This window comes from Salvelinus fontinalis, chromosome 41 (assembly GCF_029448725.1).
Source record: "Salvelinus fontinalis isolate EN_2023a chromosome 41, ASM2944872v1, whole genome shotgun sequence".
In the NCBI taxonomy this organism is placed as follows: Eukaryota; Metazoa; Chordata; class Actinopteri; order Salmoniformes; family Salmonidae; genus Salvelinus; species Salvelinus fontinalis.
The window spans coordinates 23,349,778-23,421,866 of record NC_074705.1 but is presented as its reverse complement, the minus strand read 5'-3'; the positions used below and the strand labels follow the sequence as shown (position 1 = coordinate 23,421,866).

At 43.8% G+C, this 72,089-nt stretch overlaps 2 protein-coding genes across 3 annotated transcripts; both read left to right on the top strand.

Moving 5' to 3' along the window:
* The first annotated feature begins 9,053 nt into the window (after positions 1-9,053).
* LOC129840208 (sodium/potassium-transporting ATPase subunit alpha-1) lies at positions 9,054-20,499 on the top strand. Of its 2 annotated transcripts, XM_055907875.1 has the most exons (21): positions 9,054-10,003; positions 10,258-10,383; positions 11,121-11,180; positions 12,165-12,368; positions 12,506-12,619; positions 12,707-12,841; positions 13,410-13,527; positions 13,635-13,903; positions 13,999-14,442; positions 14,711-14,903; positions 16,088-16,263; positions 16,357-16,493; positions 16,649-16,799; positions 16,905-17,073; positions 17,174-17,328; positions 17,500-17,623; positions 17,776-17,921; positions 18,553-18,683; positions 19,602-19,703; positions 19,984-20,075; positions 20,281-20,499. In XM_055907875.1, the coding sequence occupies exons 1-21, from the start codon at positions 9,992-9,994 to the stop codon at positions 20,307-20,309; spliced, it is 3,087 nt and encodes a 1,028-aa protein (XP_055763850.1). In that variant the 5' UTR covers positions 9,054-9,991; the 3' UTR covers positions 20,310-20,499. The 2 variants fall into 2 exon arrangements, with proteins under 2 accessions (XP_055763850.1, XP_055763849.1); XM_055907874.1 differs by lacking the exon at positions 9,054-10,003 and having other exon boundaries at positions 10,031-10,383.
* Positions 20,500-32,211: 11,712 nt separating this feature from the next.
* On the top strand, positions 32,212-46,245 carry LOC129840206 (sodium/potassium-transporting ATPase subunit alpha-1). Its single transcript, XM_055907873.1, has 22 exons — positions 32,212-32,372; positions 38,075-38,191; positions 38,398-38,457; positions 39,324-39,527; positions 39,677-39,790; positions 39,883-40,017; positions 40,114-40,231; positions 40,534-40,802; positions 40,925-41,233; positions 41,679-41,813; positions 41,974-42,166; positions 42,317-42,492; positions 42,584-42,720; positions 42,941-43,091; positions 43,248-43,416; positions 43,507-43,661; positions 43,756-43,879; positions 44,602-44,747; positions 44,864-44,994; positions 45,091-45,192; positions 45,396-45,487; positions 45,989-46,245. Exons 1-22 carry the CDS (start codon positions 32,361-32,363, stop codon positions 46,015-46,017), a joined length of 3,078 nt encoding a protein of 1,025 aa, XP_055763848.1. The 5' UTR covers positions 32,212-32,360; the 3' UTR covers positions 46,018-46,245.
* The last annotated feature ends 25,844 nt before the right edge of the window (positions 46,246-72,089 follow it).

Sequence of the window (72,089 nt, the reverse complement as noted above, 5' to 3'; positions counted from 1 at the left end):
ATGCCCAAATTTGGGCTTGACATGCTGCTGACCAAATTGTTGGAAAGTTCAGTTACCCTTGTGTTCAACTTTTCTTTTCCTCCCAATTGCAGACGTTAAAATCTTGGAACGTTTTCAGTCTGTAATGACACGACTTGAGGAGAGAGTGACTGCCACTCTGTACATAGGACCAAGTTCTATAAAATGTGAGAGTGCTGTAGCTAGATGTATTGACGTGAAAAAGAAGAACAGTTCAAAAAGCCCTTTCTCCTCGAGTTCTGCTTCTAATGGCTCTACAATGAGACATCAAATGATAGATTGAACGGGATATTAAGCACAAACACATTGTATACAGGAAGTAACACATCACAGAAAATGGATGACGTTGTACACAATTTTGCAACATTTTCAGGGACCCCTTTTGGCTCGTGAGCGCTACCTTCAGAACTACTGGCTGAAATGATACAAAATCTTTATAATGCATATGCAGTGTTCCATGTTTTGCCTCAGCACTGAGCTTAAATGGTCAATATGGTAGGTACAATCTCTAAACAAAAGCACTAGCACTGGTTTAATTCAAACCCAGAGAGAAGGAGAAGCCCATACCTCTTTCCAAAAGCAGCGCCACCATTTCCTTTTGACCCTCTTGTGTAACCTCCATGTGTGGAGTGTATCCCTCATCGTATCCTCTCTCCATCAGCAGGGCAGCCAGCTCTGCATGTCCCCTACAGGCCGCCAGCGTCAGCGGAGACACAGAAGAGTCAGCAGGTATGTTGACCTGTGCCCCGCTGTCCAACAGCAGCCAGTGTGTCTGTGTGTGTACTCACCATACAAGCCTCCATGAGTGCTGTGTGCATCTAATCAGCCCCAGCTTCTAACAAACAGGCAGTGCACCATGTCCAGGTGCCCTGTGTGTGTGGACAAGAGGAACAATGATAAACAATGCTCTGGGTGCTTCTTCCCTACAATGACATTTCCTGTTTAACATTTACTCGTTGTCAACAGAAGTGACAACATTAGATCACTAATGCAATGTGTCAGATGTCTCCTGTGTGGTTCTGTGTTATACAGGGAGGGAGCAGAGGCACACCTTTGCTGATTAGAAAGGGTACAGTACTGTACAGTCCTCTGGCTGCATTCATCAGTGGGGTTCTGCCTCCCTCCGATTCATGTTCCTGAAAGACGAACAGGAAGACAGACAGGAAGACAGGAGTGAGTAAAGTGGACACACGGAAACACACGAGCAGCAATGTATCCAGAGATAAATGGCGTAGGCAGCATTACATTAAAGGTGCTGATTACATTAAAGGTGCTATACATATAATTTCTCTGAATTTCTCCCCTACAGTGGAAGCTAGTTGAATTGCAACAGCACTAGGTTGCAACAAAATAAATCTCCCCCTCCCCTGTAACATGGCAGAAACTTTCCGTTTTGGTCCACCAGCTTCAAACAGCTATAAAAACGATATTGTTATTGAAAATATATTTCACAGATGGTCCAATGATTCCCTGCACGATTCAGTGCTTGTTTTCTTACATAAACAGAAATTGAGCGAACCGTGTCGAATTTTACCAACCATGAAATGACATTGATAAATTTCCAAATTGACTGTTTTCCCTACATTGGCCACTTGCCCCGGTTTCCACTAGATAAAACATCCACAAAGCCAAAACAGCTTATTTTGCCAGCCGGTGGGAGAAATCAATAGGCCAATATCATAGCCAATCACAACACTGAAGTGATACTGTGAAACACTATCATTCCAGTATTACTGCAGATATATTATGGACATTTTCTGAAATTACAATGCAAAAATTTAAAAAATTCCTTTTCTGCTCACAAGCTATGTCAGCTAACCTGAGGTCAGAGTAGGGTAGCTACAGTAGCTATGGATAAGGGAAATGCTCAATACAAATAATGACTATGATTAAACTAATGGAGCTTACTGTGTAATTAGCAAGCTATGTTCACTATATATATATATATATATATATATATATATATATATATATATATATATATATATACAAAAGTATGTGGACACCCCTTCAGATTAGTGGATTCGGCTATTTCAGCCACACCTGTTGCTGACAAGCACACAGCCATGCAATCTCCATAGACAAACACTGGCAGTAAAATGGCCTTAATGAAGAGCTCAGTGACCTTCAACGTGGCACCATCATAGAGGATGCCACCTTTCTAACAAGTCAATTAGTCAAATTTCTGCCCTGCTAGAGCTACCCCGTTCATCTTTAAGTGGTGTTATTGTGAAGTGGAAATGTCTAGAAGCAACAACAGCTCAACCACGAAGTGGTAGGCCACACAAGCTCACAGAATGGTACCGCCGAGTGCTGAAGCGCGTAGCCCTTAAAAATTGTCTGTCCTCGGTTGCAACACTCATTTTGGAGTTCCAAACTGCCTCTGGAAGCAACGTCAGCACAATAACTGTTCGTCAGGAGCTTGCCTTTCTTTGATTGCTGAAAGCCATACTTTTTCAATAAACATGAATCAAATACAACCACAGACTGTTTGCTCATTGTTATGTCATAATATCAAGGCGCGGTTGAACCTGCAAACTGTGTTGTTGGGGTCCAATAGGAAATATCACTGTGCTCTTGAGTAAACATTTTCGTTTTGGAGATGGGGAGGTTGAAGTCACTAGTGAGACACCATGGTAGAATGGATGTATTGCAAGAGGAAATGGTAGAATGATGATTTACTGGGAAAGATGGGTTGATCTGAAGGTTGGAATTAATGAGGGTTGTAAATACGTACACACATGCACAGCATCAAGTTTAGGTTTGAGGTCCTCCAATCAGGAGTGAGGGTGGGGATGTTTTGTGTTTAGTTATGTATGTTTGGTGTTTTGGTTTCACACTGTGAGCGATGTGTGTGTGAACAGTGTGTGTGCTGGTCCTGGTGGTTATGCGTGCGCTCACCCGGTCATCGGGCGGGGCTTGGTCCATCCCGCCCTTGGAAAATCCCTTTTGGGCCGGGGGCTTCGGCCTGACGGCGTTTCAGGGAGAGCACCCTCTGATGATAGAGGCTATTCATATTGTTTTTGTATTGTTGTTTAATTAAAAAAAACATATATATATATATATACATTTTTTTTTAAATGACAGTGATATATTTCTTCAAAATCAGCCAAACGTTACACTTTGAATATCTCTATTTTACTTACCATGCACAATGACAAATGTGTTCAAAATCGTGTGTGAACCTAACTGAAAGATGTACCAGAATTTTTTGCTACAATTGTTTCTGAATTTTAAAGTAATCCAAGAAGTAATCATCTAGTTTTTCAAAAGCAAGTGTGTGTGTGTGAGGTCTCAGTGTTACTCAGGACTCAGTGATGATTAAAGAGAAAGACTTCTGGTGTCTGACTCACCATGACATCCACAGAGTGTTCCCCTGCTGTTCCATACACTCAGCAGGCCACCAAGTGTGTAAAGTGTGTGTGACTGTGTGTGTGTGTGTGACTGTGTGTGTTTGTTTGTGTGCCCTCTCTGGATTTGGACAGAGGCTCTTTGTTTGTTGTGCCAAGTCTCAGCTCAGGCGAGGAGGCTGGCACTGGCAGAGCCCTGTTGCACTCTCCTTTATTTCATTCTTTTGTTTTTCTACTTTCTGTACTAAACTTTCGGTCTTTCTCTTTTGCTCTCTTTCCTGTTTACTTCCCTTCTTTATTTTTTTCCACTTTTCGCTTCTTCCGTTCTCTCTTTTAAACTTTCTTTAGTTATTTCCCTCCCTTTCCTGCCCCTTTGTGATGATGGATGTGATCCTGCGGTAGAGAAACATGAGAGACGCTGAGCTTGGTCACATGACAGCTTCACCAGGAGACAGGGACACACACCAAACACCAGTAGACATGATTCAATGAAACCTGTAGTATCTCTCTTTCTTTCTCTCTTTCTCACATTCTTTCTCGCATTCTCTCTTTTTTTTGCATTCTCCCTCTTTCTCTCATTTTCTCCACCGCTATTTCTCTGTCTCCATCTCTTTCTTCAGTCTCACTCTCTTTCTCTCACACCTGAGTCTCTCTCTCACCTCTCTTCCCTAACGAATGTCTCTCTACTCTACCCACATCCATGAATTCCCCCTCCTCTCCCTCACTCGCTTCTAATCAAGACAGTAAACTGTATCTGAACTGATCAGATGTGTATCCCTGTAGGATTAGGAATGGAAAGATTGTGAATGGCCGATGGGATGATTGCTCAGACCTCTAGGCCAGGATATGAATGCCCCTGGTTTAGGTCTTTCACACTGGTACAAATGCATGGTGGTTAAACCTTGTGTAATCCACAATAATTCCACATAATCAAAGAGGCTGTTTAGGGACACATACATGTGTGTGTGTGTGTGTGTGTGTGCGTGTGCATGCGTTTGCGTGTGTAAGCCTCAGAGCAATAAGGTTTTATTGCACTGTGATGAGCTCTTAACCCCTCTTCCTCTTTCCTTCCTTCTACAATTCTATTTCTCCTTTTCCTCTCTCCCCATTTCCCCAACTCTCTCTGTGTCCTGGTCTGGGTAGAGGACAACGCCATGTCAAAGTAAGATGGAGAAGAGCAGGACCATCCAGGGAGCACTGTTCTCATCCACAGTGATGTGTGTGTGTGTAGTTATGTTCAGTTGTGTGTATTTCCTTTCTCTCGCCCCTTCTCTCTCTAGTCAGTGAGTGTTGGAATTCCACAGGTGTTGAGGGATTATTACAGTTTCCTTGTTGAGATTCAATTGGCACAGTGGCCAATTTAGGGCAACAGCAATGAGTTCCCTCTCAAAACAAAACCTATTCACCATTGGAATATAAAAAATATGAGAACAGGCCCCTGTGCTAATGCCTCAGAATCATACACTTCCGCTTTGATTGTCAGTTTTCCAAGAACTTACCTCTTTTGCAGTTATCTGGGTAGCAACAAATGAAACGGTGAGAGCGGATGGGGCTTAAGCATTTCAAATACAGGTGCCAGTTCCATTTTGTGTTTGTTTGTCCACAATCGTTTTTTTAATGCAGGGAGTGGTCACCTCTAAAAAGTGTAAACACTGGTCATGTTTGCTCTAAATAAGGAACAGTTCTCTATTTGACACACAGACACACACCACACACATAGACACACACAGTTTATCTCCATATTTATCTCCTCCCTTGTCTCTGTAGCCAGTTGCACCTATGGGCTGGTATGAGATGAGGTGAGCGATGCCATAAATACCTTTGTTTGGGATCTTTGTTTCCACCCCGAGGACAAGGGACGGTGCTCTTCACTGTTCACCCATGCTGGCTGTGTTTGTCAAAGTTAGTCGAACTTTGGGTAAGCTAACTTTTGTTTGTTGGTCTGTGCATGTTTTACCACTTGTTAAAGTATACGACAGCCATTTAAAACAATGATTTGTGTTTCAGTGACGTGTTCGGCGCAGGTTTGAAACGGGATCGACGCTGTCTGCGAGACGCAGCATTGAAACTGTTCTGTTGGCTGTGTATGCCTGGAGAAAGTTAGCGATATGTGAATTCGTCTATAGTTGCCAATGTATCTTGGCTAGTAGAAAGGGTTGGAAGCAATTTTTCAACTAAACAGGGCCTCGTTTCCCAGAGCCTTTGTAGCGTTAATATCATCGTTAGAACCTTCTTACGATGTAGCTTTAGTAGCCCAGGTGTTTCCCAGAGCCTTTGTAGCGTTAATATCATCGTTAGAACCTTCTTACGATGTAGCTTTGTTGCTTTTTTGTTGCTACCCAGAACACCTGTAGCCCAGGTGTTTCCCATAGCCTTTGTTAGTAAAGCGGCTCTGAAAAACCATTGCACATCTCTGAGTGATCCAGACCACTCGTAGAGCAGCCAAGGTGCACCGTTAGATGCTTTTTATGCCGTTCCGCGTCACTATATTCATAGAGGATCTTCGCTAAACATAGACTCAACATGTTGATTCTATCTGTCTGACTGCGACTGCCGATAACTTTAGAACAAAGTTGACTACAAATACAAAGTATCCAAAGTATTTGCAATTGTTACAAACAAGTGAAGGATAAATTAATGCTTCAAATGAAAACCGAGATGACTGCATTAAAAGATATATAGGCTGCATGGGCCTATGTAGACTATTTCAGTTATACTGAAATCTATTTCATGTTCAATCAATGGAGTTCTATTTTGCGACTAGGCTACTGTCTGTAAAAAAAATGTTTTGCCTCAATGTGTTTCATGATGTGTGACAACATGTGCGCAATGATGTGCCCAATCTGTGATTTTGTGCATTATTATTAGGGAAGCATAATGAACTACCTCAATAGCTTTTTTTGCAGACATAAGTGGTAATCTCTTTCTAGGAGCTGATCCGTCGTCACTATTGTGGAATAATTCTAATGTTAAGGTAAGATTTGAATGGATAAAGCTGACCCGAGAGCAGCGCTGCCTTTCTTTTGATCCTATCAGTATCGACACATCGTCTAACGACGCACTTAGTGAACGTTCGCTACGTGCTTGTTTAGGGAAACACTTCAAAAGTTGGCTAATAAATAACGTAAATAACGATGCATCTGGTTACATCGACACTGGGAAACGAGGACCTGTTCTTGCACATACTTTCTTGGTTGGGAAGAAAGGTGTATCTTATCAATGTCCATGTTCAGTTGCAGGTGGTTCTCCAAAAACCAGAGAATATTCAGAAAGAATATTCAAAATCTAAGTTTTGTATCGAGAGAGAAATACCTCATGCATGTGTTTGGATCTTTGTTTTGGTCGCACTGTGTGATGCGCTGTCATCTTTTTTTACACGTGGCCATGGACGCGTCGCATAGAAATGACTAGTTCCTGCAAAGATGTTGGGAAATGCAAAATGTCTGGCAGCTAATATGGCGAGGGAACTCCTCACTTGGTGCCAAACGTGGCTTTTACAAACTTTAAAAAATATTCTCTGGTTTTGGGAGAACCACGTGCAACTGAACACAGACATTTATAAGATAGACTTTACTTCCGAATCAAGAATGAAGAAAGTATTAGCGAAACGTTACTCAATGTTAGTTTGTGTCCCTTACATTAGGTAGGTAGGAAGAAAAAAATAATAATTTGAGTCTGCCCTAAGCAAATGAGCTGGTATTCAGGCAAAAGATTTGGGGTTGCTTTGGCAGTCGAACTAGTTGAATTTTCTTTGTTATCTGTTTTGTTTGTATATTTGTCTTATTTTGTTACCACTTCCCCAGAGCCTTCCAGGGCTTGTTGTCTTTTGGGGGGTTATTTTGGTTAGAGAGGAGTGGCAAGTCTTAAGAATTAATGTATGTGCTTTAGCATGCTAATTATCACAGGTGTGTTATCTTTCAAAGAATGTTTCATATTGAGTATGCTATCTAACAAAGAATGTTCCGTATTGAGTATAGTATCTAACAAAGAATGTTTCATATTGAGTATGCTATCTAACAAAGAATGTTCCGTATTGAGTATAGTATCTAACAAAGAATGTTCCGTATTGAGTATAGTATCTAACAAAGAATGTTTCGTATTGAGTATGCTATCTAACAAAGAATGTTCCGTATTGAGTATAGTATCTAACAAAGAATGTTCCGTATTGAGTATAGTATCTAACAAAGAATGTTTCGTATTGAGTATAGTATCTAACAAAGAATGTTTCATATTGAGTATAGTATCTAACAAAGAATGTTTCATATTGAGTATAGTATCTAACAAAGAATGTTTCATATTGAGTATGCTATCTAACAAAGAATGTTCCGTATTGAGTATGCTATCTAACAAAGAATGTTCCGTATTGAGTATAGTATCTAACAAAGAATGTTCCGTATTGAGTATAGTATCTAACAAAGAATGTTCCGTATTGAGTATAGTATCTAACAAAGAATGTTCCGTATTGAGTATAGTATCTAACAAAGAATGTTCCGTATTGAGTATAGTATCTAACAAAGAATGTTTCATATTGAGTATAGTATCTAACAAAGAATGTTTCATATTGAGTATAGTATCTAACAAAGAATGTTTCATCAGGTATGCTGTCTTAAAAATACTTTTTAATCACAAGTGTATTATCTTACAATGATTGTGAATATACTCTATCTAAGTTTGCATGATATTCTCCTTGAAGTGTTTTACATGCAAGGTTTGAGTCTTGGAGACTTGGTAGTATTTCTTGCCCTGCTGCTAATCCATTGTTTGTGCCCTTGGCACTTTGGTTAACTATTGTTCATCTCAATCATTTGACAGACCTGTGCTTAACTTGTCCCGAGGACCTCCCCTCGTGTATAAAAAAGGTGGCGCAGTACAGTTTACATATCTCTAAAAACACACACACTCTCTTTCTGTCTACCCATCTCTCTTTTCTGTCTACCCATCTCTCTTTTCTGTCTACCCATCTCTCTTTTCTGTCTACCCATCTCCCTTTTCTGTCTACCCATCTCTCTTTTCTGTCTACCCATCTCCCTTTTCTGTCTACCCATCTCTCTTTTCTGTCTACCCATCTCCCTTTTCTGTCTACCCATCTCTCTTTTCTGTCTACCCATCTCTCTTTTCTGTCTACCCATCTCTCTTTTCTATCTACCCATCTCTCTTTTCTGTCTACCCATCTCTCTTTTCTGTCTACCAATCTCTCTTTTCTGTCTACCAATCTCTCTTTTCTGTCTACCCATCTCTCTTTTCTATCTACCCATCTCTCTTTTCTGTCTACCCATCTCTCTTTTCTGTCTACCCATCTCCCTTTTCTGTCTACCCATCTCCCTTTTCTGTCTACCCATCTCTCTTTTCTGTCTACCATCTCTCTTTTCTGTCTACCCATCTCTCTTTTCTATCTATCCATCTATCATGTCATTATTTCCCTCTCTAAATCTCCATCTACACTCCACAAGGTATAACAGCTACTATGGAAGAATTCACATATCGACGATTTAATGTATATCTCGGAGAGTGTATGGCTTTCCAACTTTAAAGGTTTGCACTTTTTTGTAAAATGAATCAAGTCTATTTGATTATGTTGGGTTTGAATAAAGTATAAAAGTTTTGATGTTGCTATTATTTAAATAAACTGGTGTTACACATCTACACCCCCCCCCCACCCCCCTCTATCTCTCTTACCGCCGGCCTCTCCCCCACAGACTGACAACCACAAACAGACAGACATTTACTAAACAGACACCCGCGGCACTCCACCCTGCCTCCCGAAGTACAACCTCTCCCTGAGTGTGTCAAGGTTACGCACTTTTCTCCACAGCCTCCATCTTGACCTGTGGATTTACATGTGACAGCAAAGGTCAAGGAATGAATGTGCTGTGACGTTGTCCAGCTGGAAGGCAGATAAGATGGCCTCTGGGTCAAAGTCAGTATTGTTTGTTATAATTGCAACAACCAACACGCCACCGGACAAAGGCTCATGGCCTTGGCTTCTATACTGGCAACTTATGTTTCAAGTGTGAGAATAAATGTACAAACACAGTTCTTTATGCTCGCTTCAACAGCTTTTCGTGATATTATTTAGCTTCAAAGGTGCAGGATTTCTTTCAAATCAACCAACAAGTAAGAAAGTAAGTACAGCAGAAAGAAAGAAAATGATCTTTATTCATTCCTTGTCCTCGTTCTTTTCCATTCCACTCCACGCTGTTATTACTGTCAACTTCTTTTCCATTCCACTACACACTGTTATTACCGTCAACTTCAGACGGATTCTTTCTTTCAGCGGCCTTGTCGTCAAAATGACCAAGCTGTATAGGTGAAGGTTGAATAAATAAATAAATGACATTTCACAGATCCCCCTCCTTCTCCCCAACCCCTCCCATCCTCAGCCCCCTCTCCACTCACCTGCCTCATTCCTCCTGTGTACCTCCCCTTGGGCAGGTAAACCAGTCAGGTATATAAATATATTCAAACCTGAGTTAGCTATCCAGTGAGCTCTGGGGTGACTCGAGACGTCGAGAAAGTGAGAGAGAGAAGTGTAAACGTGTAACAGGTGGAGTTTCTCAGGATAAGGAGCAAGTATATTCTCTACAAACCACTGGGATTGAGAGTCCTTGGACAGCAGTGCAAGGATGGGGCTTGGAGTAAGTCTAGATTTCACTTTTAAGTATCAGGATTTGGATTTACTTATATTGTGTTCTTTCAACTTTAAAAAATATGTCATTTTTTTTGCAGTTCATATTAAAAGTTTAGCCCTCGGTTCATGGCTGCTTCTTAGTTTTTTAAATAAAGTTCTATATTTGAGTTCTGAATGCACTCCTTATCTAAGCCCTCATTAGGAAAGAGGCACATCGATAGTTCACACATTCTCATCATTAACGTACCTTTTGATATACAGAAGGGGAAAGATGATTATAAACTGGCGGCGACCTCAGAGGACGGTGGAAATAAAAAGAGTAAAAAGGAGGTGAAGAAAGCAAAGGAGAAGAAGGACATGGACGATCTGAAAAAGGAAGTTGACCTGGTGAGGAAAACTGATTATTAATTTACTAATTATATTAATCTAATTTAGTTGACATGAACAATGCACATTTATCCATATGCAATTTACACATCAAAGCATTGGAGTTGCTGCAAAAATTTGAATCCGTAGTCCCAGAGATGATTTAAGTAGTGTGATATAGCATCAAAACTGTCAGTTTTTTCAGCAAGAAAAGACTAAGGTAAACAGTAAGCCTATTAGTCTCTGTGGATCAGAAAAGGTACAGCACACAACCTTTCAAATGTGCATCAAGCTCTGTAGTTTCTAGACTTGCATTTGGGTACTCATTAGCATTTTAATTGACTTACTATTACTCTGCAGGGAGCCTTGGGAGCAGTTTCAAAACCCCAATAGCTTGCGTTTAAACTTCAGAGGAACAGTAGCGTATCTTTGGAAACGGCTTTTTTAACATGGAGCAGAATCAAAACGTGTGCACTGTGCAGTACTTTTTCAGGGCAGAAATGTGAACCAGACAATTCCATCCATCATAATGAAACACATGACTTATCTGTGGTTTATATTGAAATCGATGCAGCATTACCTCATCATACCTAGGATAATTTCAAATTGTTTGAGGAATGTGTTTCATTAACTATGCATGTTCTGCATATACTTTCGCCGTGGGGGAAAGTTGAGAGAACTCCCTAGTTCAACAAGCAAATGTTTCTTTATGTCTCTCCCTCTCTCTCTCTCTCTCTCTCTCCCTCTCTCTGATTTAGGATGACCACAAGTTGACCTTGGATGAACTTCATAGGAAATACGGCACAGACTTAGCCAGGGTGAGTGAATATGTGTGTGGATGTGTGCCTCCGTATTTTAAAACTGACAACCAGTTGTATCAGCTGCTCCTACGGATTATTTCTGACTGTAATTTGAAGCGCATTGGGGTCGTGGAGGTTACGGCACGAGGTCATATCGTAGGTAGAACCTAATCTGCCTTCTGAGTCATGAGGACATCACTATCTACCACTGAATCTTTGAATATGAAACCTATCTATATCTTCCTAAAGTTTACACAGAGTTTGGAGTCAAATATATATTTTCCGATTGTGTGACTCCCATTACATTCTTTTCATTTTATTTTTTGAATCCTTTATTCTAACCAGAGAGGTCACATTGAGACGTACATCTCTTTTAAAAGTGAGCCCTGGCCGGAAAAGCGGCATACATAGAACACAACATAACAACACAACACAACATAAAACAACATAAAAACACAACATTAGACATGACAGTGAGCGGAAGTTAAAACGGTGCATAGAACATATGGATGAGACTTTTTCCATTTGTGTGACAGCAAGTCAGATACACATGAACAATTTTTAACAACCATAGGGTAGGTCTAATGCAGGGGACACAATATCTGAAATATCTTCAGCTTTGTGTGGAGTACGTTTAGGACAGGCCTAAACATTGTTTTGTGTGGAAAGGATAACAGTTGAACACTATTTTGGTGAAGGCACACAGATAATGATCTGTTGATATTTGATCCAGGGATTAAGCAGAACTTCCACTACAAGGGCCACATTCACACGGGAACATTGAAACCACTATGTAGTGATGAGGGGCGGGGCGAGGCGAGGTATGGGGGGGTGTCGTTTGACAGATTTTCTTGCTGACGAAAGGGGAGGGGAAGGTTTTGAGTTCCATAGGTGATCACTCTACTGCCTCTTACTCTTCCCTCTTCCTGCTTTCCTCCCTCCTCCTTTCTCTTCACTCTACCTTTCCCCTCTTTCCTTCTCTCTCATCCCTCCCCCATCCAGGGTCTAACCTCACCTCGGGCTAAGGAGATCCTTCTCCGTGATGGCCCCAACACCCTGACCCCTCCTCCCACTACCCCTGAGTGGGTGAAGTTCTGCAGGCAGCTCTTTGGTGGGTTCTCTATGCTCCTATGGATTGGTGCTATGCTCTGCTTCCTGGCCTACGGAATCCAGGCCGCCTCCGAGGATGAGCCAGCCAATGATAATGTGAGAATTATAGAATTCTGAGATAATTTGAGACTTAAAAAAACTACAATGCCTCTAGTGCCTGAAAGGGTTTTCTCACTTAACCGTAACTTAATAGTCTCATAGTCTTTCTCCCTCTTCGTTTCTGTCCCTCACAGTTGTACCTGGGTGTTGTGCTCTCTGTTGTCGTCATTGTCACTGGCTGTTTCTCCTACTACCAAGAGGCCAAGAGCTCAAAGATCATGGACTCCTTCAAGAACCTGGTCCCACAGGTTAGACTTCTGCCTTTTCAAACACCTCTGAGAAGAACTTGATTGTATTGTCATGTCTACGGATTGTAATCGTCACCTGCCTTGTAGCAAGCCCTGGTTGTCCGTGACGGTGAGAAGAAGAACATCAACGCTGAAGAAGTGGTGGTTGGAGATCTGGTGGAGGTGAAAGGAGGAGATAGGATCCCAGCTGATTTGCGTATCGTCTCTGCCAGCGGCTGCAAGGTGAGTACTTTACAATCCAAGATCATGGGTCAGATATGTAGCCTAAGGCTTCCGCATACTTCGGTTTGGCTGGCCTACTCCCTTAAAAGACCTTTGCTTGAAAAAGCGACAATAGTACTGTTTGTCCGTTTTCAGATGCCATAGCCAGTATACACTTTCTCAAAATAGTCCGAATGAATTTAAGATAATTCAAGAAATATGTCATAAATGTTTATGTTTTTGCTAAGGAGATCTTAGTTGCGCAATCTAAATAATATGTTTGGTGCAGTATTTCTCAAGTGAAAAAATGTGAATGAAAACAAATCGTCTATCGTTGAATGACAACAAACACTTCATTGATCACTACTGTTGACCAATGACAGATGAAGGGGCATAGACTTTGGCTCCTGAACTTCGGCTGGCCTCGAGATTTTTTTTGTGTGTGCGCCAACAGCCCCCCAAAAACTTGCCAGAGACCAAAACGAATAAAAACGGCACAAAAGCTGTTCTGAACTGTTTCGGATGGGAAGCATGCGGACACCTTTAGTGTCATTCAATGTTGTATTAATCTAATTCCCTCCCCACTCAGGTGGACAACTCCTCCCTCACTGGTGAATCTGAGCCTCAGACACGTACTCCAGACTACTCCAATGACAACCCCCTGGAGACAAGGAACATTGCCTTCTTCTCTACCAACTGTGTTGAAGGTAAATAACTTGTGTAACTAGCCGTAGTGATTGAATAGTTCAAATAACTTGAAATGTATCACTTAGCCATTTTGTGATTCTAAACCATATTCTCCATGTTTTGTCAGGAACTGCCAGAGGTATCGTCATCAACACTGGTGACCACACTGTCATGGGTCGTATCGCCACCTTGGCCACGAGTCTGGAGGGTGGGAAGACGCCTATAGCCAAAGAGATTGAGCACTTTATCCACATCATCACCGGTGTGGCCGTCTTCCTGGGCGTGTCTTTCTTCGTCCTCTCCCTCATTCTGGGATATGGCTGGCTGGAAGCTGTCATCTTCCTCATTGGAATCATCGTTGCTAACGTGCCAGAGGGTCTCCTGGCTACTGTAACTGTGAGTACTGATGAAAAGTAATGTTTAACAAAAAATCAGTCCTAACAACAAAACTTGTTGATTATTTGACTGTCTAATATATCTTTCTATCGTAGGTGTGTTTAACTCTGACTGCCAAGCGTATGGCCAAGAAGAACTGCCTGGTGAAGAATCTCGAAGCTGTTGAGACCTTGGGCTCCACCTCCACCATTTGCTCTGACAAGACCGGAACCCTGACTCAGAACAGAATGACCGTGGCTCACATGTGGTTCGACAATCAGATCCATGAGGCTGACACCACAGAGAACCAGAGTGGTACCTGCTTTGACAAAAGCTCTGCCACCTGGGCTGCCCTGGCTAGAGTCGCTGGCCTGTGTAACCGCGCCGTCTTCCTGGCAGAACAGAACAACGTACCTATCCTCAAGAGAGATGTGGCTGGTGATGCTTCAGAGTCTGCCCTGCTGAAGTGTATCGAGCTGTGCTGCGGGTCTGTCAAAGACATGAGAGAAAAGTACAGCAAGATCGCTGAGATTCCCTTCAACTCCACCAACAAATATCAGGTAACCACATGCACTCTTTGTTGTATCTGTGGGTTAACAACAGGTTAAACTGAGTTGTAGAAGGTGGTGTGATGGACTCAAAATCAGGATGGATGGATGGCTTTTCTCAATCAGCTTGGAAATGCCACTTTGTATCGACATCCAATAAGTTGCCAGAACTTTAGTTTTCCAGGCACTGTAGGCTACTTACTGGTCATTGCCTGCTAATTTAAATTTAAACTCTCTTCATGGTGTCATCTGATCAAAAACCAATTCATTTCGCCCCTAGCTCTCCATTCATAAGAACATCGTGGCCGGAGAGTCCAATCACCTGCTGGTGATGAAGGGAGCCCCTGAGAGGATTCTGGACCGCTGCTCCACCATTTTGATCCAGGGCAAAGAACAGCCTCTCGATGACGAGTTGAAGGAAGCCTTCCAGAACTCTTACGAAGAGCTGGGAGGGCTGGGAGAGAGAGTGCTGGGTAAGAGGGCACCAGTATGGGAAAATATGCATTCAAAGGTTTTGGACTGAATGAAAAGTCTAGAACAGTGGTATTCAACATTTTTCAGTGGGGCCCCATTTTTTCTACCAGGATTTTTTTGCGACCACACCCCAAATCTAATGACATAACCTTAATGAGGCAATCTGGAGTTGCTACATCTTTTATCCTCAATTTTTGGACTTATTGATAAGTACCTATTGATTCTTGAAGAATATAACTGAATAAATGCCTAATTAGTTCAACTGTCGTAAACCATCATAACCCAAAATATAAGCTTTTTCTACTCCAATGTTTGTAAACAAAGTAAGCATACCACCCTGCATACCACTGCTTGCTTGCTTCTGAAGCTAAGCAGGGTTGGTCCTGGTCAGTCCCTGGATGGGAGACCAGATGCTGCTGGAAGTGGTATTGGAGGGCCAGTAGGAGGCACTCTTTCCTCTGGTCTAATAAAATATCCCAATGCCCCAGGGCAGTGATTGGGGACACTGCCCTGTGTGTAGGGTGCCGTCTTTCGGATGGGACGTTAAACGGGTGTCCTGACTCTCTGAGGTCATTAAAGATCCCATGGCACTTATCGTAAGAGTAGGGGTGTTAACCCCGGTGTCCTGGCTAAATTCCCAATCTGGCCCTCAAACCATCATGGTCACCTAATAATCCCCAGTTTACAATTGGCTCATTCATCCCCCTCCTCTCCCCTGTAACTATTCCCCAGGTCGTTGCTGCAAATGAGAACGTGTTCTCAGTCAACTTACCTGGTAAAATAACGGTAAAATAAAATAAAAAAAATGCAAAACAACACTGAATAGCCTCAAAACATGGTTAAACTATCATTTTGATATCATGGATGGTCAATCCTTGCATCCATAGCTCTGTCTATGAGGGGTATCATTGCTCCAGCCCCATCCCTCAGCTTTTTACCAAACCAGCTGTGGGGAGCCCGCTTTGTTATTGTTTCAACTGCTGATTGCCGCTTTAAATTTTAACATCAACAAATAACCTTCAACCAATAACAAAATTATCTTTCTCAAAACCTTTTGTATATTGTCCCAACATAATCTGTACTCTTAATTTATTTCTTTGTGAGCACAATCCAGATCGGCCCTGACTGGTCTAGAACATGAAGAATTTGTTGTGGCGTGTCTCTGACTCTGTGTCTTTTTCAGGTTTCTGTCATTTCCAGCTCCCTGATGACCAGTTCGCTGAGGGCTTCCAGTTTGATTGTGAAGAGGTGAACTTCCCAACTGAGAATCTGTGCTTCGTTGGCCTAATGTCCATGATTGACCCTCCCCGTGCTGCTGTGCCTGACGCTGTGGGCAAGTGCAGGAGTGCTGGAATCAAGGTATGGCAATATCATACTCAACACAAGACTCTTCAGGCAATCCACATAGCAGCCACTGTGATCAGACCACTCCTCTTCCCTTCCTTCCCTTAGGTTATCATGGTCACTGGTGATCATCCCATCACTGCTAAGGCCATTGCCAAGGGTGTGGGAATTATATCTGAAGGAAACGAGACTGTTGAGGACATCGCTGCTCGTCTGAAAATCCCAGTTTCTGAGGTCAATCCAAGGTATGTTGCAATTTGTTTGGGATCATTTCAGTGTCTGTCATCACACGGTCTAAACTTAAAGAGGAGTGGCAGAAACATTTATTTAGCCTTTTTGGGGCATCATCAGAACAGACCAATACAAGCCCCTATATTTAGCTTATATTTGTACCCTCCAGAGATGCCAAGGCCTGTGTTGTCCACGGTGGAGAACTGAAGGACCTGTCAGCCGAACAGTTGGATGACATTTTGGCCCATCACACTGAGATTGTGTTTGCCAGAACTTCTCCTCAGCAGAAGCTGATCATTGTGGAGGGTTGCCAGCGTCAGGTACTATTTTAGTGAATTAATTCATCCTCATGAGTCAGTCAGGATGATTGCAGCTTACTTTTGGAGTTTCTAACATCTGTAAACACCTCTCCTCCTTATCCACAGGGTGCTATTGTGGCTGTGACAGGTGATGGTGTGAACGATTCTCCTGCTCTGAAGAAGGCTGACATCGGTGTTGCTATGGGTATCTCTGGATCTGACGTCTCCAAGCAGGCTGCAGACATGATCCTCCTGGATGACAACTTTGCCTCCATCGTGACTGGTGTTGAAGAAGGTAAGAGAAGCTCTGGCAATGACCAGCAATCTGCTGTGTTTTTCCATCCTTCTCTCATCACCCTGACTATTCCTTCCCCCCATCCTCTATTTCCCCTCAGGCCGTCTGATCTTTGACAACTTGAAGAAGTCCATCGCCTACACCCTGACCAGTAATATTCCAGAAATCTCACCCTTCCTCCTCTTCATCATCGCCAACATTCCACTGCCCCTAGGAACTGTCACCATCCTCTGTATCGACCTGGGAACTGATATGGTGGGTCTTTCAGATGTGGATACTCCTCCTTTGTGAACAATCTGATAATGTGTTGAAGAATCTGCTGCGTTATGAAGAACAATGTACAAGATCATTTTAGAGTTTGTTTGGAATGTCTTTGAACTAACATCCAAGTTACCAACCAGGATCTTTCCCATCATTACCTTCAAGGTCCCAGCTATCTCCCTGGCCTATGAAGAAGCTGAGAACGACATCATGAAGCGACAGCCCAGAAACCCCAAAACTGACAAACTGGTGAACGAGAGGCTCATAAGCATAGCCTACGGTCAAATTGGTAAGGAGTTAATTTGGCCCTTCTTCTGTTTTGCCTGTCTTTACCGGGTCTTGTTGCGTTGTATGTTGGCCAGTCAGTTTCATAGCAAATTAACAATCTGATCAATGTTTCTTCACTGACAAAAATACTCTCCTAATTTTTACTCTTCACAGGTATGATGCAGGCCACAGCCGGTTTCTTCACATACTTTGTTATCCTGGCTGAGAACGGGTTCTTGCCCATGGATTTGCTGGGTATGCGTGTGAACTGGGACAACAAGATAATGAACGACATGGAGGACAGCTACGGCCAGCAGTGGGTAAGTACACAAACACCGCTCTGCTTTTTGCTGTACTAACGGATTAGCATTGGCCTTGTTTTGATCTGATAAGTTCCCGATAAGAGCTTTTTCAATCTCTCTCACAGTTTTATTGTTTAGTTTATTCCAGCATACATGGCAGCTGAAAGCTGAATTTGTATACATCTGGAAATTCAAGATAATAAAATAAATCCGTAAATCTGATACATTATCAAGAAAGTTGAGAAGTCATGGATGGGATCACGGATCAGGGTTGTTGCACAGCTTGCATTTCGGATAGTCAGCAGAGGAAATATCGATGGTCTTGAGAAAGACGGAGCATCTCAGTCACAGCCAGGGATTCAGACATACAGGTCTGTAGCCTCAGCAGTGCACCTCACAGGCCCCAACAGTCCTCTCTGTTATTTTGGGCTTCGTAGATAGCTTGCTACCATTCCTCCAGAACTACCATTTGTGAATGCCACTGCTGCCGCCGGCACACAGGTTCACCACACATTTGGTAACAGAGTAGTCAGTAATCTTCACTACTGTAATGTACCAATGTAATAAACATATGTCCTTTCGCTCTTCTTTTTTCCCATATGTCTGTCTACACACTCTCTCTTTCTATGGTCTATGATTCATCCTTCAGACATATGAGCGCAGAAAGATTGTGGAGTTCACCTGCCACACAGCATTCTTTGCCAGTATTGTAGTTGTACAGTGGGCCGATTTGATCATCTGTAAGACCAGGAGGAACTCCATCCTTCAGCAGGGAATGAAGTGAGTACACACATCGATCTTTGTGGTCTTGGTCTAGGTTTGGGTCCTAAGAGGTTTTTTCTGAAGCTTGATCTTCACTGCTCTGGTCTTGACTTACACATCACCAGAATCCACATTCACCAAGTACATTTACACATACTCACAATTGTACTTAGTGATATGGTGCTGCTAGCAATAGACAACATTAAAGGACAGAATACAGACAGAGCAATTTACACAAAGTTTAAATACATTATATACAAAATTGATAAAATGTGCATAGAACTGAAGAGTAAGAGGGAAGAGAGGATATACACATTTACAGTATAAATATATTGTAGATAATTCAGGGGTAGCCCCGACCAGGACTTGAACCCAGGTCCAGCAACTGTCAAGCCAACACCTTAATCATTACACCAAACCTCTCGATGAGGTTGCTAGGTGTTGGGTTAAGGTCGCTACATTACCCCCTTCCTTTGGGAGAGTGTGTCCCCACGTTTCTCTATACCATGTCCCTGACATGTACACATCTCTCCGGTGACCTTATGGCCACCATCCCATTTCTGACACCAATGTAGCAAATTCAGGGGGTAGCCCCAACCGGAACTCGAAACCAGGTCCAGTGACTGTCAAGCCAACACCTATACCATTACACCAAGAGGCCGGAACCTCTAGACAAGGTCGTTAAGTGTTGGATACTTGATGCAGTGTGCATCACAGATTGCATAGTGCCTTGGTCACAATTGGCCAGTTGGTGAGGGCCACAGCACGGGGAAAGAAACTGTTCAGGTGGTGGGTGGTTTTGGTCATGATGAAGCTGAACTGTTTGCCAGAGGGGAGTTAATGTGCATACAGCCCCGCAACTGACTTCTAAATCAGTATCCACCCTGTTGGTATCAAATTCATGATTTTTTCTTATTTTTTCCCCTCCCATCTCAGGAACCGTATTCTCATCTTCGGACTGTTTGAGGAAACTGCCCTGGCTGTCTTCCTGTCCTACTGTCCTGGAATGGATGTCGCCCTCAGAATGTACCCACTCAAGTGAGTAGACCCTTCTGATTCTCTTCTGTATATCAGCTTGAAACACAGCTCACTCGCTTTAAAAGATGAATGGTAAAATGGATGGATATTACAATGGGTGGAGGAGACTACTGTGGCCTCAGGATCAGTTGGGGTTCACTAGTTTGCTGAAGTGTAATCGAGTTTACTGCCCAACCAAGAGAGAAATGTCAGCGCATTACCTCGCTGTTTTACGCTCAACTTAATCTCTTTATTGTTTCCTTCTCTCTTTTCTTCTCTCTGTCCTTCTCTCTTTCCTCAGGCCTTGCTGGTGGTTCTGTGCCTTACCCTACTCTCTGCTCATCTTCCTCTATGATGAGGGTAGGAGATACATCCTGCGACGAAACCCAGGAGGTAAGTGCTCAGGGACTATGGACGAAAACAAGCTGTTAAGATAGCATCGACAATTTTACATCAAAGTTAATTATTGTGTTATAACATGACAATGGCATGCAGGATTGGGAAGGACGAATTATTTAATTTGTCTCATGGAGATTTTCAGTGACGAGATGAAATCTAACTAATTGTGTTCTTCTCTCTGAATTGTCTCTTCTTTAAGGTTGGGTGGAACAGGAGACCTACTACTGACAAAAAGAGGCTATCCCCAGGATCACTCAATGTCACTCTGCTGCTACATCGCAACCAACAACATTACACTACATTTCAATCTGCTACATTACCATTACATCCAATGAACACTGTGATGGTGCACTCAGCTGCATTGAGGAGTTCTTGATTGTGATAATGCAAATTGAAATAAACATCACTTCAACACGAATGCTTAAGACTGTATTCATTTTTTGTTGTCTGAATTATTTAGATTTATTGGTTTGGATTTAATGTAAGACATGTAGGCTTAAATTGTGGTGCATCTAATGGGAGAAAATACCTAGTATAGTTGCGTATTATTTGTTTAAAGTAAATGTCCAGTGATTGCATAGTTCTATGAAATATGACTTACAAATACAAAACATTGTATTGAAGTATGTTAAAAAGCAGCTTTTCTGTGTTTGAATGGTGTGGGCGTACTCCAACAACAGAATGGGGTGGTCGTATACCGGTCAATTAAAATATTCAACAGCTGATTGGCCAGCTCTGCCAATATATCAACATCATGTCATGGTATATGAGGAAATAGCAAGCAATATGAGTGAGTATACAATGAGTCAACAGCATTATTTGGGTGTGAGTTAATAGAATATTACATTTTAAAATTTAGATTTGAACTTTATCGTTACTTTTAAGGTCAGATGTTTTTATCTCAATATCAAATCATTTCTGGTTAACAATTAAGTAGCTTACTGTGATTGTTTTCAATTAAAATGGTCAGAAATAAACATAAATAGCTTCTTTAAAAAAAAATAGCACAGCCGAGAGCTGCCCAGAGACACGAGCCCACCAGACGAGCTAAACTACTTCTATGCTCGCTTCAAGGCAAATAACACCGAAACATGCACGAGAGCACCAGCTGTTCCGGAAGACTGTGTGATCACGCTCTCCGCAGCGGATGTGAGTAAGACATTTAAACAAGTCAACATTCACAAGGCCGCAGGGCCAGACAGATTACCAGGACGTGTGCGAGCGTACGCTGACCAACTGGCAAGTGTCTTCACTGACATTTTCAACCTCTCCCTGTCCGATTCTGTAATACCAACATGTTTTAAGCAGACCACCATAGTCCCTGTGCCAAAGAACACTAAGGTAACCTGCCTAAACGACTACCGACCCGTAGCACTCATGTCTGTAGCCATGAAGTACTTTAAAAGGCTGGTCATGGCTCACGTCAACACCATTATCCCAGAAACCCTAGACCCACTCCAATTTGCATACCGCCCCAACAGATCCACAGATGATGCAATCAATATTGTACTCCACACTGCCCTTTCCCACCTGGACAAAAGGAACACCTATGTGAGAATGCTATTCATTGACTACAGCTCAGCATTCAACACCACAGTGCCCTCAAAGCTCATCAATAAGCTAAGGACCCTGGAACTAAACACCGGAGAGATGTGTACATGTCAGGGACATGGCCTCCGACCGCAAGGCACTACAGAGGGTAGTGCAAACGGCCCAGTACATCACTGGGGCCAAGCTTACTGCCATCCAGGACCTCTATACCAGGCGGTGTCAGAGGAAGGCCCTAAAAATTGTCAAAGACTCAAGCCACCCTAGTCATAGACTGTTTTCTCTGCTACCGCACGGCAAGCGGTACCGGAGCACCAAGTCTAGGTCCAAGAGGCTTCTAAACAACTTCTACCCCTAAGCAATAAGACTCCTGAACATCTAGACAAATGCTACCCAGACTATTTGCAGTGCTCCCCCTCCCCCTCTTTACACCACTGCTACTCTGTTGTCATCTATGCATAGTCACTTTAATAACTCTACCTACATGTACATACTACCTCAAGTAACCGGTGCCCCCGCACTCTGTATCGGTACCACCCTGTATATAGACTCGCTATTGTTATTTTACTGATGCTCTTTAATTACGTGTTACTTTTATCTCTTATTCTTTATTGGGTTTTTTTAAACTGCATTGTTGGTTAGGGGTCTGTAAGTAAGCATTTCACTGTAAGGTCTACACCTGTTGTATTCGGCGCATGTGACTAATAACATTTGATTTGATTTGATTCTTAGCAAAGAGCAATTTCTCAACCAAGAATTTTACTAGGACTGTCTGGGAGTGATCTGAGTGGTGAGGGGAAAACTGAAAACTATCTGTTATTGGCAGAGAGGTTTGCAACCCTCTTTGTTATTGGTCTATTAACTAATTTACCACATGGTGATGTCACCAGGCAGGCCAAAACTCCATACCACCAAAACAGGCTGACATTTCAGGCAGTCTTTTCAAACAGCTCTTAGACTTAAATGGCATTATCATAGTTTTCATAAATTCACAGTATTATTCCAACCTAAAACAAAGGAATATCTAGTTGTTGACTGCATTGGACCTTTAAGCACTTGATAATTTAGGATTGCACATGTTATTCTCTGTTGAAATTCTGAACACTGTTATCCTTATTGAACTGTAGGATTCCAAAATAGAACACCTAAAATAACATTCTAAAACTCCCTCCCTATGGTTATAGATAGAAAACACAAGGCTTGTGACACAGATTCAGATGGATCAGTTGTTTTGTTTTGATGCTGACAACAGCAAGGTTGAGGGGGGGGATGTGAGGTAGGGTTATGATTATATATGATTACTAGGCCAGACAAACAATGAGAGAATGGAAATATGAAAACACTTGCAAACAAACATGTGAAATCCATTGAAGTCAAGCCAAATATGGCTTCAAAACAATGAGTCATACGGAACACATGCACACAATGGTGAAAAGGTATTGGTATGCCAAAGCTATTAGTCAAGGATTCCATCTGTCCGTATTTGATTACCCTCTCTCCTCTGTTTGAGCCTCTATCCTCAATTATCTTAAGGGCCTGTCTGACTGAATGGTATTCACTAAAAACTCCAAACTGGATACAGACTTTATTATCCAGTTATGAATGAGACATGGGTTCATGGAAAGTTTAGTGCTTTCTTAAAGGGCAATTCCGCCCCTTTTCAACTTCATATTCATTATCTCCAGCACCATACCAGAGTCTACATACTGTATGTGAAAATGGCACGTTTATATGATCTGCGATTAAAAAGATAAGAAGAAAGGTCCTAGAAAATGCTCTGTGACATCACAGTGTAGGATTAAAAGTAGTGGTTGGAAACAAAATTATTTTCCAATCGTTTGGTTCTGAAAAAAATAAGAATCTGTACCGTTCCACTGTTCCGACCAGCAAAATAAAGTTCTGAACCTGTTCAAACCCCCAAAAAGTAACGGTTTACATTTTAAAAAAAACATTTAGCTCAACATTAAATTACTTCACCAATCAGTGCGGATAGAGCAGCTTGCTATGGAGGGGGAAAGCTATAGTTATTTACATGCATTGGACAGACAAGTGTAGGACACGAGATGTGACTGAAATTTTTCGGGTTGGGAGAGAGCGAGAGAGGGTGGAGGAGGAGGCTTAGCTTGAAGCGTTTATACCTACGGAGGAGCAGCTTCTATGAAGGAACGTTGAATGTCTTTGAACTTCCGAGAGTTAGCTTAACGTTGGACCAGAACTAGCTAGCTAGCCAACAAGCTTGTGTGTGCAGAGTGGAACCAGAATTAAAATAAAAACACGTGAAAGCTGAAACTATAGTATCCTTAACTAGCATTGAAAAAGTGAATCCATTCTTATTTAATTAAAAATCTCTCTCCCTAATTTCTGAATCACGCTTGTAATGTCAGTAGGCTACAATGGCCTATGCTTCGGAGTGGGAGGGGAAGGTATCCTACACACACACACTGGCAAAGATTTTCAGCTGGCAGGCAGGCACTGGAATAAAATTTCTGAGTGACAGGGTGAGGGCTTTGCAGAGGTGCTTCGTTAATTTTTTTGTAGGACTCAAAATGCCCGGAACGTAAAATAACACTATTAACTGGTTCCCATACTTTTAAAATAATGGTTCTATAATGGTTCTATAGATGTTCCTCAAATGTTTTATTTGTTTTACAGTTTTCTGTTCTGTGCCCTGAACCGGATCCAACCAATGATTAAAGTTTAACCTGCAACAAGTTTCTAGACAGAGGGAGGGTATGTTCTTGCTCCCCACATCACTGTGAATCTCACAGTGTTAGAAAACCAACTATTCATGATGTATTCGGGTAGAACTTTTATACCAATGGATACCAAATGAAATGGCCTATGGCAGACCACCCAGACCTCTACCTTGCAAGATGCAGTAGTCCGGGTAAAGATCCGGTAAAGAGAACAATGGAACGCAGACCGTGGGGGATTGGCACACATTCAACAAATCTACATTTACATTACATTTTAGTCATTTATCAGACACTCTTATACAGAGCGATTTACAGGAGCAATTAGGATTAAGTTCCTTGCTCAAGGGCACATCAACAGACTTTTCACCTAGACATCTTGGGGATTCGAACCAAAGACCTTTCAGTTACTGGCCCAACGCGCTTAACTGCTCAGCTAGGATATTCTTCAAATCTGTCATGATCGATGTATTGTAACAGGCCCACAATGTGGTTACTGGTCGAGTTTGGAAATATTTGGCTGTTTTCGCTGCATACCATTTAGAAGTAGTCAATTTTCAGTTTAGACGAAGTGACTGCTAAGTTTTTAACGGTAATGCAGTGGATTGGTGACAATGAAATGAACATGTATTGGGGTTGACATCTATACAGCACTATACTCCGATTTTTACATCAACATAGTGTGAAATACACATATAACAATAGCCCAAATGTAGGCAAAATTTTCCAGGGGGCAATGAGGAGATTCAGGATCTTTTCCTCACGGCATCTTTCCCCCACGCGTTTCCATGACTTTCCATTGATTTGGTCAAGTTCCATTGACATCTCTACCACATCTATTGCGCACACAGCGAGCTGCCTAATCACCATTTCCTGTCCCAGCTGTAACCACCAAGTGTCTGGTGATGCCCAACTCACTGCAGCACAAATATCCCCCACAGCCAACCATTTAAATAATGTCTAAGATGCTGCCAGACCCATAGTGGAGTGGACGTGTGCACCGCTATGTAACCGTTGCCCCTTGCTGCCATATGCCTCCACAATCTAGTGGGTGAGACGCTGCTTATAGAGTGCCCTGCCTTGAGCTGGATTAGCAAAACATACAAAAAACTGGTCACATAACCGGATCTGGGTCCGCTCAATGTACTTGCATAAAGATCGTACTGGACACAGGGCATGTAACTGCAGTTGCTTCTCAGAACAAATGGAGGAAGCGAAAAGGGAAATAGCTCAAAGCTAGAGACCTGTAGGGCATAGTCATGACCTTTGGGGGCGAAGGCGCCATTAGGATGCAACGTCACTTGAGAGTCGCCAGGAGCCACGAGCAAGGAGGATTTGTAGGAGAGGATCTTCAGATCCACAGACTCCAGTGGTTCAAAAGGGGGCCTCAAACGTAGCATCCAAAACCAAAGCTAAATCCCAAGTGAGCGAAATAGGTTTAGAAACCCGTCTGAGACGGCACACACCTTTTAGGAACTGCACCGCAAGGGCTAGTGGCGCCATCAATTCCCACTTGACACGCTATAATAGCTGCCATGAACACTTTCAAAGTGGAGAATGATCAACCCTGCTCATTAAAATGTCTCCATGTGTACTCTGAAAACAAACAATTCCTTTATTTTGGCACCAAAGCCCCAACACCTGCCACTTAAATGCATAAACAGACGACAATGCACATTTTCTCGTGATGCGCAAAGATTTCCCATATCCAGGAGACCAGTCAGGGGTGTAGCCTCCACTCCCGAGAGAGAGGGCCACCACTGACATACAGACATGACGTTTGCTTCGACCAAAGACCTAATCCATTTCCGCATCCCGCAACTGAGACTCATTCGAGGTACGGGCACCCGGGAGAGGAAGTCACCATTGGAAAGACCAAGCTCTTTCAAGAATGCTATACGGCTGTCAAGAGAACCTGCACCGTGGATTAGGGGAACAGTGCCAGCCGCAGGCAAGCAACTGTAACTGACACCGTCCGAGCATGCACCGAGCTGAGACATACAAGACAACAAACATTACTATCTTTTTATTAATTCGGGCATTGTCGCAAACCCAGCTTGTTAGCCATCTTCATCTCATTGCTACAGGAAATTAGGATAACAAATACAAACTCCAGCACACAATGTCCAGGGGATGAGCACACTGTACCTCAAAGGGAAAGTTTAGTTGGAGCAAAGTCAGATAGTCTTGTGTTCCAAAACGTTTTGTTTTTAGTAGCGTGAATCGTTCCTGCTCACATCGAGGTAAAGTGCGGAAGAATTGAAGGAATGAATCCGAGCCTCGGGCTTATCACCTGTGGAAGCCGAGGCTTCCAGCGAGACGCGGATTTCATTGGCCTTGTTAGCCGTGATTTTAATTCTTCAACCGAAGTCGCGAGAGTGCTACTCCCCATAGTTGTTTAACCGAAGGTACCGACTGAAAAGGAACCTATTATCACCTGCTGTTTGATGCATACAGTGAAAAGGGAGCAACTTCAACCAAAACAATGGTGCTGTTATATGAAAGAGAGCCTGTATTTTTTGGTTTGCGTATGGGTCAAATGCAAAGCTGACCTTAGATCAGTCTATAGGCCTACTAGGGACAGCTTCCTCCTACTCTGAGACCAACTTGTGGACTGGTATTTCTTCCCCACTAGGGGGCATTATGCAGATAAAGAGAGAAGCGCTTCCTCTCGTTCACTCTCCAGAGACAGGAACGTGATAGTTTCCATGGTAACCCATTTATAGGATCGGGCTCACAGCTTGTATATACAATTTGAGATATTTTTAGTTCCGTCTTTGAACACACACACACACACACACACACACACACACACACACACACACACACACACACACACACACACACACACACACACACACACACACACACACACACACACACACACTGTGCCTGAATGTGCCGCTATCTGTCCATCTGTCCACCAAGTCTCTCCAAGTAAAATTCATACAAACGCATTCAAGCAGCTTCTTGGGTACAACAAGTCCTAGATGATACTGTACATCGGCATGAATCATGAAGCATAGTCTTGTGTATAAAAATATTAAATTCAATATAATTTGCATTTCAAAGAGTTTTCTTTGACTTAGTTGACCTGTCGGTGGTGGGGGAAAAGTTTGTGTCTGAGTGAATGTGTTTTCATTAGAGTTTGTATATAATGCTCATTATTAACACCATTTTCGATTGTCTTATCCTGTCTAGGATGTGGGTGCCGCTAGCGGCACTGACCCCCCCCCCCCCCACTGAAAAGGCAGAGCCGCGAAATTCAAAAAAAATATTTTTTTTAAATATTTAACTTTCACACATTAAAGTCCAATACAGCTAATGAAAGACACAGATCTTGTGAATCCAGCCAACATGTCCGATTTTTAAAATGTTTTACAGGGAAGACACAATATGTAAAGATGTAAATCTATTAGCTAAAAACACATTAGCATAATCCACCATCTTTTATTTGTCCACCAACACCAGTAGCTATCACCAATTCGGCTAAACTAAGATATTTATAGCCCCTAACCAAGAAAAAAACTCATCAGATGACAGTCTGATAACATATTTATCCTGTTGAGGATGGGGGCGCTGTTGAGACTATTTATGCTAATCGGGTAATTTTTGAAACGGCTTCCCACAAAATCCTTGATCGTACAATATGCATATTATTATTATTATTGGATAGAAAACAGTCTATAGTTTCTATAGGAGTTGAAATTTTGTCTCTAAGTGGAACAGAGCCCATTCTACAGCAATTTCCCTGACATGGAGTCAGATTTCAGAAATGTTGGCCACTGTTCTGGAGTCAGTTAAAAGGGCACTGTTATTGCTATGACTATACAGACACTGCTTACGTCTTCCCCTGGATGCCTTTACGTGATGACGATTTCAATGGGGTCGATTGCGCGTTCACAGGCACTACAAATGAAAAAACCCTGAGGCTAGTCATTCTTTTGGAGCTGCGTCATGCGCCTAGAGGACACCGGCCCGCACCTGTTCCAAGCATTAGTGGAGGGAGTAATATTACTCGGGTCATGTTTCTACTCGTTATGGGAGTTAAAAACATCATAAGGTAGTTAATTTAAAGCGTTTTATAGCAATTTATATCCGTTTAGTGCGATTTTGGGACATTTATTTCTTTAACGCTGTGAATAGCTGGGCACGCTTTCAGTTCATCCCGAACGCAGTTGGCATTTCCACATGGCAAGAGGACAGCTTTCCACCAAAAGACGATTACTCCCAAGAAAGGATCCTTAGCCCAAGATACTGATGGAAGAACAGCTCAAAGTAGGACATTTTTATTATGATAAATCGTGTTTCTGTCGAAACATTTTAGTGGCTTAGGACGCCATGTCTTTTGACGTAGCTTCGCTTGGCGCAAACTGTATTGAAAAGTAAGGATAAATTAAAAAATGTAATTCCGCAATTGTATTAAGAATTAAATTGTCTATCAATCCCTGTCCACCCTATATTTTTTAGTCACGTTTATGAGTATTTATGTATAAGAGTAGATCACTGTCTAAGTGGCGCAAGGACATTTTCTGACCAGCTGAGCTACATTTCACATTGTCTAACCATGATTTTGGTGGCTAAATATAAACATTTTCGATCAAACTCTATATGGATTGTGTAATATGATGTTACAGGAGTGTCATCTGAAGAATTCTGAGAAGGTTAGAGAAAAAATTAATATATTTTTGGCGATGTTGACGTTATCGCCCACTTTGGCTAGAATCAATGCTGGGCTGCTATGTGCTATGTGCTATGCTAATATAACGATTTATTGTGTTTTCGCTGTAAGACACTTAGAAAATCTGAAATATTGTCTGTATTCACAGGATCTGTGTCTTTCGATTCGTGTATGCTGTGTATTTTTACGAAATGTTTGATGATTAGTAAGTAGGTAAACACGTTGCTCAATGTAGTTTTTCTAGTCCATTTGTGACGGTGGGTGCAATTGTAACCTATGCCATCTACCTGAAATATGCACTTTTTTCTAACAAAACCTATCCCATACCATAAATATGTTATCAGACTGTCATCTGATGAGTTTTTTTCTTGGTTAGGGGCTATAAATATCTTAGTTTAGCCGAATTGGTGATGGCTACTGGTGTTGGTGGACAAATAAAAGATGGTGGATTATGCTAATGTGTTTTTAGGTAATAGATGTACATCTTTACATATTGTGTCTTCCCTGTAAAACATTTTAAAAATCGGACATGTTGACTGGATTCACAAGATCTGTGTCTTTCATTAGCTGTATTGGACTTTAATGTGTGAAAGTTAAATATTTAAAAAAAATATATTTTTTGAATTTCGCGGCACTGGTTTTTCAGTGGGGGGGGGGGGGGGGGGGGTGTGCCGCTAGCGGCACGCTGATCCTAGACAGGTTATGGTATGGGATAGGTTTTGTTAGAAAAATGTGCATATTTCAGGTAGATGGCATAGGTTACAATTGCACCCACCGTCACAAATGGACTAGAATAACTACATAGAGCAACGTGTTTACCTACTTACTAATCATCAAACATTTCGTAAAAATACACAGCATACACTAATCGAAAGACACAGATCCTGTGAATACAGACAATATTTCAGATTTTCTAAGTGTCTTACAGCGAAAACACAATAAATCGTTATATTAGCATAGCACATAGCACATAGCAGCCCAGCATTGATTCTAGCCAAAGAGAGCGATAACGTCAACATCGCCAAAATATATTATTTTTTTCACTAACCTTCTCAGAATTCTTCAGATGACACCCCTGTAACATCACATTACAACATACATATACAGTTTGTTCGAAAATGTGCATATTTAGCCACCAAAATCATGGTTAGACAATGTGAAATGTAGCCCAGCTGGTGAGAAAATGTCCGTGCGCCATATTAGACAGTGATCTACTCTTATACATAAATACTCATAAACGTGACTAAAAAATATAGGGTGGACAGGGATTGATAGACAATTTAATTCTTAATACAATCGCGGAATTACATTTTTTAAATTATCCTTACTTTTCAATACAGTTTGCGCCAAGCGAAGCTACGTCAAAAAACATGGCGTCCTAAGCCACTAACATTTTTCGACAGAAACACGATTTATCATAATAAAAATGTCCTACTTTGAGCTGTTCTTCCATCAGTATCTTGGGCAAAGGATCCTTTCTTGGGTCTAATCGTCTTTTGGTGGAAAGCTGTCCTCTTGCCATGTGGAAATGCCAACTGCGTTCGGGATGAACTGGAAGCGTGCCCAGCTATTCACAGCGTTTCAGAAATAAATGTCCCAAAATCGCACTAAACGGATATAAATTGCTATAAAACGCTTTAAATTAACTACCTTATGATGTTTTTAACTCCTATAACGAGTAGAAACATGACCAGAGTAATATTACTCCCTCCACTAATGCTTGGAACAGGTGCGGGTCGGTGTCCTCCAGGCGCATGACGCAGCTCCAAAAGAGTGACTAGCTACAGGGTTTTTTAATTTGTAGTGCCTGTGAACGCGCAATCGACCCCATTCAAATCGTCATCACGTAAAGGCATCCAGGGGAAGACGTAAGCAGTGTCCGTATACTCATAGCAATAACTGTGGCCTTTTAACTGACTCCAGATCAGGGGCCAACATTTCTGAAATCTGACTCCATGTCAGGGAAATTGCTGTAGAATGGGTTCTGTTCCACTTAGAGACAAAATTTCAACTCCTATAGAAACTATAGACTGTTTTCTATCCAATAATAATAATAATATGCATATTGTACGATCAAGAATTTTGTGGGAAGCCGTTTCAAAAATTACACGATTAGCATAAATAGTGACAACAGCGCCCCCAGCCTCAACAGGTTATTGTAGGGTGAAGCCAAAGGGAAAAGTTGATATTTGGGTGGACAATAAAGATGTGTTTTTCTATACTATTCTATTCTACCTAACACAGGTAGAATGCTACACTAATTACAGTGACCTATAGACATGTGGTTGAATCCTAGACATGTAGTTGAATCTGCATCTGTCTGGTTCTGCAGTGAAATACCCGGTCCCGTATCCACAAAGCACCTCAGAGTAGGAGTGCTGATCTAGGATCTGTCCATATAATATTATTCACTATGATCTAAAAGACAAACTGATCCTAGATCAGCACTCCTACTGGAGTCCAAACTGAAGGGTGAAGTTAAGACATAAAACAGGACCTTGAGACGGGGTTAATGGTTAGGATCCCAAAGTTAAAGAGTTAATCATTTGTAGATACAACAACCTGCCATCTTCCAGGCTTCCATTATTTTTCTGACAAGGTCACATTGTCCACGAAGTGTTCATGACAGGGTCAGGAGGGAAAGTTTACATCCTACAGGGTTTAACGGCCTGGTTCATTCAAGTTTAAACTTCCTAAAGACCAGTGATGGAGTTTGCACTAAAATTATCGCTTTCCATAAAGGAGGTTAAAATAAGGAATGAAGAGAGAGAGGGTGATTGAGAGAGAGAGAAAGAGTGTTTGTGTGTGTTTAAATCATGTTCATTCTTAAATCTATGTGGAAATTAAGAGAAAAGGGACAAACAAAACATGTAGAGTATTCTTAAAGACGATTAAGGATAGGTTTAAAGAGGTTTGAGGATAGGTTAGTATCCATTAGGAATATGAGTGGTGAGAGATATTGACAGAGATTTCATCCTAATATGAATACGCCTGCACAGAAGAGACCAAGTGACTTTCCTTCATAAATATTTGAAGTTACAGAGACTAAAGTCCATTGTCACGCAATGGATTCAATCTATTTTATGAAGGCCGATAATCGTAAAACATTCAATAATGGGGACTCCGCCCCTCCATTCTATGTTTCCATGGCAAAAAGTGCAGACGTCACGATGGAAAGGAACACTGTATATAAGTATTGGACCTTTTAATGAGACGGGGAGCTTGGATGCGTGTCCGGTAGGAGTGACACGTGTGGATAAGGGCACATCCAGGGGCAATATATTTTTCAATTCGTTTTTAAGTAAATTGGGATTTGATTGTTCAATAAGTTTATTTTTCCTCCACAAAACTGCAAACATGGGACGTGGAGTAAGTGCGCTTTTTCTTTCCATCTTCACATTCCAGCTCCTCCATGAAATGCTACTGTAGCCTAATTTACGCAATTCTTAATTGTAGGCTACTTGTCAAAAGTGGTATCGATAAAAAAAAAAATGATAATACAGTCGAAGTTGTTTTCAAATGATCACATGTACGTAGATGGCCGCATTTTTTTTCAAAATGCCTGCGATGGGAAAGTGACTTCCGCATTTTGTAGGCTGAACAAAAGTTGCTTTCATAACGTCTTGATCGAGTGTCAATTAGGGTTAAAAATGTGTTGTTTTTACATTGATACTGGAGATCCACAGGTTGTTTAGCTTGGATCTAGTCGCCAAGGAGAAAGGCTTGTAAGCGTTACGATGATAGAATTGGCGGTGTAAGACAAGTTTGAAGATTGATACAATGTTTATTTTCATCTAAGTAAACTGCCGCCAAGGTGGCTACAAATGTAGCGTAGTCTGTTTAAATTCGAGTTGCGGGAAGTGGGGAAGACATGCTATCTTGTGACTTGTGTTACTTTGAGATACACGGCCATACAGAGCCTGTAGCCCACTTCTGAAATATAAGTGATGGTCTTTGTTTCAATTCGTTTTTCATGGTGACTTGTAACCCGCTTGACTGAATTTTGTTCCTCAATGAGAAATATCGGTAATATTCAGATTCTTAATCAATTGGGTAAATGTAGTTGCGACTGTAGGCTGTTGCGATAGTCTGTTCTTCATAAATTGAATAATAACCGTATTCCACCCCATTCACAATATCAACCATGCGCCAGTCATCTGGGTTTATTTTTTTTGTCATGCTCGTTGAAAGAATGTAGTTTTTATGTAGATGGCCTACATTGGAATAATTCACGTTGGCTGCTTAAAATGATAGTTCTGGATTTTATCAGGATACCCTTATCTACTTCCCCAGAGTTGGACGAACTCGTGGATACCATTTTTATGTCTGCGTTCAGTTTGAAAGAAATTGCTAACTAGCGTTAGCGCAATGACTTGAAGTATATGGGAGCACGCTAACACTAGTTAGCATTGGCTCACGAAAATACCTCTAACTTTCGTAATACTGGACGCAGAGACCCAACAATGGTGTCCACGAGGTCATCTGACTCTGGGGAAAATACCGAACTGTTCCTTCATAACATTTGAGCACCTGCAAAATCTCTTTAAAAAATAAATGTATTCCACTGAAGGCTTAATTGTTGTATACGGATTTGGAAATATGGTTGTGTATGACATTTCTTGTGTAGCCTACATTTTGCGAATGTTCAGATAGGCATACAATGTGTCTTTGGGAAGACCTACATCAACTACAGCCCCCTCATGTATTAATGAAAGTCATTGCTTTTCAAAAAAACAATAGTTTTTATTAAACTTGATACAAATCGGTCCAAGACAAATGAAATATCCTAGTTGCTCCAATGATGTTCAATACACTAGATTTGTTGTATATTTCTCTCACTTCAAGGCATATTGTTCTAGACTTGTAGAATTAAGTATTTTTTTTAAATGGGCAATCCTTAGTCAATAGGGTTTTTGTCATCACACCTGTCTAAATAACTACCTGCAATTTTATGGTGATGGAAAATGTATCAATTATTGGGGTGATTTTTATTTTATGTTTTATATATTTCACAGCTACCTACATGTGACTCCTGTATTTGGGTACTGTATTGACTACTGTATGGCAGACTGGTGGGATATCGGGGAGGTTAATAGCATCGTATAAAAGGCTCGCTACTCCCTGCTGGGCAATGGATCACACGGGCACAGTGATAAATTATGTATTCACGGCTACAGTAAGAGAAGGGTGATTAGAGACAGATTGGTTGTATGATGTGAATGCAGAGCAGCAAACCTCCGTGTTTGGTGGTGAACACTCTGCTCTGCCCCCACCCCTTCTGTCCTCTTCTCAGCGCTCCAGTCCAGTACACGCACAATAGGCACAGATGCTTGGACAGCCGGACTAATGATTTCCAGGAGACCACAGAGAGGGATGAGAGAGGGGGGAGTGAAAGGTACAGGGAGAGAGTGAGGGTGGCATACGGCTGGCGGGAGCAAAGGGTTGGTTAGAGCGGTGAGGTATCTGGAAGGGAGACCGCTCTGAAGATGAGGCACCAGTTGCTGCATTGTCATCATTGTTCATAGGCTCCTGTTCAGAGGGAGCTGGCAGAATTTTTCTGAACTGATTGAATGACAGATGGAGGAAAAATTCAGTTTTTCTGTAATGAAATGGAAAATCAAGAGGTATGATAGGATACAACTGCTCGCTGTCAACAAATTGAAACGCCCAAAAGTTCCTTCCCGAAATGGAATACTATGGCTATTGTTTCCATCGCTCAAAATAAACTGCGATGATCTGAAAACAAGGCCGTTTTCCTGTAAAGTTATTAGGGCGCATTCTTTGTTTTTCCACTTCTTTTCTCGCCATCTTTCATCAAGATTCCACCACTGAGTGTGATGGAAAGTGGCTTGTGGAAAATCTCCACTGTAAACAAATGAGGCCTAGAATATGTCCAAAACAAAGCCTTTTTATATGGTGAAGTAATTGGCGAATTCTTTTTCTTTTCTCCAGTGTTCAACCTCTGAGCTACTATCAGGTTGTGGCCTCAGCTGACTGTTCTTTCCTCCCAGGGGTCCACTGTGGAACCAAGAGACCTGCTCTCTAGCGTTCTTTTAAAAAAAATTGCTCTCTCCTGAGGATTTCACATTCTTTCCGCTCGAGAGTCACTATGTATTAGGCATCCCTTTTGTCACACGCCACCCCATCTCTGTGACAGAGAACACATCTCACCCCCACTGCCCCTTTCTCTCTCCTGCTCGATCTCCCTCTCTGCTCGTTTGGCTTAGCTGCCTAAACATTATGGACAGTACCACACATTATTACACCTTCTGTTTCCTCCACTGTAATTTCTATTGTTCCAACTGCCGAGGGAATTGTAAAATAAACTTTTATCCCATAGGCCTACTCACAATCGACATTTCGCAATAGCCACGTGCGTTCTGTTCTAACCTACATTTCAGACAAGCCCAATAAAGGAAGTTGCATCCCATTGATTCGTATTCTGCTTTTAACTGTGGTTCCTGGGGTCTTAAGGAGAAACACAGGCATTCACCATCTTTTGTTCTGTGGGAAAACGGACTCTTCCAGCGGACGTGGTGGGAGTTTAAAATGCGTTTCTTGTGAAGAAAGTAACTTTTTTTCTAAACTGAAGAGAGGGAGAGAAAAGGGGAGGAGAGTAACACGTGACTTGGTCCATTCAGATATCTGAGAGGTGTGGTTATGTCGCCTGTAGCAACGGGGCAAAGTCCCAGGACGAGGAGGAGCCAATATGCTTGAGTGAGCAGCTTTTGTTTTTGGCACACGAACAGAACCAGGAATGGTGTTCACAGGAATTGGACCCTGGCTGTAAAGTATGCACCCGCTCGACCGTCTCTTATGAACTTTTGTTGATCTGGCGGTGGTGTTGTTTTAGCGTAAAAGTGAGAGACCCCTCGTCTCACTGAGGCTCTGTTCTGTTTATCGCTGTTGTTTTTATGAGGACAGTTGTTCTTTCAAACTTTCTGCCCTCTTGGAAAGGGATGTCTTCCCGGCTTCACCCCCTTCTCCACCCACCCTGCGTTCTTGCACTGTCTTTCACACATAGTTGTTTCTCTTTCCTTCCCTGACTAATTACTCTCACTCCCATATGCAAAGTTCATGAGAACAACGATTACGCAGTTGAATATACTACTCTGAACTATGGGAGAAATGGTATGCAGACTCAAGCCATGTTTACCACAGTGCCGTTGCTCCCACTCCCAGATCAAACCATTACAGTAATCCCATATAAGAATGCGGTAAGCCTGGTATTTTAAGTGTTTTGCTAAGAGGGTCTGAATAAATTCCGTGACTGTACAGTTTGTCCAAAATAAAGTCACTCTAAAGATATATTTCTTTGCCCCATTTTTCATTCTTGTTTTCACATGGTTCTCTATAGAGGTACAACGCCTCATTATTCTCAGGCTTGTAGTGGGACAACTGTTGTTTTTGCGTGATTGGTCTTGTGAGAGATTCCACACAATTGCTGACATCCACACTTTTTTTCCTGTTTTCAGTGCAGTAGCTTCCTGTTGCGTTTGAGAGACAGCTGAGTAATACTTCCAAAACAGCATCCTCCCTTCCTTGCTTCATTGTGGTAATAACGGATGTGTACACTATTGGGAAAGTAAAAGGGATATTTCTAAATAGTATTAGTAGGAGGGGGGGGGGGGGGGGGTGCATTTCCAAGAAGGGCAAGTCGGTGTGCCTGTCAACTAATAAAAAGACCACAGGGGACTGCGACAACAGATTCCTTGAGGGGGCCCGGAAGACTCCAGCAGGACTTGTCGTTCCACCTCTACCCTTTACTGTTCCAACAGCAAAAAAAAAAACTGGTAGGACCCCTTATGTTGGATTCAGTTGTAACCAAACAACAAAGTTTAATTATCAGTCACGCCCCTGACTTGGGGATCACATTCTGGACCAGGAACTGTCTTGCTGAGTCAAGCAGCTTTTGTGTAACTCCATAGGGTCAAATCAAGAGAAGCATGTAGAGTCCTCTCCCCCACAGCCAAAACACTTCTGAACATCAGTAGAACCTGAATAATTTATGATCGCTAACTGCCTTACCGATGTTTATCTGGTACTGTGCATTATCCTGTTGCTGCAGTGTCCCAACCTGCAGCAACCTCCCCTTTTCAACCGCCTAGCTGACGCGCATTCTTCAACAGGTCTTTGTCCTCTTCCCAAAAGTGACTGATTTTGAGAATGGAGAAAGGGAACAGTGAATGAACAATGGGTTTGCAGAAGGTGAGGTGCCAGGGTTATTTTGGACTTTCACAATGAGATGACTCCAGAGGAAGAAAGTTTTGTGTGTACTCAAGACAACCGAGCCAACGGTGTGCATCTTTTCCCCTCTGGAGAGTTTATTTTGCCCTTATTCTGGACAAAGTATTGTGACATGGGGCCTAATAGTCTGACATTCCTGGATTGCAGTGGAGTATGTTGAAATGACCCTCAGCCCCACCCCTCCCACAGCTCTCCTTATTGACGCAGTTGAGCAAAGTGACGGTCTGTGACATGATTGTTCATTAAGCATTCCTTATGAACTTCAGACAGATGCCATTTTCAAACATCTGAGTTTCTTCTGCTGAGTAGTGAAAGTAATTTGGCTATCTAGCACAGGTAGTAGACGCTAAAAGGTGAAAGCCTACTGGGTGATAGTTGTGGCTGTCCCTTTTGGACTATCTTTGTACTTGTTGCACCATACCTGTCTAGGTCACGTTTGTTTAGTAAATGATAACTGGGCTTACGTTCAGTAGAACAATGCTACATCAATAACCCACAAGTTGTTGGGTGACTTCTGGTAAGTCATTTGTAACTGAAAAGTAGCATTTTTATCCTTTGTTCAAATGAGTGGGTCTCTAATTGACTCAATGAATTACCTTTCAAGAGTTGGGCCCCCAGACTTGGGTTTTATTAATGCCTCGGAAACACTATGGGAAACTATACTATAAGCAGATTCTGCATCAGGGGCTTTTGCTTGAGTTGGGTGAATATTTTTATTTTCTCGGGCAGAGCTCTAAAGGGCCTCTTTCTACCTATTTTATTATGTGTTTGTATATATATTTTTTCTTATCGCTCCTAACAATCTCTTCTTGCCCTCTCTGTAGGAAGGACGGGAACAGTATGAGCTGGCGGCGACCTCTGAGCAGGGAGGCAAGAAGAAGAATGCCAAGGCCATGAAGAAGGAGAGGGACATGGATGAGTTGAAAAAGGAAGTTGATCTGGTGAGTCGGCTTCACTTACTTTCATTCTCCTTCAGGACCTGGGAAGTTCATCTTTAAATCACAAGTCTTGGTCATTCGTGTGTTGATGTCACTGACTTGGTGTCAAGCTTGGCGCTGCATGTAATGTACTGTATGTTTATCTCGATGATGCAGAAGTGCAGTGCAATACGACTGTCAGTGACATGTTCCTAATCTCTGTCCCATAGGATGACCATAAACTGACCTTGGATGAGCTCAACCGCAAATACGGCACCGACCTTAGTAGGGTAAGTCTGGAGCTTCACTCATTTTCATTTCAGTTGGCGATTCATTCATCTCCCCTGCACTGTTTTCTGTTAACAAATTAGTTACTTATCAACCACAGCTGGAGGGCAATTCAGCTCGGATCTCCTCAATTTGAATGGTTTCAATTATTTAATAGAAAAATTAAGTTCTACTCAAGTTATGTGTTTCGGACTCTTGGGATCTCTTCCAATTATTAAACCGTGGAAGGGGGTTATCATAGACTTGGATGTGACAAATATCCAAGGCAATTGGAGGAGGCAATACGAGAGATGCTTTATCCCTCTTTTACATCCATGCAAATGGATTCTTGATCATGATTGGAGATCAAGGGGAATAGTAGATTACCGCCTCCAAACCTAGCAGCGCAGCCGAGTGGTCCTTTTGAATAATTCACAAGCAGCAGGCCCATAGCACCTCAGCCCAGATTTAGGATGCGCTCAATCCCAGCAGAGGAGATGGCCCTGTTTTCATTGTTTGCAGCGAGTTGCCTGGCAACTGTCAGCACCTCGACTTTCTCCAGAACCACATTGACTTGTTTCTCTGTTCTCTGCCTTATGTGAAATTAGAGTTATGACTTGGCCCTGCAGTGTCTCTGTCTGCCACTGACAGACCTCGCAGAGAGATATTATTGTGTTGACGATTTGCTTCCTCTCTCCTTATCACGTGCCGTGAGCATAGCATAGCAATATGCTTGATTTTTAAAAAGCAAGGGTCGATAATGATATACCCTTAAAATATTGGGTGGGAGGGGAAGCACCCATTCTTTTAAAATTAAGTATCCTCCTACAGCATCTTAATTTGAGGTCTCGACATATAAAGTAACACAACCAATTTTCTGTTTCCTCAGGGGTTATCCAGTGCTAAGGCTGCCGAAAACCTTGCCCGTGATGGCCCCAATTCCCTGACCCCTCCTCCCACTACCCCTGAGTGGGTGAAGTTCTGCAAGCAGATGTTTGGCGGGTTCTCCATGCTGCTGTGGACTGGAGCTCTCCTCTGCTTCCTGGCCTACGGAATCCAGGCAGCCATGGAGGATGAGCCGGCCAATGATAACGTAAGATTCTAAGATGAAGAATGTTGATTTTATTGACATTGATGGAATTGAAAGCAGATGATGCTTGGGTTTTGTAGTTCTTTTGTACTGGTGTTTGTGTGGGGGAGTTAACTTAATTCTAACACGTTCTGCATCTTTGTCCCACACAGTTGTACCTGGGTGTTGTACTCTCTGCTGTTGTCATTGTTACTGGCTGTTTCTCCTACTACCAAGAGGCCAAGAGCTCAAAGATCATGGACTCCTTCAAGAACCTGGTCCCACAGGTACTGGCTGTTTTAGAAACACTTATTTTGAAGGTGTTTTTCCCCCCTTATTGTTACATTTAAAGATGAATCTTGTGTCCTCTGCCTGGTAGCAAGCCTTGGTTGTCCGTGACGGTGAGAAGATGAACATCAACGCTCAACAAGTGGTGGTTGGAGATCTGGTGGAGGTGAAAGGTGGAGATAGGATTCCCGCCGATTTGCGAATCATCTCTGCCAGCGGTTGCAAAGTGGGTACTTTAAATTCCCGTTGCTCCAAATACGTCACGTTCCGCCCACGTCCGTGACATTCATTATTGTATTAATCTAATTCCCTCCCCACTCAGGTGGACAACTCCTCCCTCACTGGTGAATCTGAGCCCCAGACACGTACTCCAGACTACTCCAATGACAACCCCCTGGAGACAAGGAACATTGCCTTCTTCTCTACCAACTGTGTTGAAGGTACTTTAACAGAGCAGAGTTGCTCAGATGAGAAACAAACCAAATAAAAATAAATTCTGCCCAGGGACCACAGATAAAAATTAGGAATCTAGCTAAATCTGGTGCAAGGGCATGTTGTACATGGTCCCTGGCAAATAAATAAAATAAAACAAACCATGACTGGGCTAGCTTTGATGAAGTCATGTTGCTGTATAAAGTATGTCCACCATTTCTGAGGTTGAATCACTGTCAACTGTGCTGTTAAACTGTAGTCAATATGATGTCATGATTGTTAAATGAAATCTGCATGTTATGTCCTGCAGGAACTGCCAGAGGTATTGTCATCAACACTGGTGACCGCACTGTTATGGGTCGTATTGCTACCCTCGCCTCTGGCCTGGAAGTCGGACGTACCCCAATCTCCATTGAAATTGAGCACTTCATCCACATCATCACCGGTGTGGCAGTCTTCCTGGGCATGTCTTTCTTTGTCCTGTCCCTCATCCTCGGATATTCTTGGCTGGAAGCTGTCATCTTCCTCATCGGAATCATTGTCGCTAACGTGCCCGAGGGTCTCCTGGCTACTGTAACTGTGAGTACTGTCTTTTGGGAGTGCTTTTCCCCCCCAAACACTTCACATATGGCTCCAAAAACCAGTACATTGCCAATTTTATTCGACAGACATGTTGATTGACTTTTGGCTTTCTATCGTAGGTGTGTTTAACTCTGACTGCCAAGCGTATGGCCAAGAAGAACTGCCTGGTGAAGAATCTCGAAGCTGTTGAGACCTTGGGCTCCACCTCCACCATTTGCTCTGACAAGACTGGAACCCTGACTCAGAACAGAATGACCGTGGCTCACATGTGGTTCGACAACCAGATCCATGAGGCTGACACCACAGAGAACCAGAGCGGTACCTCCTTCGACAGGAGCTCTGCCACCTGGGCTGCCCTGGCTAGAGTCGCTGGCCTGTGTAACCGTGCCGTCTTCCTGGCAGAACAGAGCGGTATTCCTATCCTTAAAGTAAGTGTCTCATTTCCCCAGAGTGAATTGACAACAGTATACACATGGAGCTATCGACAGGAGTTCAGCATGTAAAGCTGCAGAAAAGGCTCAACAGGGTTGTCTTTCATCTTGTGAAATTCCTCCCCTGTCGCCCGAATGCCTCATATTGCCTCAGCCCTTGCAATCCCCTGGAATATAACCTCTCACTTTGTTAATCATCTCACCTTGGACTAGCTGTGATTACCACACTTAATTTCAGCCCTTATTTTCAGTTTCTCTTTGTCACGGTCTTTGTCTTCTACCAGGCTCAATCTACAAAGATTTCCTTTTCATTCAGTCTATTTAAATAGATGGAGGGCATTTTAATGTCTTGGGCCACTTGGAAGTGCTAGTGTGTGAAAGAGAATGTGTGCCAGCGGCATACCACGTCCACTTCATCTGCCTACTCGTTTCTCTCTCACAGAGAGATGTGGCTGGTGATGCCTCAGAGTCTGCCCTGCTGAAGTGTATTGAGCTGTGCTGTGGGTCTGTGCAAGGCATGAGAGACCAGTACACCAAGGTCACTGAAATCCCATTCAACTCCACCAACAAATACCAGGTAGGTCAATGGTACGGTAGCACCCTGCCACATGAAATAAGGGCATATGTTTCACTGTAAGTCTTTGAAAACCCTTCCCTTTGGCACAAAGATCAACATGGTTATGCCTATTCTGGTAATCTGTTTTCAAAATGGCTGCTCCTATAATTTTATTCCGTAGCTCTCCGTTCACCTAAACAAGAATGAGGGTGAGTCCAAGCATCTGCTGGTGATGAAGGGAGCCCCTGAGAGGATCCTGGACCGCTGCTCCACCATTTTGATCCAAGGCAAAGAACAGCCTCTGGATGACGAGATGAAGGACTCTTTCCAGAACGCCTACATGGAACTAGGTGGTCTGGGAGAGCGAGTGCTGGGTAATAGTCATTTATTTCAGCCATCACTAGCCAATACTACTGTATTTTTGTTATTCCATCTGTGTTGTCAAATGATCCAATGTGAGGTGTAAAGTTGCGCTTTTGCTCCTTTTTTCAATTCACATTTTCACCATTTTTGTATCCGTCTAGGGTTCTGTCATTTCCAGCTCCCTGATGACCAGTTCGCTGAGGGCTTCCAGTTTGATTGTGAAGAGGTGAACTTCCCAACTGAGAATCTGTGCTTCGTTGGCCTAATGTCCATGATTGACCCTCCCCGTGCTGCTGTGCCTGACGCTGTGGGCAAGTGCAGGAGTGCTGGAATCAAGGTATGGCAATGTAATACTTGGCACGACTCTTCAGTCAATCCACATAGCAGCCACTGTGATCAGACCACTCCTATTCCCTTCCTTCCCTTAGGTTATCATGGTCACTGGTGATCATCCCATCACTGCTAAGGCCATTGCCAAGGGTGTGGGAATTATATCTGAAGGAAACGAGACTGTTGAGGACATTGCTGCTCGTCTGAACATTCCAGTCAATGAAGTTGACCCTAGGTATGTTGCGATTTTTTTTTTATTTTTTTTTTTTAAGTTCTGTTGTTGGAAACAACAGTTAAACTCCTGCAGTTTCTACATTTTTCCTTTTTGAAGGCCTTTTTCCAAAGATTTCATTCAAGCTTGAATGTCAGGTCCTTCTCATGAGCACGTATAGACATTATAGAAATGTCTTCATATCAATGGGATTTCCCATAAATAAAGGGTCAATTTTTCCCAGGGATGCCAAGGCCTGTGTGGTCCATGGCGGTGACCTCAAGGACCTGAGCGCTGAACAGTTGGACGACATCCTGAAATATCACACAGAGATTGTGTTTGCCAGAACGTCTCCTCAGCAGAAGCTTATTATCGTGGAGGGCTGCCAGCGCCAGGTAATATTCAGCTCAACTTAAAGACACTAGGCCTATCTCATGAGAGGTAAACAGAGTGAATGTAGCGTAGATAAATTCCTTTGAATTTGTTCACCACTTTTCTCTCTCTAGACTTCTCTCTCCATAGACTCAAACACCTCTCCTCCTTATCCACAGGGTGCTATTGTGGCTGTGACAGGTGATGGTGTGAACGATTCTCCTGCTCTGAAGAAGGCTGACATCGGTGTTGCTATGGGTATCTCTGGATCTGACGTCTCCAAGCAGGCTGCAGACATGATCCTCCTGGATGACAACTTTGCCTCCATCGTGACTGGTGTTGAAGAAGGTAGAAGCAGCATTTCAGTGGATTTAGAATTTTGGGGGTTCCGTCTATTTTGCATTATTTTCACTAATGTTATGTATGTACCTTTCCTAGGCCGTCTGATCTTTGACAACTTGAAGAAGTCCATCGCCTACACCCTGACCAGTAACATTCCAGAAATCACACCCTTCCTCTTCTTCATCATCGCCAACATTCCACTGCCCCTAGGAACCGTCACCATCCTCTGTATCGACTTGGGAACTGACATGGTGAGAAATTTGTATATTTAAGATTTTTATTTTCTAAATCTTTGTTTTCTGTTCAGTTTTATTCTAATTGTTCAAATCGTCCTCAACTTTCCAGGTCCCCGCCATCTCACTGGCCTACGAAGCTGCCGAGAGTGACATCATGAAGAGACAGCCCAGAAACTCCAAAACAGACAAACTGGTGAATGAAAGACTGATCAGCATAGCCTACGGTCAAATCGGTAAGACCCCTTTTCACAAAGCCTGACTTGCGCAAAACAAAGTATGTTCATTCTTAGATGAAAGATTAACATCTCATACACCTCAAACTGGATTCTAGACTCTTAAGTTGACTGGGTGGTTTTGGGATCAGCTGGAAGTGGGGTATGCGCCAGAAATAGCCTCCCTGGTGATAAGAGAAGGGGTCTGAGTGATTATGGGATGTCTCTGGCTCAAGAGTTTCACACTTTGGTGGAGCCAAAAATAGGTTTAAACCAGAGGTTTCCACGTGAGCGGGACTTTCCTTAAGAGGAAACACTGATATGGACAGTATTCACATACTGCAGTTGCATCATATCATATCACATGGGTTGCGAACCTCTCCCACCAACGTGGTACTCCTTGGGAATCACTGTAGGGCGGCAGGTAGCCTAGCGGTTAGTGTTGGCCCAGTAACTGAAAGGTCGCTGGTTCGAATACCCGAGCCGACAGGGTGAAAATCTTGGCTCCGTACCCTTGAGCAAGGCAGTTATCCTTAAAAAGCTCCAGGAGCACCCTACTACTATGGCTGACCCTGTAAAACAACACATTCTCCTGCACCTATCCGGCAATGTGACAATCAAACTTGAAAACATTTTTTTTTAATGGAGATTTATGCAACATAGAAAAACCAACAGACAGAATGACATGGATAGAATCTGATACAAAGGCACCCATCTGATCCGGTCTCCCCATCTCTCCACAGGTATGATCCAGGCTTTGGCTGGGTTCTTCACATACTTTGTGATCCTTGCTGAGAACGGGTTCTTACCCTCCAGACTGCTAGGTATTCGTGTGGACTGGGACAACAAATTTTGCAACGACCTAGAGGATAGCTATGGCCAGCAGTGGGTGAGTATGCAGACACCAATGTGGTTTTCACAAGCCTTGTTGATTGGTCTGATTCTAGATGATTAGCTGACTGTGTTTTGACTGTTTCTCTCTCTGTTGCTGACTGTTTTCCTCAGACTTATGAACAGAGAAAGATTGTGGAGTTCACCTGCCACACAGCATTCTTCGCCAGTATCGTGGTTGTACAGTGGGCTGATTTGATCATCTGTAAGACCAGGAGGAACTCAGTCTTCCAGCAAGGAATGAGGTGAGTTCAGTGCCCATTTTGAAGAGCATCGGCTGTTGTTAGTTTTTGTTGTCAAAGAAATTACTTGATTTTAAATGCTGCTTCTGTCCTCCTCAGGAACAAGATTCTCATCTTCGGCCTGTTTGAGGAGACAGCCCTGGCCGCCTTCCTGTCCTACTGTCCTGGAATGGGCATCGCCCTCAGAATGTACCCACTCAAGTAAGTAAAGACCCTTCAGAAAGGTACACTTCATCTCTTAATAAAAAATTGTAGTACCAAAAATACTTAACTCTTGGAGGACTTCTATTAAGCTTAGCTATGTGTTGCCTAAAATGTTAAGATCTGTTCTTGGCGCATTCTGGTCTGGAGTCATTTCAGATCTGTTATTTTTGTTTTATGTTTTGTTTTTCTTTTCTCCTTAGACCCAGCTGGTGGTTCTGCGCCTTCCCATACTCTCTCCTCATCTTTATTTATGATGAAATCCGAAAACTGATCATCCGACGCAGCCCAGGAGGTGAGGCTAAATCCCTTTTAGTTATTACTGTGACGATCTGCTTGTTCATACAAGTCTTAAGGTCTTCAGTTTGGCTCTCAAAACCACAAGATTTCCCCTCGTTCTCAGGAGGATAGTAAGGCTACCTAAATATGCAGCCTTACTATCTGGCAACCAAGCGAAGTCTGTAAATCTTCAAGCAGCAGCACATTTTTCAGATGCACTAGTCAGTGCGAGACAGTGGACACAGACAAGTTTGGGAGTCTAGTCCACTCCATTGACAACTGCTGATGTAAAAATGGCTTTATAAAATGCATTTGATGTGAGTAAACCGGTATCCTATCAGAGACTAAGTTGATGTTAAAGACGTCGGTCACTTGACTGTCTTCCTCAGTGATCGTCTGAACTACACACTGATAGTTAACGTGATCATTGTTTATGTATGCTACAGCCTTCCTTAGTCCACCTGTTTACCAGAGGTAGTTGATCTCTAAATCCCGTTTTCTATCTTCTCTGTTTTAGGTTGGGTGGAAAGGGAGACGTACTACTAGAAAGCATCCAGTTTGCATCGCTCAAGTTCTTGCATGGTTGTCTTGCTGCTCGGAATTTTAAGTTCTGTAAAATTTGGATGTGTTTTTATATAGGGAATGCGTGATACTAAAACACTGAGATCGAGATGATGAACCAAGACATTGACATTGTGTGCCTTGTTTCTGGAACAGGACCAATTTTATACATGTTTTTAACAGTAATATAAATAAATTTTCAGTCAGCTCCCACTTTGGTGTCTATGGTTTGTGCATGTGTGCTTGCACGTTTCCTCATTGCAACTTGGAGACTTTCCAGAATAAACACAGCATCAACAGATCTTCAGGTCATTATTTTCCTATCCTTCCTGGAGATTCTCTCTCACTCTGTTTTAACCATGAGCACTGCTTTCAGTGTGCAGTCAACTAACACCAGCTAGTTGTTCACTGTCATTGTAGTACAGAATGTAGACTGTATTTCATGTCACCTTTTGACCCATTCACATCATACTTTATCCATCTACTGCCCAACATTAAACACTATCTTCACACACTAGCAAGCCTGTGTCAGAGCAACCTTCTATCAGAAGCACAAGGCAAGACTTATCAACTGGCAGCATTTGAGTATAAAAACTCTGCTGATAACATTGTGGCTCAATATGTATATTTCATTCAAACCCACTGTATAACGCTTACAGTAGCAATGCTCTCCTGTGGGTGGGTGTTCTAAAATAAATTAGCTATGGAATGCCTAATCCAATATCCTGAACCCCTAGTACCACTGACGGCATGGCCAAGAGAAGGAGAACTCCTGATTTCTCTGTGAACATCCCTCTTATGTAAACACGCAGCAGGTAGCCTAGTGGTTAGAGCGTTGGACTAGTAACCGAAAGGTTGCAAGATCGAATCCCCGAGCTGACAAGGTAAAAATCTGTTCTGCCCCTGAACAAGGCAGTTAACCCATTGTTCCTAGGCTGCCATTGAAAATAAGAATTTGTTCTTAACTGACTTGCCTAGTTTAAATAAGAATGAGCCGCTAGTTCAAGTTCCTGCCATAGAAATCGTGAAAGGAACAACCACTTCTGCAGCATTGTAAACTAAGAACTTGTAGATCTACTGCAGGCTACATTATCTACAGCGCTGTTTGTCGACAGCTGCAACCAGACTTATCGAAATAGGAAGCTAAGCTACCTCCTGTTCAGAAAACATTTCATTGATAACTCACCACTCAAACTGAGCACACTACAATTGAACCTAGCTTGCTGAAGTAGGCATTTCACATCCCGTCTGTCTGTGGAGTGAAAGAAGCTTGAGACGACAGTGCACACAACATCCCATCCACAAGGAAAGAAAACTGGTCAGTGCACAGTCCAGTTTTGTCAGTCCCTACTGGACTTTATGTCTGGGAAAAGATGGTGGATAAATGAAGATGTCTTACTCAGGCTTTACCATAGATTTTTTTTGTCATAGTCCAGTCTTAATTGGTGACTCCCATAGACACCAATATGATAGCAGCTAGGTCTGCTTAGTTCATTGACTGTTTATGAACTAGAAACAATTTGGGAGTGGGATGTCTCTCTCCCGTGTCTGGTCAGGCTGCGTGACAGCGGGTGGGTTGACAGCGCTGCGTAATCTCCACACCTCCCTTACTCTCGTAGGACGGCCTATGTGGCTACCAGTTAAAGGGATAGTTCATTCTCAAAAGCCAAAGTTTGTCATGCCTCAAATGTGGCCTACAGTCGAGCTCCATATCACACGGCATCTGTTGTGTAAATGTCTCAGGATTCAAATGAATAGGAAAGATTGGTACCACTGAGGTGAACTATCCTTTCATATAAAGTGAAAAAAACGCTATACTTACGAAAAGAAGTTCTATCTCCCAGAGGTGCTTCTGGCAGGTCTTTAGCAGGTCTGGAAAGAGGCCAAAAATGAGAGTGGTGAGAAGAGTGAGGCTAGAAATAGGTAAAACAGACATGGCTAGAAATTCCACTTGATTTAACACAGACCTACCAAAATGTCAGCCAACTACATGCTTGCACTGAAAAACATACTGAATTATAAACTTCCACACGGAACTCTGCATTCAATGAATGAGAATGACCATTCTAGATCAGCCCCATTTCAGTTCTATGGTAGTTAAGGCTCGTATGTACAGTAGGCATGGAAACAAACCGACTTCCTGCACCGTGTGGAATTTGAGGTTTCTATAGTGATTTGGCCGAATACAGCCCCATTCAAGATTATTTCCATTCATGTAGGCCTATCGAAGGGTAGAATGTTTAAACAACACTGAGAGAAGGAATGTGGTTTCATTGATATCTCAATCTGCAAATATCCTCATGAAAAATATTAGAATGAGTACAATAAAAAAAAAAAATATTGTTAAATAGTGTAGTCTAGTGGTTACATAGTGACTGAAGGTCATAGTTGGAATTTTCTGAAACGTTTCTGTCATCAATAGCATGTCGTTGGTAGTTCCTATCGCTTCCTGATTTTCATTGGAACTTCATGTGTACATTTTAAGGCACTCAGCGTTCCATAACACTCAAGGGATTCAGATTCTATAACTTCACCTCTATCGGGAACAGAACATATACTGCTTGATGACATCTTGTGTTTGAAAACTTTTAAGGTCAGGAAAGGCCAGATAGGAGCACCTTTTACATTCAAGCAACAACTTACATATCGGCTAGACAGATCAGGTCATAAGGTCATAAGCAATCATATGGTATCTCTTTTGGTATCGCTTTGATCCAAGCACCAACACCTCACTATGCGGTGTGCTCAGTTTCTCTGCACTAAGGTGTGTGCTGTTAAAAAATGGTGTCTGTCTGGTTCTCTTTAACGTTTCAGCTTCATTTTAATGAGTGCAGATCGGAGCAGTGGGCCATATCTCCTCCCTACAGCCCATTAACGACCCTGTCTCCACAGTAAAGATCTCTGGAGAGTGGCGGGCGAAAGAGTGAAACACATTCACAAACATGATGTAGCTCCCTGAGCAACCACAGAAAAGGGACCAGTGCTCATCAGAGCTCCCTCGGTATTTTCTGCCTCATTTAGGCTTTAAAAAAAGCAATAGACACTCAGTCTGGAGAGGGACTGCTACTTCCTCCTCTGTGCTAGGCCTAAATTTCTCCTTAGACTGAACAGCCAAATGGAACTCAGTCAGTCAATGGAATTGCACATTGGTACAGTTGGAACAGTTGGCTTCCCATGAGTACTGGGCCTAATCTCTTTCTGACCCTTCTGCATCACAGCCCTGCCTGCCTGCTCTTCCATCATCTACAGGGGTTCCGGTTCTCCAGAACCCCCCAGTCAGAGATTCCGTCGATGCCCCTGTTGAAATATGCAGTCGTATCCTGGAGTTTGCGTGTCGAGGCAGCAGGTGATAAGTCAATACTTGGCTACTGGAGAGGAAAGGCGGCTTTAGCTTCTCTAATCACTGTTTGACTTCTGGGCAGCAGAAAGAGGGTTAAAATAAACCTATTCTCATATAAATATCCTTTACATGCGTCTCTCTATAGTCTGCCTAACACCACCATGACTATCACAAGATTATGATACTATTATGATTATGATACTATGACTATGATACTATTATGATACTATTATGACTATGATATGATTATGATACTATTATGACTATGATACTATTATGACTTTGATATGATTATGATACTATTATGACTATGATACTATTATGACTTTGATATGATTATGATACTATTATGACTATGATATGATTATGATACTATTATGACTATGATACTATTATGACTTTGATATGATTATGATACTATTATGACTATGATATGATTATGATACTATTATGACTTTGATATGATTATGATACTTTTATGGCTATGATATGATTATGACATGATTGACTATGATATGATTATTACTATGATATGATGACATGATTATCATCAAATCCAATCTGATTTGATGATATGATTATGGCATGATTATGATATGATTATGACTATGACATGATTGTGATATGATTATGACATGATTGACTATGAGATAATTAAGACTATGATATGATTGATATGAAGTCAATCCAGACTAAAAGTGTTCCTGAAATCTGTTAGAACCCAATCCAATAACTGCATGGTCTGGCTGTCCCTCTGTAGCCTGGCCCATCTGATTATGTTCATCCAGACCCCTCAGCTGGCTCTGTTAAAGAGCTCTGTCTGGTGCTGGGCCTCGCTGTGGATAAGATAAACTGTCTACTGTCCTTATATAGCCTGCTGCCATGCTGCACAGACAGCCACCCTTATTCCATGTATAGTGGAGCAGGTTCAGTTTGCGTGATGAGTTGCCTTGCTTGGGAAATTAAGATTAGTTATAGCTCCCAAAGCTAATGCCTAGGCTTTAACTCAATGGGCTAATGCAGTCTTGAGTCAACAATATGAAGTTCAATACCCATTTGTTTCCTGAGGCACGCTAGTAGCTTTTCTTTACGGTTTTGCGGTTGCAGTGCTGCACTAACTGTTTGTTATTGTCTTAAAACAGATACTACGTGGCTACATACACAGGAGTCTGGTGGCACATTCATTGGGGAGGACCGGCTCGTGGTAATAAATGGACCAGAATCAGTGGAATGGTATCAAATACATCAAACACATGGTTTCCAGGTGTTTGACGCCATTCCATTTGCTCTGTTCTGGCCATTATTATGAGCCGTTCTCCCCTCAGCAGCCTCCTGTAACGTACAAAGCTTTTTATTTGACAAGTGCAAGAAGCCAGCCCTCAGGTTTTTGAAAGTGAAAGTGTAGATAGATGAAAGTGTAGTGAGACAAGAAGTGGCTGTAGCTAACAACACTGTCTCCTGTTGCAGTCGACCTACAGACTGAGTGTCCATTGTTTTTTCTAAAAGGCTCAAATGAGGCAGAAAATGATGAGGGAGCTCTGATGAGCACGGGAACCTGTTCTGTGGTTACCCAGGGGGCTATCTCCAAAACCTGTATGTGTACGTGTGTCTTTCGGCGGGATTGGGATAAAAGCGGAAGCCAAATTTCGATTAGACCATGTGTGCAACTGACCAATAAAGTGATCTTAATCTTACAGGCAGTGTGTTTGTGGATGTGTTTCTCTCTCTTTCTCCCTCCACTCTTCAGAGCTCTCTTTACCGTGGAGACAGTGGTGCTAATGGGCTGTAGTGTGCCTTCAGGGAGGAGATTGGGTTTACTGCTCTCATCTCTACACTCGTAAAAGAAAATGGAGCTGAAACTTTAAAGAGAAACTAACACAGTTTCTGTGCCAAACAAGCACCGTAGACAATCTCTCTAAGGGTGTTTTAAGTACACGGTACAAAGGGAAATGGATGGTAAATGTTATTGTGTCCCAAATAAGCTCCAACATAGAAAGTGTTCAAGGGCCCTGTTTGAATACTTTAAAAACTCATCCTTCGTTCCCAAATTCCTTCCTTGAAGTTATCACTAATTGGATAGGTGAAAGCATTGACTAACTGGACAGGTGAAAGCAAGGGTTCCACTACATAGCTTTCATCCATCCAGTCATGTAAGATCAATCATTAATTCAAAGAAGGGGGAAGGAAGGATGAATTTTAAAGTAGGCCTATTCCAATGGGACATGTTTACAATATGTAAACTGGGGCGACCAGATTTCTTTCTATGGTATGCCTCACAGAATCAACACAATCCCTGTCAGGCTCTGGACTGTCCTGCCTCGGACATAGCCTTTATCAGAGCAGGATTTGAGCTATCTCCCTGGATCCGACTGTAAGACAGAGAAACAGAATTAATCCACATCCGTCCCACTGCAACACAGCAGGCGTTCCTCCCTAGAGGGACAGAACCAGTCAATGATGGAGCACAGGAACTAAGAAGTAGATGATCGCTGTCCTCCAGACCGTATTAAATAGGATGTGAAAAACGTCAGGAAGGAATGAAATAGGCCCAGAAGAAAGAAGGAGAGATGGAAAGGAGAGGAGAATGCCAGCCGAAAAAGCTGGAGGGTCTTACATTTCCTGCAGCTGAGAGGTTTGAAGAAATGATCAAATTAACGCTAGCTTGGTTTTTCCTCTGCTGCCGCTAATTACCTGGCCTGCACAGTCCATTTGAATTTCTAATTTCCTATAATGAGAGCGTCACATTTGAAATGGATTGGAAATCGTAACACAGGCAGAATAAACAAGCTTTTAGACTTTGTTCTCCATGGTTACCTCCATGGAGAAAAAACATCAGCTGTATCTTAAAGATCCTCTAGTAGCGTGTAGCGTCTATCTGGAGAGACACTGGTGGGAGCGGTGAATAGGATCTCGGTACGAGTTGTTCATCTTAACTACACAGACGTCATCCCTGCTGGCCCAAACATTTTCCAATGTGCTCGCCAAAGCTCTTGGTTAAGCAGGCCTTTCATCGAAAAAACTGAGCCACAGCACAGCTCTGCTTCCAAAGGTGGCAGGCGAGCTTCTGTTGGTTGTTTCCTGGCTAAATGTAGCTTTAGCCGACTGGTAATGGCAGCGGAACCATGGCAAAGGGGAGCTGCACCAAAACAATGGAGCTCTTGTGGAGCTCTGACCAGCGGCAGTAGGGGGAACAGGGTTCACTTCTCCCGGACTGGAAGGGTTTGTCTTTCTGGGGCTGTTCATTATTGCAGTGCTGGTCTCGTTCTCCCACCAAGAGGCCTTGCATGCGAGCGGGGCTTCTCTCTGTGACTAGCAATGAGCTGAGCAAACAACAAGGCAATCTTCTGTAGTTGCTCAGCAGATTGTGCACCATTGTGGATCATCACTGACAATGTATTCACCCTGAGTGGCTATTAACAAACATGTCTGACGTATTTCATGTAATTGATATGGTAATAGACATGCAATATGTTATTACAGCCATTATAACTGATTTGACAAGGCTTGTGAAAGTAAGGTCTTCTGTTCACATTATCATCTTTTGCTTCCAGAGTTTCTTGGAACTATCACTGTGGTTTCCTGGTAGTAACCTTCATTAGATTGTATGAGGGGAGATGAAATTAGATTTCTGGATTTTGCCAGGGGATAACAGATCTATTGGCAAGGGACCCATCTGAAAGGTAGCAACTGATTTGATTCTGTGTGAGATACTTCCATTATTTTTGGCAGATTTCTAAAGTCTATGAATACAAAACACACATTTCCAACGTTTTGATAAGCAGAACAATTTGGATAAATTATCAAATGGAATTAGACAGGCCGGCTTACTAATATTATTAGGAAAAGTTGAGAAATTGTTGTTTAACTATTGTTTTGACCATTTATAAAACGAGGGTGTCAAATTAAATACATTAGCTCTGTCTAGTCACCTAGCTATTCTGGGAAAGTATCTAGCTAGCTAAATTTAGCTAGTAGATTGAGTTTAGTCAGCTAGCTACCACTGTTGCTAGCATACTGCTCGCTAACTAGCTTCCGACATCTCCTTTATAGGCCTCTATCTTATGTTAAAATATGAATATAGTCACGTTTAATGTACAGCGGACTCACTTCACATAGTTCATGTCATGACGGGGTATTATTTTCTTGATTCATCCATCATGACGTCAGAAGCTGAAGCAGAAGCTGCCGCTGCCGTTACATTTCCTTAATCTATGAGAAATGAGCACCAGTGTGTGTGTGTGTGTGTGTGTGGTGTCTACGTGTGAGTAGTGTGTGTAGTGTGAGTGGCCCCCGGGGGCTGGTTTACCTGCCTGCTGTCTGCACCTCTGGCTCAGTGCCATTTTAAGCCTCCATTTGAATACAGTGATCCATCCCATCTCGCTACTCCCTCACACAGTCACCTACATAGAGGGTTGTGTGTGTGTCGATTTGTATTGTGTGTTTTCCATTTACAGGGGAAGGAAGGAACACATCTGAATAAATTACCTGTTTGACTCCACACAATCCTTATTTTGACAACGTAGCATCAATGACATACCGATTTGCTTTCAGCTAGAAGCACATTGCGGTCTTTTCAAACGTCTAAAGTAAAGTTATCCCATTATCATTGTGGTGACATTTTGTCTAGGGAACATTTTGCTTTCTAATGCCCCTTGTAGATTGCAGTTTTCTGGTTCTTGTATCATATTTATCCTCAGATAGGCCTACTATACAGCCTATAATGAACAATTAATAGGCTAAGCAATACAATGAGCTAGCCTACATCAATAAGGTGTGATTATTTTTATGTGGGATTACTTGTCTTTATGTAAAGCCTACTTGTGAGGTGATATGATAGGCAATTATCCATAGAAAAGGCTATATTCTATTCTATCCATGTGATGTTGTTATTACTTAGGCCTACTTGAATTTCTGTTTTTATTCTCCATTCTCTGTATGTGGTCAGCTGCTTCCATGACTTATGTCCTGTCCAGCTGTTGATTACATTAGCTATCCATCTCTCTTTCCCCCTCTTCACAGGTTCGGTCCTTAGTAAACCCAGCTGCGAGCCTCAGAGGATTCCTGCTAAGGCGAGTGGGGGAGCTAGGGCGATTCAGGTGACACAGGTGACTCACAGTGAGTTGTAAATACAACGAAAACACCCTCACTACAACAGTATCACTGCTATCACTACGAAAATTTAATGGATTTGTGGAATTGGCAGTTGGTTGCGAAAGTAGAGCGTTTTATTTAGCCTACTCGCGAGTGCGACGTAAGAACAAATTCACATTCACGGCCTACCGGGGAACCGTGGGTTAACTGCATTGCTCAGAACGACAGATTTGACCTTGTTGACTCAGGGATTCGATCCAGCAATCTATCGGTTACTGGCCCAACGCTCTAACCACAAGGATACCTGCCGCCCCCAACGTACCATCAATAACAACCCGGCACGTGAACCCACCAAAACTCATACATTTCACCTCTGCTCTGTTAAATGTTAGTGTCTGACTTCAAAGGTGTCTGACTTTTGTGGCCTGCTGGAGGTCATTTTGCAGGGCGCTGGCAGTGCACCTCCTTGCACAAAGGCGGAGGTAGCGGTCCTGCTGCTGGGTTGTTGCCCTCCTACGGCCTCCACCACGTTTCCTGATGTACTGACCTGTCTCCTGGTAGCGCCTCCATGCTCTGGACACTACGCTGACAGACACAGCAAACCTTTTTGCCACAGCTCGCATTGATGTGCCATCCTGGATGAACTGCACTACCTGAGCCACTTGTGTGGGTTGTAGACTCCGTCCCATGCTACCACTAGAGTGAGAGCACCGCCAGCATTCAAAAGTGACCAAAACATCAGCCAGGAAGCATAGGAACTGAGAAGTGGTCTGTGGTCACCACCTGCAGAATCACTCCTTTTTTGGGGGTGTCTTGCTAATTGCCTATAATTTCCACCTTTTGTCTATTCCATTTGCACAACAGCATGTGAAATGTATTGTCAATCAGTGTTGCGTCCTAAGTGGACAGTTTGATTTCACAGAAGTGTGATTGACTTGGAGTTACATTGTGTTGTTTAAGTGTTCCCTTTATTTTTTTGAGCAGTGTATATAGCACACTGGTGTAGTTCACCATGCTGGATTACGCTGTCAGTGAGGCAACAAGTCACGGGTTAACATTCAACACAAGACATCATGTTACGTATTCCAGGTGAATGGGTTTTAACCGTGTTGTTGTAGAGGCTTTAAGTAATCAGTGTTTTCTCAAGGGACATATTTTTGTTGATTTAGAGAAGCACCTCTGGAGCCTCTGATGTGTGCTAGTAGGTGGTTCTTATTAAGAGTGTTCTGAAATCGAAATCACCAGCCTCCACCAGCCGAAGGATGGTTGTATAGGGATGCGGATACATTTCTGTCTTTGTGAAGAGGGCAGCAGAATCTCAAGGAGGAGGGCCAGCTTTTACGCTCTGTTTCTCTGCGCGCGTGTGTCTGCGAATGTGTGTAGCTGTGTGTGTGCACGTGCATGTTTCCATTGCCTTAATAACCCTCCCCGAACAGTAGTGCCCATCACCAGCCAGTAGTCTTGCAGGCATAAATCAGGTTGATTTAAGATACAGAAGTGTCCTCGCTTTATGCTTCCTAGAGCCTAGGAGCAGACATGGTGTTGAATGCAGTGCTATTTTAGAGAGCGGGTCCCCCAGAGACTTTCCCTTTTGGTCTGTGTTTGGTAATTATCACTCCACCATCTGTTACCATCAAGCATATGATAAGGTGGAGAGAGAGAGAGAGTATCTGGGCCAAAGCTGAGAGATTGTGGCAGTGGAACTGTTTTATGTTCTACAGAGAGCGAGTGGGGAGTGTGTGTGTATTTGTGAGGGGGAAGGGGAGAGGGGAGTGTCTGTGAGTGCGTGTGTGAGCGTGCGCACGTATGTCCTTGGGTGTTGTGAACGTGTAGGAGAGAGAGCGAGTAGGGAGAGAAAGAAATATAGTTATTTTTATCTCTGTATGGTCTGCCCAGGGAGCTCACAGAGTCTCACCTTGTCTGGCTGGGTATATGGATGAGAAGTAACAGGGAAATACAAGCACACATAAAATAACTGATATTCTGTATTGGCGTCTCAGCTCACTCACTCATGAGACAATACAAGACAATAAAATAGAATACCATAGATCAATCTCCTCAGGTACCATAAGAAGGGCTTATCAATAGCATCATCACATCCATCCTCCACATACTGTAGAAGCTACTATATAGACCTATTGTTAATACAAGGCCATCTGATGTGTGTGTGTGTGGGTTGTTGTGTGCCCAGTGTGGTGATGGGAGGTCTAGTTTTGGACAGGGTCGCTAGTTAACGGCATGCCAGCACGGCAGGAGCTGGGACTGTGTGTGGCCTATACCCAACTGGCAGACTGAATCTCTTTTAAAATGAGATGAGAAAATAAACAAAGAAATGTGCCTCCCATTTCTCATATTATGTTACTTTGTTGAGTCTGGCAGCCATTTATGAATTGAGAATTCATTTTGTATTTTGCTATTAAAGTTGTAACATGTTTAATGATATAGTATGCAATCATAATCCATTGGAGGCCATTTTTAGTATTTTGGACCATTGCCAGATAGAAATGCAGCATTTGCATTGATACTAAAAACATTATAATGGGCCATATACACTGTAATACTGCATTATCCATGATGGCTTTAAGTAAAGTGCAACCAATTTGATTTCCTACCAACACACAAGGACCTCCTGTGGATCTGAGCGCCTGTGAGCACCGCCCACATAGCAGCAGGTTACAACAGAGCCACAACAGCTCTGATACCCAGTCTCATCCACCCTAGACTCCATGCTCTACTTACATAGAGATGTGTATTCATTTCTATGTGTGCCAGAATCATGAATAATACATGATTGGTGGAAGAAGGGGTCTGACTTAAGCTCATCACTAAGCTAAGGACCCTTGGACTAAACACCTCCCTCTGCAACTGGATCCTGGGCTTCCTGACGGGCCGCCCCCAGGTGGTAATGGTAGGCAACAACACGTCTGCTACGCTGATCCTCAACACTGGGGTCCCTCAGGTGTGCATGCTTAGTCACCTCCTGTACTCCCTGTTCACCCACGACTGCGTGGCCAAACATGACTCAAACAGCATCATTAAGTTTGCTGACGACACAATAGTGGTAGGCCGACAACGATGAGACGGCCTATAGGGAGGAGGTCAGAGAACTGGCAGTGTAGTGCCAGGACAACAACATCTCCCTCAATGTGAGCAAGACAAAGGAGCTGATCGTGGACTACAGGAAAAGGCGGGACGAACAGGCCCCCAAATACATCAACGGGGCTGTAGTGTAGCGGGTTGAGAGTTTCAAGTTCCTTGGTGTCCACATCAACAACAAACTATCATGGTCCAAACACACCAAGACAGTCGTGAAGAGGGTACAACAACACCTTTTCCCCCTCAGGAGACTGAAAAGATTTGGCATGGGTCCCCAGAGTCTCAAAAAGTTATACAGCTGCACCACCGAGAGCATCCTGACCAGTTGCATCACCGCCTGGTATGGCAACTGCTTGATATCTGACCGTAAGGCGCTACAGATGGTAGTGCGAACGGCCCAGTACATCACTGGGGCCAAGCTTCCTGCTATCCAGGACCTATATACTAGGCGGTGTCAGAGGAAAGCCCCAAAAATTGTCAAAGACTCCAGTCACACAAGTCATAGACTGTTTTCTCTGCTACCGCACGGCAAACGGTACCGGAGCGCCAAGTCTAGGACCAAAAGGCTCCTTAACAGCTTATACCCCCAAGCCATAAGACTGCTGAACAATTAACCAAATGGCCACCGGATTATTTACATTGACACCCCCCCTCCCTCCATTTGTTTTTTATACTGCTGCTCCTCGCTGTTTATTATCTATTTGTTTTTTACACTGCTGCTCCTCGCTGTTTATTATCTATTTGTTTTTTACACTGCTGCTCCTCGCTGTTTATTATCTATGGATAGTCACTTCACCCCTACCTACATGTACAAATTACCTCAACTAACCTGTACCCCCGCACACTGACTCAGTACCCCCTGTATATAGCCTTGTTATTGTTATTTTATTGTGTTACTTTTTATTATTTTATCCTTTCATTTATTTGGTATATATTTTCTTAACTCTTTCTTGAACTGCACTTTTGGTTAAGGGCTTGTAAGTAAGCATTTCACGGTAAGGTCTACACATGTTGTATTCGGCGCATGTGACAAATAAAGTTGGATTTGATTTGAATAAAATGCTAGGTGGCACCCATGACAACAACAGAGAGAGGGAGCGGGAGAGAGAGCAACAGAGTGACAGAGAGAGAGAGAGAGAGAGAGAGGGAGAGAGATAGAGAGAGAACAAGATAAATATGGATTTGGAGAACAATAAGTGGGTGACCGCTAATGGAAAGAGAAAAATAAAACTAATGGGGAAACATAGAAAGTAAAAAGATTGAGAAAAGAGACAAAAAAGAGAGTAAAAACCAGAGAAACAGCACAGTGCATCAGCACACACAGAGAGGAAAAACATAATTAACATACAGCAACAAGGAAATACCAATCCGTATGTAGACTGGTATTATGGTGTGTTGCTTTGCTTTCTCCCTCTGATGAAAGCATCCGCTAAAACATTCTCTCTTTCTCCCTCTGTCTCTCTGTCGGCGGCACCACTGTCTTAATCCTCTTGATGTCCAATGTGGAGGCACAATAAAACATCCTTAGACTCCTCACTAATGGGAATAATACAATAACTCTGGCTGATGTCTGGACTGGAAAAGCTGGGCTGCCAGGGCTCTGGTACTGGTTCTGATTGGATTGTTTTGCGATAATTCTTTGTGAGTGTGTTTGTGTGTGTGTGTGTGTGCAAAGAGAGAAATGGGAAAGGAGACAGAGTGAAAAGAGGGGGTAATCTCATATGTATATACTGTACTCTATACCATCTACTGCATCTTGCCTATGCCGTTCTGTACCATCACTCATTCATATATCTTTATGTACATATTCTTTATCCCTTTACACTTGTGTGTATAAGGTAGTAGTTGTGGAATTGTTAGGTTAGATTACTTGTTGGTTATTACTGCATTGTCGGAACTAGAAGCACAAGCATTTCGCTACACTCGCATTAACATCTGCTAACCATGTGTATGTGACAAATAAAATTTGATTTGATTTGATTTGATTTAAAAATCAACTTTAAGATCATACATCATCAATATTACATCACTTTGTTATGAGACATTTTTAGCAGTTTGACAGAGAGATGAAGAGAGAGGGGGAAAGACAGAAAGAGAGATAGACAAAGACAGAGAACAGCTACATAAAGAATACTCAGGTAATCCAATCTGATTTGCCAACATTTACACAGTTACGTTGCATTGTACATCTGTTCCCCCATCTCACTATTGTATGGTTATGACATCGTTGTGGCAACGTTAGAGTTTGGCTGCTGCTCGTTACATGTAATGTGCTAGGATAGCTCTCTGCTGGCTAAGTGGCACCACTGATGGTTCTGACAGTTAGCACTCAACCCAACACCGCTCAGCTCAGTTCAGCAGGTGTTAGGATCCATCACGTGCTGATGATGTGTGCAATACTGAAACAGATTGTTTTTCAATGACAAATACACTTTTTTTCCCCCTCCAAGAATGGCTGAGTGAATATCTCTTTGCACATTCAAATTAGACAATTTAATCTCTTGAATTCATCCACTGCAGGATAGTAACTGTAGGCTATAGTTTTCTTATCTTATTGTCCCCTGAGACGTTTCTCATTTAATAGCCATCTCATCTATCTTTTGACTGACCATCATTTCCTTTTTTGTTCAGCTTGCTGTTCTGTGACAGTCTCCAGGCTTCATTGGCTGAGTTTACACAGCCAGCATAATTCTGATCTTTTTGCCACTAATTGGTATTTTGACCAATCACATCAGATCTTTTCAGAGTGGATCTGATTGGTCAAAAGACCAATTAGTGAAAAAAATATCAGAATTGAGCTGCCTGTCTAAACGCAGCCATGAATATCTCCATTGATATATCTTTGTTCTTGTGGTATTGGCTGCAGTACATTGGCTGCAGTACATTAGCTGCAGTATTTTGGCTGCAGTATATTTGCTGCAGGTTCTGCTGACAGTCCGATTTCTGGGCTTAACATCGCTGAAATACTGTAAATTATTTTTAAATTATTTTCAAAACACTTGTGGAACAGTGAAGTGGAAATCAAAACAGTGAAGTGGGAATTGTTGCATACCATTGTGCAGTATTGCATTCTTAAACCCAGATACGTCCCAAAACAGAATAGATTAGAATTTGCTTCTATCATACAGTCATAGTTGGCTCTGATTGGGTTATTACCCTGGGCTGTTTGCTGCTAGGCCAGACCACTCACCTCGCTCCAAACCCGGCGCCACACAGAGTTTGATCCCTACCCAGTCATCCCTGACAATCCCCTTCTTTCCTCACTAAATTAAAATCCCCTCTCTCTCTCTCTCTCTCTCTCTCTCTCTCTCTGTCACGCCCTAGCCTTGGTATTCTTTGTTTTCTTTATGTTTTTTAGTTAGGTCAGGGTGTGACATGGGGAAGGTATGTGTTTTGTAATGTCTAGGGGTGTTGTATGTGTATGGGGCAGAGTTAGAGTAGTGTTGTCTAGTTATGTCTATGGCTGCCTAGATTGGTTCTCAATCAGAGACAGCTGTCATTCATTGTCTCTGATTGGGAGCCATATTTAAGGCAGTCATAGGCAGTAGGTTTTTGTGGGGTGTTGTCTATGTTGAACGTTTGTTGCTTGTCTGTGCACTTACGTTATTTAGCTTCACGGTCGTTTGTTGTTTTGTTAGTTTGTGTATAGTGTTCGTTTCGTGTTTTTCTCTCTTCCAAAATAAAGAGATGTATTTTGCACACGCTGCGCCTTGGTCCTCTCTCTCTCACGAAGACGATCGTGACAGAACACCCCACCAACCATGGATCAAGCAGCGTGAGAGGAACCAGGACGCGTGGACTTGGGAGGAAATATTGGACGGAAAGGGACCCTGGGCTCAACCAGGAGAATATCGCCGCCCCAAAGCTGAGCTGGAGGCAGCGAAAGCAGAGAGGCGGCGATATGAGGAGGCAGCACGGAAACAAGGCTGGAAGCCCGTAAGTCAAACCCAAAAATTTCTTGGGGGGGGCTCTCGGGTAGTTTAGTTGGGTCAGTCGGGAGACGTGAGCCAACTCCTCCTGCTTACCGTAGGGAGCTGGTGAGGGCGGATTTGGAGGTGAGCGACGCAGAGACAGTAAAGGAGTTAATGGAGAAATTGGAGGAGAGAGTTATGAGGGATGTACTGGTTTGGTGCATGAGGCACGGCATCCGTCCGAATGAACGTGTTGGTGAGTTAATGTCACCGGGAACAGCTCTCCATACTCGTCCTGAGGTGCGTGCTAGCCGTCTGGTTAAGACAGTGCCTACAGCACGCACAAAGCCTCCTGTGCGTCTCCAGAGTCCTGTGCGTCCTGTTACTGGTCCTCGCACTAGCCCTGTGGTGCGTGTCCCCAGCCCAGTACCACCAGTGCTGACACCACGCACTAAGCCTCCTGTGCCTCTCCAGAGCCCTGTTCCTCCTCCACGCACTCTCCCTGTGGTGCGTGTATCCAGCCCAGTGCCTCCAGTTCCGGCACCACGCACCAAGCCTCATTTGCGTCTCCAGAGCCCTGTACGCACTGATCTTTCTCCCCGCACTCGTCCTGAGGTGCGTGCCCTCAGCCCGGTACCACCAGTCCCGGTACCACGCACCAGTCCTATAGTGCGCCTTGAGAACTCAGTGTGCCCTGTTCCTGCTCCCCGCACTAGCCTTGAGGTGCGTGTCTCCAGTCCGGTACCACCAGTTCCGGCACCACGCACCAGGCCTACAGTGCGTCTCAGCTGGCCAGAGTCTGCCGTCTGCCCAACGGCGCCTGAACTGCCCGTCTGCCCAACGGCGCCTGAATTGCCCGTCTGCCCAACGGCGCCTGAATTGCCCGTCTGCCCAACGGCGCTTGAACTGCCCGTCTGCCCAACGGCGCCTGAACTGCCCGTCTGCCCAACGGCGCCTGAACTGCCCGTCTGCCCAACGCCGTCTGAACTGTCCGTCTGCCCAACGGCGCCTGAATTGCCCGTCTGCCCAACGGCGCCTGAATTGCCCGTCTGCCCAACGGCGCCTGAACTGCCCGTCTGCCCAACGCCGTCTGAACTGTCCGTCTGCCAAGCGCCGCATGAACTGCCCGTCTGTACTGAGCTTTCAAAGCCGCCCGTCTGTACTGAGCCTGCAAAGCCGCCCGTCTGCCATGAGCCTTCAGAGCCGTCCGCCAGACAGGAGCCGATAGAGCCTTCCGCCAGACAGGAGCCGCTAGAGCCTTCCGCCAGACAGGAGCAGCCAGAGCCTTCCACCAGACCGGATCAGCCAGAGCCTTTCGCCAGACAGGATCAGCCAGAGCCTTCCGCCAGACAGGATCAGCCAGAGCCTTCCACCAGACAGGATCAGCCAGAGCCTTCCGCCAGACAGGATCAGCCAGAGCCTTCAGCCAGACAGGATCAGCCAGAGCCGTCAGCGAGCCATGACCAGCCAGAGCCGTCAGCGAGCCATGACCAGCCAGAGCCGTCAGCGAGCCAGGATCAGCCAGAGCCGTCAGCGAGCCAGGATCAGCCAGAGCCGTCAGCGAGCCAGGATCAGCCAGAGCCGTCAGCGAGCCATGACCAGCCAGAGCCGTCAGCGAGCCATGACCAGCCAGAGCCGTCAGCGAGCCATGACCAGCCAGAGCCGTCAGCGAGCCATGACCAGCCAGAGCCGTCAGCGAGCCATGACCAGCCAGAGCCGTCAGCGAGCCATGACCAGCCAGAGCCGTCATCCAGCCATGACCAGCCAGAGCCGTCATCCAGCCATGACCAGCCAGAGCCGTCATCCAGCCATGACCAGCCAGAGCCGTCATCCAGCCATGACCAGCCAGAGCCGTCATCCAGCCAGGATCCGCCAGAGCCAGCCAGCCATGACCAGCCAGAGCCGTCATCCAGCCATGACCAGCCAGGGCCGTCATCCAGCCAGGATCCGCCAGAGCCAGCCAGCCTGGATCCGTCAGAGCCAGCCAGCCTGGATCCGTCAGAGCCAGCCAGCCTGGATCCGTCAGAGCCAGCCAGCCAGGATCCGCCAGAGCCGCCAGCCAGCCAGGATCCGCCAGAGCCGCCAGCCAGCCAGGATCTGCCATCCAGTCCGGTGCTGCCCCTCAGTCCGGTGCTGCCCCTCAGTCCGGAGCTGCACTTCACTTCGGAGTTGCCCCTCATTCTGGTGTTGCCCCTCATTCTGGTGTTGTCCCTCATTCCGGTATTGCCCCTCATTCCGGTATTGCCCCTCATTCCGGTGCTGCCCCTTAGTCCGGTGCTGCCCCTTAGTCCGGTGCTGCCCCTTAGTCCGGTGCTGCCCCTTAGTCCGGTGGGTTTAATTTGGAGGGTGGCCATTTGGAGGAGGTTACCAAGGCGGGTATTGACAATGGTGGAGTGGGGGCCACGTCCCGCACCCGAGCCGCCGCCATGATGGGGCCCACCCCGTACCCTCCCCTTTCTATTTCGGGTTGTGCGGTCGGAGTCCGCACCTTTGGGGGGGGGGGGGGGGGGGGGTACTGTCACGCCCTGGCCTTAGTATTCTTTGTTTTCTTTATGTTTTTTAGTTAGGTCAGGGTGTGACATGGGGAAGGTATGTGTTTTGTAATGTCTAGGGGTGTTGTATGTGTATGGGGCAGAGTTATAGTAGTGTTGTCTAGTTATGTCTATGGCTGCCTAGATTGGTTCTCAGAGACAGCTGTCATTCATTGTCTCTGATTGGGAGCCATATTTAAGGCAGTCATAGGCATTAGGTTTTTGTGGGGTGTTGTCTATGTTGAACGTTTGTTGCTTGTCTGTGCACTTACGTTATTTAGCTTCACGGTCGTTTGTTGTTTTGTTAGTTTGTGTATAGTGTTCGTTTCGTGTTTTTCTCTCTTCCAAAATAAAGAGATGTATTTTGCACACGCTGCGCCTTGGTCCTCTCTCTCTCACGAAGACGATCGTGACACTCTCCCTCTCTCTCTCTATATATATACTGCTCAAAAAAATTAAGGGAACACTTAAACAACACAATGTAACTCCAAGTCAATCACACTTCTGTGAAATCAAACTGTCCACTTCGGAAGCAACACTGATTGACAATACATTTCACATGCTGTTGTGCAAATGGAATAGACAAAAGGTGGAAATTATAGGCAATTAGCAAGACACCCCCAATAAAGGAGTGGTTCTGCAGGTGGTGACCACAGACCACTTCTCAGTTCCTATGCTTCCTGGCTGATGTTTTGGTCACTTTTGAATGCTGGCGGTGCTTTCACTCTAGTGGTAGCATGAGACGGAGTCTACAACCCACACAAGTGGCTCAGGTAGTGCAGCTCATCCAGGATGGCACATCAATGCGAGCTGTGGCAAGAAGGTTTGCTGTGTCTGTCAGCGTAGTGTCCAGCGTAGTGTCCAGAGCATGGAGGCGCTACCAGGAGACAGGCCAGTACATCAGGAGACGTGGAGGAGGCCGTAGGAGGGCAACAACCCAGCAGCAGGACCGCTACCTCCGCCTTTGTGCAAGGAGGAGCACTGCCAGAGCCCTGCAAAATTACCTCCAGCAGGCCACAAATGTGCATGTGTCTGCTCAAACGGTCAGAAACAGACTCCATGAGGGTGGTATGAGGGCCCGACGTCCACAGGTGGGGGTGTCCAGAGCATGGAGGCGCTACCAGGAGACCTACCTCCAGTAGGCCACAAATGTGCAAGTGTCAGCATATGGTCTCACAAGGGGTCTGAGGATCTCATCTCGGTACCTAATGGCAGTCAGGCTACCTCTGGCGAGCACATGGAGGGCTGTGCGGCCCCACAAAGAAATGCCACCCCACACCATGACTGACCCACCGCCAAACCGGTCATGCTGGAGGATGTTGCAGGCAGCAGAACGTTCTCCACGGCGTCTCCAGACTCTGTCACGTCTGTCACATGTGCTCATGTGCTCAGTGTGATCCTGCTTTTATCTGTGAAGAGCACAGGGCGCCAGTGGCGAATTTGTCAATCTTGGTGTTCTCTGGCAAATGCCAAACGTCCTGCACGGTGTTGGGCTGTAAGCACAACCCCCACCTGTGGACGTCGGGCCCTCATACCACCCTCATGGAGTCTGTTTCTGACCGTTTGAGCAGACACATGCACATTTGTGGCCTGCTGGAGGTAATTTTGCAGGGCTCTGGCAGTGCTCCTCCTTGCACAAAGGCGGAGGTAGCGGTCCTGCTGCTGGGTTGTTGCCCTCCTACGGCCTCCTCCACGTCTCCTGATGTACTGGCCTGTCTCCTGGTAGCGCCTCCATGCTCTGGACACTACGCTGGACACTACGCTGACAGACACAGCAAACCTTCTTGCCACAGCTCGCATTGATGTGCCATCCTGGATGAGCTGCACTACCTGAGCCACTTGTGTGGGTTGTAGACTCCGTCTCATGCTACCACTAGAGTGAAAGCACCGCCAGCATTCAAAAGTGACCAAAACATCAGCCAGGAAGCATAGGAACTGAGAAGTGGTCTGTGGTCACCACCTGCAGAACCACTCCTTTATTGGGGGTGTCTTGCTAATTGCCTATAATTTCCACCTTTTGTCTATTCCATTTGCACAACATCATGTGAAATTTATTGTCAATCAGTGTTGCTTCCTAAGTGGACAGTTTGATTTCACAGAAGTATGATTGACTTGGAGTTACATTGTGTTGTTTAAGTGTTCCCTTTATTTTTTTGAGCAGTGTATATATAGCAGTAGCGGTAGGTGATGTTTATGACGAGGGAGGACCATTTTTTTTGTTCATGAGCATGGCCTTATTTCTATTACAGCATGTTGGATGACTGTCATTCATATTCCATTCACCCAGTTCAATGTAACATTGATGGGTTTAGGCTACTACATGATACTCTAATTTCCCTATACCCATCATGGGGTTGCTACAACCTAGCCTATGAATGAAAGTTTACAACGTACACTACCGTTCAAAAGTTTGGGGTCACTTAGAAATGGCCTTGTTTTTGAAAGAAAATCTAATACACTGTATATATCTCATTCACTCTCTATCTCTCTCTCATTCACACTCTCTCTCTGGAGTAAACATGCACTGGCAGGGCTTTATGTTATAGTTCACCACAACGTGTGTGCTCTCTGATAAGCAGACAGGATTGGTCTTGTTTGTGTTCCCTTTACATTCCTACTTTACATGAAATATTCCTGCAAATCTGGACTCCTTGGGTCATCATTCTCTTCTCACAACACAACGATGCAAAGTCTGTGTTCTCAGAGAAATTTGACAAAAAGATTAGAGCGAGAAAGTGAGTCAGAAAGAGGGAAGGAAAACAGACAGAAAGAGAGAAAGATGGTAATAGGAGAGGAAATGGAGAGAGAGAGGGTGTAGAGCAGTGTGACATCCTCCCCCCCTCCCCTCTTTCTCTTTCTCTCTCTCTGTCTCTCTCTCTCCCTCCCTCTCTCTCGCTCTCTCTGTCTCTCTCTTTCTCTCTTTTCTCTCTCTCTCTCTCTCTCGCTCTCTCTGTCTCTCTCTCTCCCTCTCTCTCTCTCGCTCTCTCTGTCTCTCTCTTTCTCTCTCCCCCCCTCTCTCTCTCTCTGTCTCTCTCTCCCTCCCTCTCTCGCTCTCTCTGTCTCTCTCTTTCTCTATCTATCTATCTCTCTCTCTCTCTCTCCCCACCCGAAGGCAAACTGGATTGAAGCACAGCAGCAGCCCAGGAGAGTGTGTTATTGGATGATCCCAGTGTGCTGGTGTGTTGTCATATAAGGCCAAGACACCAGTAGTCTAGTCTATTGGATGATCCCAGTCTTTTGGTGTGTTGTCATATAAGGCCAAGACACCAGTAGTCTAGTCTATTGGATGATCCCAGTGTTCTGGTGTGTTATCATATAGGGCCAAGACACCAGTAGTCTAGTCTATTGGATGATCCCAGTGTTCTGGTGTGTTATCATATAAGGCCAAGACACCAGTAGTCTAGTCTATTGGATGATCCCAGTGTTCTGGTGTGTTATCATATAGGGCCAAGACACCAGTAGTCTAGTCTATTGGATGATCCCAGTGTTCTGGTGTGTTATCATATAGGGCCAAGACACCAGTAGTCTAGAATATTGGATGATCCCAGTGTTCTGGTGTGTTATCATATAGAGCCAAGGCACCAGTAGTCTAGTCTATTGGATGATCCCAGTGTTCTGGTGTGTTGTCATATAGGGCCAAGACACCAGTAGTCTAGAATATTGGATGATCCCAGTGTTCTGGTGTGTTATCATATAGGGCCAAGACACTAGTAGTCTAGTCTATTGGATGATCCCAGTGTGCTGGTGTGTTGTCATATAGGGCCAAGACACCAGTAGTCTAGAATATTGGATGATCCCAGTGTTCTGGTGTGTTATCATATAGGGCCAAGACACCAGTAGTCTAGTCTATTGGATGATCCCAGTCTTTTGGTGTGTTGTCATATAAGGCCAAGACACCAGTAGTCTAGTCTATTGGATGATCCCAGTGTTCTGGTGTGTTATCATATAAGGCCAAGACACCAGTAGTCTAGTCTATTGGATGATCCCAGTGTTCTGGTGTGTTATCATATAGGGCCAAGACACCAGTAGTCTAGAATATTGGAGGATCCCAGTGTTCTGGTGTGTTATCATATAAGGCCAAGACACTAGTAGTCTAGTCTATTGGATGATCCCAGTGTGCTGGTGTGTTATCATATAGGGCCAAGACACCAGTAGTCTAGTCTATTGGATGATCCCAGTGTTCTGGTGTGTTATCATATAGAGCCAAGGCACCAGTAGTCTAGAATATTGGATGATCCCAGTGTTCTGGTGTGTTATCATATAGAGCCAAGGCACCAGTAGTCTAGAATATTGGATGATCCCAGTGTTCTGGTGTGTTATCATATAGGGCCAAGACACCAGTAGTCTAGTCTATTGGATGATCCCAGTGTTCTGGTGTGTTGTCATATAGGGCCAAGACACCAGTAGTCTAGAATATTGGATGATCCCAGTGTTCTGGTGTATTATCATATAGAGCCAAGACACCAGTAGTCTAGTCTATTGGATGATCCCAGTGTTCTGGTGTGTTATCATATAGAGCCAAGGCACCAGTAGTCTAGAATATTGGATGATCCCAGTGTTCTGGTGTGTTATCATATAGGGCCAAGACACCAGTAGTCTAGTCTATTGGATGATCCCAGTGTTCTGGTGTGTTATCATATAGGGCCAAGACACCAGTAGTCTAGTCTATTGGATGATCCCAGTGTTCTGGTGTGTTATCATATAGGGCCAAGACACCAGTAGTCTAGGGTGCTTCTCAATTGTCCACAGTGGCTTCCTCTCCTTGTGTCCTCATCTCCTTTCCTTCTGTGTGAACATAAAGGGAACCTTTTGTAACTATTGTGATGTACTCATTGTTTCCCATCTCCACCTACACACCTCCACTGTGGAAATGAGACGCCTTGCCCTCCTGCTCTTCTGGAAATGAGACACCTTGCCCTCCCGCTCTTCTGGAAATGAGACGCCTTGCCCTCCCGCTCTTCTGGAAATGAGACGCCTTGCCCTCCCGCTCTTCTGGAAATGAGACGCCTTGCCCTCCCGCTCTTCTGGAAATGAGACGCCTTGCCCCCCTGCTCTTCTGGAAATGAGATGCCTTGCCCTCCCGCGCTTCTGGAAATGAGACGCCTTGCCCTCCCACGCTTCTGGAAATGAGACGCCTTGCCCTCCCGCTCTTCTGGAAATGAGACGCCTTTCCCTCCCGCGCTTCTGGAAATGAGACGCCTTGCCCTCCCGCTCTTCTGGAAATGAGACGCCTTGCCCTCCCGCTCTTCTGGAAATGAGACGCCTTGCCCTCCCGCTCTTTTGGAAATGAGACGCCTTGCCCTCCCGCTCTTCTGGAAATGAGACGCCTTGCCCTCCCGCTCTTCTGGAAATGAGACGCCTTTCCTTCCCGCTCTTCTGGAAATGAGACGCCTTGCCGTCCCGCTCTTCTGGAAATGAGACGCCTTGCCCTCCCGCTCTTCTGGAAATGAGACGCCTTTCCCTCCTGCGCTTCTGGAAATGAGACGCCTTGCCCTCCTGCGCTTCTGGAAATGAGACGCCTTGCCCTCCTGCTCTTCTGGAAATGAGAAGCCTTGCCCTCCCGCTCTTCTGGAAATGAGACGCCTTGCCCTCCCGCTCTTCTGGAAATGAGACGCCTTGCCCTCCCGCTCTTCTGGAAATGAGACGCCTTGCCATCCCGCTCTTTTGGAAATGAGTACAAACCAGACTCTATTTCTCCGGGGTGGGGGACAAGCCCACGCCTCTGTTCGCCTCTATTCTCTGTAAATTGTGAGGAACGCATCATCAGCTCAATCAATATTCTATTTAGACCCCATCAGTTGGATAAGCATGGTGATGAGGAAGAACATTTCAAATGATTGAAAAGAAGAAAGATGGAGATTAAAGAGGAAGCAGACAGAGAGAGAAGAAACGAGGGAACGTAACGAGCTGAAAGTGAGAGGCAGAATGAGATGGAGTGGATGAGGGATGTAAGAAAAAGAAAAGAAACATCTCACCATTTCCTACTTATTCAGTTTTCATACAAGGCATTGATATAGAGCCATAACATATGCATTTAACACCCCTATCTCCTGTATTGTATTCCTGAGATGGCACAGGTGTCCTCGCCATGTGGATGAAAGGATCAGATAATGGACGGTGAAGGCTGCAGCTGAGCCCTTCCACACCACCGTCTATACCCACCACTGGCTCATTTCAGAAGGAATCACAAGGATGTGTGTTTGACCAAACTGGGGGTTTTCCACTGAGGTGATGATCAGTATTCACCAACTCATAATGTAAATCACCTGAATTATGTGGTGCTGTTCGCTGAGGGTAATCAATAGCTACTTCGTCAGAAAAGATTGGGCTGTGGAGGTTTATTGCCATGTGTACAGCACAGTCGCACACACACACATACACACACATACAGCTCACACACACACACACACAGCTCACACACACACACACACACACACACACACACACACACACACACACACACACACACACACACACACACACACACACACACACACACACACACACACACACACACACACACACACACACACACACACACACTGAGACCCCTCGCATTAGGAATTATGATGCTGTGTGTTGGGTACTGTACCTGTATTGTTAGGATTCCCACGTATTTCAACAATTACTATCATTAGTGCTAATGACTGTTTTGGTGGGAGTAGAGAGACAGGGTGGGTGGGGAACAACCTCCATGTCAAGAGGATACCATAAAGTTAATGTGGCTTCTCTATGTAACATAAGACTGACACTGAGGCTGGGTATATTTGGCCGTTGTTGTCTTCCAGTTTTAAACAACAATCATGGGTAAGAGGGATAACTCAGATTCTAAAGTCTGGTTTTCAGAGTGAGGTAGACTCAATGGATTACCTTTACTTTAAAAAAAAACGTTGACTGGGAGATGTATGAATTGTAATATCTTTCCTGCTGAAATAAAATATAATACAAAATAAATGTAAGAAAAGAATGAATGGATTCAGATAGGTGGGGATGGGGGGTCCCTTACGTTTCAATCCTCATTCACTTGATCAAGAAGGAAATATTTCCAGTTGCCTCTCTTGGAGGAAAATGGCTGAGTATCTTTTCTAGATCAGAGTTGTCCTTCATTTCATCATGCACCTTCATTGAACTGTGAGATATCAACAGTATACTTTTTAATCACTTGTAGGTTTCCCTCAAGTCTCTCTAAACAGAAGCAAATATTATAGCTTCCATCAATAATGTAATCAAGCCTATAACTGCTAACTCTGCTTCCACTCTCAACCCTCCATCCCCATCGCTGTCTCTGGAACATAGTCGTTAGCCAGTCGTTAACCATCCTTAATGATCCAGCAACACTCGCCCTGCAACATGTGGTGAATCTAGTCTAGCTGCAGCTGATACGCAGTAGCAGCAGTAAAGCCATAAAGTCCATCTGAGTCCAACACAGAACTGTCCTGTTGCTAACATGCTGAGCTAGCCATAATAAAGGCCTTTATTGCAAACCCAATCTCCCATTTCCCATCCCATTGTCAACTGAACCAATCATTCACTTTTGTTTATGATCCAGCAGACTTGGTACCTGATCCAGTTTGGCCAAGATTCCAGTACCATGTTTTACATTCTCTAGCCTCCACCCACTCAAGGTCTTAGAATTCAGTGCCATATTTTGCCTTCTCCAGTCTCCACCCACTCAGGGCCTAGAATCCGGTGCCATGTTTTCCAGTGAGCTGAGTGGCTCCAGAGCCAGGGAGAGTGTAGCTAAAACACCTGTATGTGTAGCTGAGCTAAGGCTGTTATGGACATTAAAGATTAATAATTAAATACTCAAAGTGTTCAGATACCGCAGACTCTTAGCTGAACACTTATCAGAGAAAGGTCGAGCTGGCCCGAGCTCCATGTAAGAGCCATTTTATTGCACCCACAGGGAAAGAAGTGATACTTGTTCTTCTTCATTTTATTTGAGTCCTCTGTGTTGTCAATCATACTGTTTCTTGAGTTTTGAAGAGAGCTTTGAGCGACATCTATTTAGAAAGACTTTCATTATATGATCAGATTACTCTCTCCAGTGCTGCTGAATTCACCACCACACTCACACACACAAACACT

What these genes read in the sequence shown, in the direction of transcription:
- LOC129840208 (XM_055907874.1), top strand. Translation starts at nt 10,171, where the DNA reads ATGCACTCCTTATCTAAGCCCTCATTAGGAAAGAGGCACATCGATAGT. An exon ending in CTCTACCAACTGTGTTGAAG is followed by an intron (nt 13,528 to 13,634) that starts GTAAATAACTTG and finishes ATGTTTTGTCAG; the next exon opens with GAACTGCCAGAGGTATCGTC. An exon ending in CATAGCCTACGGTCAAATTG is followed by an intron (nt 17,624 to 17,775) that starts GTAAGGAGTTAA and finishes TACTCTTCACAG; the next exon opens with GTATGATGCAGGCCACAGCC.
- LOC129840206 (XM_055907873.1), top strand. An exon ending in ACGGCACCGACCTTAGTAGG is followed by an intron (nt 38,458 to 39,323) that starts GTAAGTCTGGAG and finishes CTGTTTCCTCAG; the next exon opens with GGGTTATCCAGTGCTAAGGC. An exon ending in TCGACTTGGGAACTGACATG is followed by an intron (nt 43,662 to 43,755) that starts GTGAGAAATTTG and finishes TCAACTTTCCAG; the next exon opens with GTCCCCGCCATCTCACTGGC.